Genomic DNA, 72,089 nt, shown 5'->3' with positions numbered 1-72,089 from the left:
AAATGAAGAAGTTATGGGTAAAACAAGATTGGATAATTTTTCTCATTTTAGCTACGTGAAAATTGGTAACAAATCTATTCCAACCATAACTTAATCAACTTGTATTGTATATTATGTAATCTTGAGATACCATAGACACGTATACAATGTTTCGACCTATCATGTCGACACATCTATATATATTTCGGAACAACCATAGACACTCTATATGTGAATGTTGGAGTAAGCTATACAGGGTTGAGGTTGATTCCAAAATATGTATAGTTTGAGTTGTGATCAATACTGAGATACGTATACACTGGGTCGTGGATTGATTCAAGATAATATTTATCGATTTATTTCTGTATATCTAACTGTGGACAACTAGTTATAGGTTACTAACGAGGACAGCTGACTTAATAAACTTAAAACATCAAAATATATTAAAAGTGTTGTAAATATATTTTGAACATACTTTGATATATATGTATATATTGTTATAGGTTCGTGAATCAACCAGTGGCCAAGTCTTACTTCCCGACGAAGTAAAAATCTGTGAAAGTGAGTTATAGTCCCACTTTTAAAATCTAATATTTTTGGGATGAGAATACATGCAGGTTTTATAAATGATTTACAAAATAGACACAAGTACGTGAAACTACATTCTATGGTTGAATTATCGAAATCGAATATGCCCCTTTTTATTAAGTCTGGTAATCTAAGAATTAGGGAACAGACACCCTAATTGACGCGAATCCTAAAGATAGATCTATTGGGCCTAACAAACCCCATCCAAAGTACCGGATGCTTTAGTACTTCGAAATTTATATCATATCCGAAGGGTGTCCCGGAATGATGGGGATATTCTTATATATGCATCTTGTTAATGTCGGTTACCAGGTGTTCACCATGAATGATTTTTATCTCTATGTATGGGATGTGTATTGAAATATGAAATCTTGTGGTCTATTGTTACGATTTGATATATATAGGTTAAACCTATAACTCACCAACATTTTTGTTGACGTTTTAAGCATGTTTATTCTCAGGTGATTATTAAGAGCTTCCGCTGTCGCATACTTAAATAAGGACAAGATTTGGAGTCCATGCTTGTATGATATTGTGTAAAAACTGCATTCAAGAAACTTATTTTGTTGTAACATATTTGTATTGTAAACCATTATGTAATGGTCGTGTGTAAACAGGATATTTTAGATTATCATTATTTGATAATCTACGTAAAGCTTTTTAAACCTTTATTGATGAAATAAAGGTTATGGTTTGTTTAAAAATGAATGCAGTCTTTGAAAAATGTCTCATATAGAGGTCAAAACCTCGCAACGAAATCAATTAATATGGAACGTTTTTAATCAATAAGAACGGGACATTTCACCGACCTCTCGAAACCCCGTCACCCAATTAAACCAGCTGAGCTGACTTATTTTCTGATTATATAATGAACCCGAATCTAATTAACCCGTGTTTCTGTTAACTCTTTCTTCTTCATAAATTTCAAATCATTCTATCAGAGGTAATCCAAAAACCATAACAGCAAAACAAAATTCGATGGAGTTTTAGAAAATGAAACCAAAACAAAGTTAACCTACTATGGTGTATTGATCGAAAGGAAAAAAAAATATAAAAATAGCAGCAACAGTGTCGTGAATGGATGATAAACTCAAGAACAACCAAATCTCAAATTTTGAATTTAAAGCAATTTTAGACCAAGTTTCCTAAATGAAAAAGGTTTTAAATCTCCTTTAGAAACTTTAGAGGCCACCAATTTAACCTAAATCAAAACAGAAGTTTCGAATTTGACTGAAGAACAATCTTTGACTTTTTAAGATTATACTTTGACTTCCAAAATTCTTGTTCGACACTAAAAATTTGGAATTGATAACTTCCAGGAAGTTTAAACGAATGATTTAGAACAAAACTATATTTATAGAATTTGTAATTCATTAAGAGAGCAAGTGATTTGAAAATTGAAGTGAAAACAGGGAACGGACGGGTTTTCCTTGGGTTTTTCTTTGATAATTCCTATCTGATGATAACTATAAAGGTTTTAACTGATAATGATAATAAAGGAACTGAATGTCTCCATCCAATTCAAAATTTAATTCATCCATTATATAGCCAAATTAATTCGACAGTTTTCAATATTAGAAACAGGAGAAGAAATAAAGAAAATTAAAACTGCGTACGATTCTAACTACCTTTGGATTGTTGTGTGATTTGGAAATCTTGAATTGTACTGGCTAAAAGAAAAAGAAATGAATTACGTATCCTATGACAGCTACTTCTAACAGATTTGGAAGTTCTTTTATATAATTTTATGGAATTATTATTAATAATTAATAAGTATATTATTAATACTAATAATAATATTAATTAGTAATTTTTATATTGATAATGCAGAATAGATAATAAAAGTGTTGGTCCCTTGATAACAACATGAGTATTGTAGGGGGGGCTGACTACAATTTCTTTTCTAATAACTTAACAGTTAAACCGATTAGTATTCAAGCATGCAAATAAATAGAGTCAAAGGTAATTTTCAACAGTTATTCTTTATTGATTGAATCACAAAGAATCACAACTTTCCTTGGTGGAATGATAGTTGGTTGATACAGATTACCTAGATTATAGCTAAGAGGTAAACTAACAGCTATTACACGTTTTGACTCTATAAAATAAACCCACACCACTAGTTGTTACAATAGTGGATACAACAATTTATAGTAGTCCTATTAACCGTGTAATGGTTCTATTGTCCACTGATACATAGGATGTCTGTACTTGTGGAGACAACTATATCAGAGAGCATGCTCTCTTCTTTTCTCTTTGGTAGCTATTTGCAGGAACACCCCAATTCGGTTTGGCACCACTATTTGATTAAACAAATAGAATGTTGTGTTCTCTAGGTGATGACAAAGTATAGCCCATGTATGCACATGCTTTAAACTTCTGCATTCCCACGTGGTCTTGTAAGGTCACTTGTCAGCCGCCGACGCGTGTCCTTTTCTGTTCAACTTTGTCTTTGACTTCTGTTGAATAGTACCATTGATGTAGACCACTCGGGAAACGACTATGCTTATAATGGAGCATAGTTGTCTTGTGTAGTGAGCTGCATTCCAGCTGTGCTGGTTCTTCATTGCTGAGCCACTTCATGTTCCTGATTTGCTGAGTACACATCCTGTGCTGATTGAAGAACACTGTCTACCTTGTGCTGGTAGACTGAGTAGCAAACTAAACACTCGACACAGCAATATCTGTTGTCTATACATGAACAAACTTGTGCTGACTGCACATAACACTTTAGTGCAAATAAATTACAGTTTTGTCATAATTAAATCCTTAATTATTTTGGAGACTTAACAATCTCCCCCTATTTGATGATGACAAAACCTATGACATGTAGAGAAAATACTAAAGTCAGTACGGAGGGACCTAATAAAAAATAGGCAGTAAATTTGTCCCTTTTAAGTTTATTTTGGGATCTTTTGCTGAGTTATCCATATCTTATAATTTGATATGATTTTGAAGATAAACTCATTTCACTTTCATTACAACAAAGTATGTACAGTAATTACAACAACAGCAAAATGAAAAGTGAATTAAACAAAAGATACAATTTGAGCACATAGGAGACTATCTATCTTTATCTTTTTCTCGTTCTTCTTCAGATAACTCCTCTTGTTTGATTCTCCAGGCTTCAGGGAACAGATAAGGTACATCAGCAGGGTCAAATACAGGGATATGAGGAGGTAGAATGATGGGGACTTTTTCGGTTGGTCCTTCACCAGTGGATTGCTTTCCTTTAGGTTTTTGAGAGAGGACTTCATCTACATTCACCACTGGTGCATTCCCAAACCTTGTTGCTTTCTTGAAGAGCTGTTGGAGTTCAGATTTAAGTGTATTTTTGATAGCACTTTCACCTTTATCAATGAAATACTCCAAGATCTCTATCCATTCACTAAATCCAAGGGATCTTAACTCATCATAGTTTATTCTCTCTTGAACTTTATTCTCCCTTACAACATTGAATGCTCTTTTTGACCCTCTGTTTACTTTGATGATCCTGCTGGGATTGGATCTTCTATTCATCACATCACTATACCTACTCCTATAATAATGATCAGGAAATTCACTGGTACGAACAGATTCTATAGGAGCAGTAGCAGGTGCTTTCTCAGCAGCTTCAATCTTATCAAATGCCTTGTCCTGTTCTTTGACAATGGCTTTGGCTAATTCTAGGGACTCAGCCTCTTGCTTTCTATCAGCAGCCAATTTGTCTTCTATATCCTGGAGCCTTACCCTCTCAGCGAGTTCAGCATCAGCAGCCTCCCTTCTTTGAATTTCAGCTTGTAGACCCAATAAATAATCGTCGGCAGTGATTTTTAGGGATTTTTCTATTTCAATCATCTTTCTACCCTCTTCAGTTCTAAGGGCAGCATGATACTCCCTTAGATCCATACCCAGCTGGTGAGCCTCTTGAAATTGAGCTTTCTCCTCATTAGTAGAAAGCCTTTGACCACTGTTGTTTAAGTAAACACCAATTTCAATGCCATAAGTTAAGGCAGTGATGTAGAGTGGCTGATCAAGGGGATGATGCAGCAATCTAACTTGGTGTATCCTTTCATTGATAGCAGCTTGTCTTTGCTCAAGAAATTCCTGTACAATGATCTCCAGCCGGTAAGCATCTCTTTCATCTGGATTCATTTTAAATAAGTCTGGCTCACCACGGGTAACCGAATCATCTTCCCAAGTTCTGTGTTTACCATGACGTTTTGGGGAAGATGGAGGATACATGATTGATTCACCTATGCCAGATGAACTCACTGGAAACTGATTGACACGATTATCCTTTGTTCTGTTAAAATAAGTGAGGGTCTGGGGAGAGATAGGTGACTGAAAAAATAAATAATCTCCACTGCCCCAGACTGTAAAGTTAGCAGGATTAACCGTATCATCATCTTGATTAGCACCCAGCCCAACCACTTTGGCTGGGTCATCAACACTTGTAACACCCAGCAGCACACTTCTAGCTGGGTCTTCATTCACAGCACTCCTTGCTGTGTCTTCAGTACCAGCTGACTGATTAGTATCAGCTGGTACAACCACCTCAGTATCTTCATCAGCTGCCTCAAATAAGGGTCCTTTCCTTAGGGGCTGATTGTCCCTAGGAGCAGATTTCACCCTTTGTTTATCTATGGGCATGGGTTCAGGTGATGGTTCTTGTGTTGATACTAGCTCAAGTGGAGCCAGGTAGGGAACGATAGCAAGATGCTCCCCCTGAATATCATCATCATCAAGATTGATTGTTTTTGCTGGCTTATGTTGTGTAGCTGGCTGTGCAGAAGATGTTGGGCGAGAAGATGAGCTGGTTTCTAACATAGCATCTAACTACTTCATAAAAATGTCAGCTCTAACTCCTCCCCCTGACTCAGTAGATGCAAGATAATCTTTCATTTCTTCTGGAGTCATCCGTTTAATCCTATCTGCTCGCTCAGCATACAACTTTGCCTCTTTTTGTCGTATTTGACCATGAATTTAGCATTTCTTTTTCGTGCATCCTTTTTGAATTTATCAATGCCAATCAGGTCATCATCAATGTCCCTCTTTTTCGGGGTCAGCCATCTCCTATGCTCAATTCGGTGGCGTTTAAGAGCAACATAGGCATTCCATTTGACATTGAAGGCATCATTTAATTCTTGCTGTCTCTTCTGATGTCTCTCCAGTTTTCTTTTCATTCTTCTTTCAATAGTTTGAGAGACAACAAAAGCTTCAGCAACAGCCAGTGCAGAAACATCACTGGGCTTACTGCTAGAACCAATATCATCTACTGATGTGGCAGACACACTGGGTTGAGATTCACCAGCTGCCTGTACACTAGCTTCAGTATGAGCATTGCTGGGCTTAGTGCCAGAGTCTTGACCAGTAGAACCATCACCACCATCACCATCACCATCTCTCCTTGGTTGTTTTGGAGCCTTTTGATGCTCATGCTCCCCCTCTGATTGTTTTCTCTTTTTGAGTTTCTTTTTAGATTTCTTCTCCCCTTTTTTGTCATCAGCAGGGGCAGAAAGGTGAACAGGGGAGACCTGTGCATCAAGGTCACTATCTGAATTTGGAACAGAGAATGCAAAATTGTTCCAGTCAGCAACTTCAGGAGTGAGATGGGCACCAGGATCCACGCCAAATTGTCGAAGAAGGAGGTTGGAAGACCTAACTTCATTCCTTGCAACACCCATAGCCATCTGCTCAACAATGGCCCTAACATCACCCTGTAGGGTAGCCAGTCGATGCATATTTTTAACCATTTGAACATAGGCAGAAGCAGGAATCATGTTAGCCATTTGCTGTTCCTGTGAGTCCAATCTCTCATGTAGCACTGTATTTTCTTCATTAAGAAAAAGAATTCTACGATTAGCAGTATCTAAATCAGCTTGAAGACGGGCAATGTCCTCAGTATACTCATTGTGAGAGATGATTCGTTTCTTTAAGTCCTCCTCCTCTTCATGTTGTTTGACAAATGCATCCACCGCAAGATCTGTAAAGGCACATACTTGTTTGAGCTGGGCCTCAATATTGGAAGTGGTAACTTGCCCAGCGTTACGTATGGCTTCAGTCACACTATCAATAATAGCAGTGCTAATGGTGGATTGTAGATCTGGTGTAACCTCGGCTAGTGTCTTATAGACAGCCAGGGTGGAGATGTCAGCCACCTCATCAGCATTAAATTTAACATAACTGGTTGAGGGGTGGTCAGACACAGCTAACACAGGATTACCTCCGTGGGTGGTGGAGGTGGAAGGTCAGAATCTGACTCGTCACCATGATCACCATCATTTTTACCTTTACCCGAAGGTTTAGAACCACTGGTATCCTTGTCAGCATCAAGATCAGCATCATCAGTGAGATCCACTGGTTTATCTTTTGTACCAGTCACATTATCATGAGTGACTGGTTCATCCTTACCAGTACCTTTATCAGCATCACCATCAAAAGAAGAAGATGATGAGGAAGAAACTGATGAATCAAAAGGTACTGGTGAATCGGGAATATTTTGTATAACATATTTACCAGTAGAGGGATCTCTGATGAACTTGAGAGGTCTTCATGTACCAGGCCATGGAGAAGCAGCTGGAGCCATGCCAAAAAAATGATAATATGGCTGCTCGTTGATCTGTTCTAAAGTAGCCAGCCTCTCATAAACTTATTCTCTAGCTGGTCGATCAAGCTGAGACAATAGTTCAGTCAGCTCTTCGCGAGGCAATTTGCTGGCTGAGACTATGGCATTTTGAGGATCAATAGTTAGCTGATCCACCAGCAGAGCAAGTCTGGGAGTAATAGACGCTCCCCGATAGATGAAGTTAGGTACAACTTCATCAGGATTTGGTACCTGGCACACATAAGGTTTCTTCTCAGCAGAAATAGAAGCCTGAGAAGAATCAGTAGTGCCAATAGCAGAGGTACCAGCATCCACAATGGGTTCCGTAGAACCAGTAGCAGCGGTAGATAACTGTGCAGTAGGTGAAGAAGCAGCATCTGCAGCATCCGGAATAACACTAGTAGCATCAGTATCCACCGCTGGCTCTGTGGAGACATAGCCAACAAAGCCAGCATTAACAAAATCAAGACCCTCCAGAACAGTATTACCCTGTGAACCAGAATCTGATGGAAAAGTAGCACTTTTACCAGCATCCATGATAACATCAGATGGAAAAGTAGCACTTGTACCATCTTCCATGATAACATCAGATGGAAAAGTAGCACTTGTACCAGCTTCCATTATAACATTTTGTGCATCGGTAGCAGCAGCAGATGCAATGTTATCCTTTGGTTCAGTGACAGGTTCATCAAGTAGAACATCCTTGACAATATTGTCAATTATCTTTTTAAGAACAGGAGGATCCACTATGATTTCATCTTCCACTTCAGGTGTAGTAGTGGAAGCAGCAATACTGGGAGCAGTATCACCAGCAGCTGTAGAAGCAACAGTACTAGCATCAGCACCACCAGTAGGAGAAACAGTAGCACCAATACCAGTAGCAGAGGCAGCAATCTGCTCAGTAGGAATAATATCATCTTTAACTTGCTCCCCCTCTGCCTGTTCATCTACCCTGCTGTCGACGCCAAGCATGAGCAGCATTGCCTCTTGATAGGCGAATGGAAGAGTGTTCTGGTGCATTTGCAGCCCTAACAAGGCTTGGGTGTAGGTTGAATAGAGGGCCCTGTACCACTTGTTCTTCGATGACCGGTGGTGGTTGCTGTTCCGGTTGTTGTGGTGCTACCGGTTGTTGTTGATGTGGTTGTTGTTCCTCTGGCTGGTTTGCAGCAGGTGGTGATTAATGTTGTTGTTGTTCTGCCATTGATGATTTCGTAGAAGATGGATGTATGAATTGATTTGAAGATTTGGGGATTTTTAGAGAAAAGAGTGTGAATTTGAAAACTGAATAACCGAAGGTTATTATGGAAGATAAAACACTCTTTTAACCGTTGTGATTGGGTGAAAAAGGTAGAAGAGAGAAAATGACAACTGCCATTAGCAGGCGCGTGGGCAGATGTGACAGACTGGCACACTCGAGGGGACACAGACTGATGATTTGACGTATATACGGCTTGAACACTCATACCTCCCATTCAACATTAAATGCAGCAGGTTTTAATTCAAAAAAAAATTAAAAAACCACAAAATAAGTTTTGTATTAAATACAAAATACTTTATTACATTTAATATGTCATGAATTTAATTTAAATCATTGAGAGTAAATGAGTTTCAGATTTAAGGAATCATTTAATATTGTGAGCTATTTATTATTTCAATTAAAAACATTTTGAATAACCAAAATATAAAAGACATTGTTGTGCTGAGTGTTTTACATGTAGGCAGTAAGTTAACAAAAATGACTTACTGGTTTGCCCTACATGTTGTAGAGCCAGCACACCAACAAAAATTGTCTTTTATTTAAAGTTCAAGCATACCCAGCTCAGAGATGAGATAGTTAAAACGTTTCTCATCTAAGGGCTTTGTGAATAGATCTGCTAACTGCTGGTCTGTTGAAATAAAGTGTAGCTCCACATCTCCTTTTTGAACATGATCCCTTATGAAGTGATATCGAACGTCAGTGTGCTTTGTTCTTGAATGCATCACAGGATTGTTGGTGATAGCTATTGCACTTGTGTTGTCACAGTAGATTGGAGTCTTTGTAACATGAACACCATAGTCTTTCAGCTGGCTTTGCATCTACAGTACTTGAGCAGTACAACTACCAGCAAAAACGTATTCTGCCTCAGCAGTAGATATGGATACAGTATTTTGCTTTTTGCTCATCCAGCTGACTACCTACCACCCAGTAACTGGCAACCACCAGTAGTACTTTTCCTGTCTATTTTACACCCTGCAAAATCAGCATCTGAATACCCAATTAGCTCAAAATCCTGGTCTTTGGGATACCAAAGACCACGTTTAGCAGTAGCTTTCAGATACCTAAATATCCTTTTGACTGCTAGCAAGTGTGACTCTTTAGGATCAGCTTGATATCTGGCACAGAGACATGTGGCAAACATAATATCTGGTCTACTGGCTGTGAGATAAAGTAGGGATCCGATCATACCTCTATATTCAGTGATATTGACTGGTTCACCATTGAGATCAGCTGAAATGTCCCGTTCTTATTGATTAAAAACGTTCCATATTAATTGATTTCGTTGCGAGGTTTTGACCTCTATATGAGACGTTTTTCAAAGACTACATTCATTTTAAAACAAACCATAACCTTTATTTCATCAATAAAGGTTTAAAAGCTTTACGTAGATTATCAAATAATGATAATCTAAAATATCCTGTTTACACACGACCATTACATAATGGTTTACAATACAAATATGTTACAACAAAATAAGTTTCTTGAATGCAGTTTTTACACAATATCATACAAGCATGGACTCCAAATCTCGTCCTTATTTAAACGGAAGCTCTTAATAATCACCTGAGAATAAACATGCTTAAAACGTCAACAAAAATGTTGGTGAGTTATAGGTTTAACCTATATATATCAAATCGTAACAATAGACCACAAGATTTCATATTTCAATACACATCCCATACATAGAGATAAAAATCATTCATATGGTGAACACCTGGTAACCGACATTAACAAGATGCATATATAAGAATATCCCCATCATTCCGGGACACCCTTCGGATATGATATAAATTTCGAAGTACTAAAGCATCCGGTACTTTGGATGGGGTTTGTTAGGCCCAATAGATCTATCTTTAGGATTCGCGTCAATTAGGGTGTCTGTTCCCTAATTCTTAGATTACCAGACTTAATAAAAAGGGGCATATTCGATTTCGATAATTCAACCATAGAATGTAGTTTCACGTACTTGTGTCTATTTTGTAAATCATTTATAAAACCTGCATGTATTCTCATCCCAAAAATATTATATTTTAAAAGTGGGACTATAACTCACTTTCACAGATTTTTACTTCGTCGAGAAGTAAGACTTGGCCACTGTTGATTCACGAACCTATAACAATATATACATATATATTAAAGTATGTTCAAAATATATTTAGAACACTTTTAATATATTTTGATGTTTTAAGTTTATTAAGTCAGCTGTCCTCGTTAGTAACCTACAACTAGTTGTCCACAGTTAGATGTACAGAAATAAATCGATAAATATTATCTTGAATCAATCCACGACCCAGTGTATACGTATCTCAGTATTGATCACAACTCAAACTATATATATTTTGGAATCAACCTCAACCCTGTATAGCTAACTCCAACATTCACATATAGAGTGTCTATGGTTGTTCTGAAATATATATAGATATGTCGACATGATAGGTCGAAACATTGTATACGTGTCTATGGTATCTCAAGATTACATAATATACAATACAAGTTGATTAAGTTATGGTTGGAATAGATTTGTTACCAATTTTCACGTAGCTAAAATGAGAAAAATTATCCAATCTTGTTTTACCCATAACTTCTTCATTTTAAATCCGTTTTGAGTGAATCAAATTGCTATGGTTTCATATTGAACTCTATTTTATGAATCTAAACATAAAAAGTATAGGTTTATAGTCGGAAAAATAAGTTACAAGTCGTTTTTGTAAAGGTAGTCATTTCAGTCGAAAGAACGACGTCTAGATGACCATTTTAGAAAACATACTTCCACTTTGAGTTTAACCATAATTTTTGGATATAGTTTCATGTTCATAATAAAAATCATTTTCTCAGAATAAAAACTTTTAAATCAAAGTTTATCATAGTTTTTAATTAACTAACCCAAAACAGCCCGCGGTGTTACTACGACGGCGTAAATCCGGTTTTACGGCGTTTTTCGTGTTTCCAGGTTTTAAATCATTAAGTTAGCATATCATATAGATATAGAACATGTGTTTAGTTAATTTTAAAAGTCAATTTAGAAGGATTAACTTTTGTTTGTGAACAAGTTTAGAATTAACTAAACTATGTTCTAGTGATTACGAGTTTAAACCTTCGAATAAGATAGTTTTATATATATGAATGGAATGATGTTATGAACATCATTACTACCTCAAGTTTAGTAGGTAAACCTACTGGAAGTGACAAGAAATGATCTAGCTTCAAAGGATCTTGGATGGCTTGAAAGTTCTTGAAGTAGGATCATGACACAAAAACAAGTTCAAGTAAGATTTTTACTCGAATTAAGATAGTTTATAGTTATAGAAATTGAATCAAAGTTTGAATATGAATATTACCTTGAATAAGAAAGATAACCTACTGTATATAACAAAGGTTTCTTGATCTTAGATGATTACTTGGAATGGATTAGAAAGCTTGGAAGTAAATTAGTAAACTTGAAGGGATTTTTGAAGTGTTCTTGAAGTGTTCTTCCTATGATGATTATAACTTGATTCTTGAAGTGATTTTTGATGAAGATGATGATTAACTACTAGAAAAATACGTTCATAATAGTGTGGGTGTGTTGAGAGAGAATTAGAAAGAGAATTGGAAGTGAAATGGAGCGAATGATGAGTGGTAATTGGTGAGTGGTGAGTGAGGTTAAAAGGAGTTCTAGTTAGTTAACTAGCTCATGGTAGAAGTTAAAATTGATTAGTCATACATGAAATAATCAAGAGTGGAATCCCATGCTAGTTTCTATTGGTATATACCTATAGTAAGTACGTTTTGAAGCTGTGTTTAATACGGGTAAAAATACGACTAGAATTCTTGATGAAAGAAAAGAATGGGAAAGTAACTGTAACCATTTTCGTTAAGTATGAGTGTTTTGATATATGTCTTGAAGTCTTCCAAAAGTATTTTAATACATCTAAATACACTACATGTATATACATTTTAACTGAGTCGTTAAGTCATCGTTAGTCGTTACATGTAAGTGTTGTTTTGAAACCTTTAAGTTAACGATCTCAATTAATGTTGTTAACCCATTGTTTATTATATCTAATGAGATGTTAAATTATTATATTATCATGATATTATGATATATTAATATATCTTAATATGATATATATACATTTAAATGTCGTTACAACGATAATCGTTACATATATGTCTCGTTTCGAAATCCTTAAGTTAGTAGTCTTGTTTATATGTATATAACTCATTGTTAATATACTTATGGAGATACTTACTTATCATAATCTCATGTTAACCATATGTATATCCATATATATATCGTCATGTCGTTTTTACAAGTTTTAACGTTCGTGAATCGCCGGTCAACTTGGGTGGTCAATTGTCTATATGAAACATATTTCAATTAATCAAGTCTTAACAAGTTTGATTGCTTAACATGTTGGAAACATTTAATCATGTAAATATCAATCTCAATTAATATATATAAACATGGAAAAGTTCAGGTCACTACAGTACCTACCCGTTAAATAAATTTCGTCCCGAAATTTTAAGCTGTTGAAGGTGTTGACGAATCTTCTGGAAATAGATGTGGGTATTTCTTCTTCATCTGATCTTCACGCTCCCAGGTGAACTCGGGTCCTCTACGAGCATTCCATCGAACCTTAACAATTGGTATCTTGTTTTGCTTAAGTCTTTTAACCTCACGATCCATTATTTCGACGGGTTCTTCGATGAATTGAAGTTTTTCGTTGATTTGGATTTCATCTAACGGAATAGTGAGATCTTCTTTAGCAAAACATTTCTTCAAATTCGAGACGTGAAAAGTGTTATGTACAGCCGCGAGTTGTTGAGGTAACTCAAGTCGGTAAGCTACTGGTCCGACACGATCAATAATCTTGAATGGTCCAATATACCTTGGATTTAATTTCCCTCGTTTACCAAATCGAACAACGCCTTTCCAAGGTGCAACTTTAAGCATGACCATCTCTCCAATTTCAAATTCTATATCTTTTCTTTTAATGTCAGCGTAGCTCTTTTGTCGACTTTGGACGGTTTTCAAACGTTGTTGAATTTGGATGATCTTCTCGGTAGTTTCTTGTATAATCTCCGGACCCGTAATCTGTCTATCCCCCACTTCACTCCAACAATTCAGAGACCTGCACTTTCTACCATAAAGTGCTTCAAACGACGCCATCTCAATGCTTGAATGGTAGCTGTTGTTGTAGGAAAATTCTGCTAACGGTAGATGTCTATCCCAACTGTTTCTGAAATCAATAACACATGCTCGTAGCATGTCTTCAAGTGTTTGTATCGTCCTTTCGCTCTGCCCATCAGTTTGTGGATGATAGGCAGTACTCATGTCTAGACGAGTTCCTAATGCTTGCTGTAATGTCTGCCAGAATCTTGAAATAAATCTACCATCCCTATCAGAGATAATAGAGATTGGTATTCCATGTCTGGAGACGACTTCCTTCAAATACAGTCGTGCTAACTTCTCCATCTTGTCATCTTCTCTTATTGGCAGGAAGTGTGCTGATTTGGTGAGACGATCAACTATTACCCAAATAGTATCAAAACCACTTGCAGTCCTTGGCAATTTAGTGATGAAATCCATGGTAATGTTTTCCCATTTCCATTCCGGGATTTCGGGTTGTTGAAGTAGACCTGATGGTTTCTGATGCTCAGCTTTGACCTTAGAACACGTCAAACATTCTCCTACATATTTAGCAACATCGGCTTTCATACCCGGCCACCAAAAATGTTTCTTGAGATCCTTGTACATCTTCCCCGTTCCAGGATGTATTGAGTATCTGGTTTTATGAGCTTCTCTAAGTACCATTTCTCTCATATTTCCAAATTTTGGTACCCAAATCCTTTCAGCCCTATACCGGGTTCCGTCTTCCCGAATATTAAGATGCTTCTCCGATCCCTTGGGTATTTCATCCTTTAAATTTCCCTCTTTTAAAACTCCTTGTTGCGCCTCCTTTATTTGAGTAGTAAGGTTATTATGAATCATTATATTCATAGATTTTACTCGAATGGGTTCTCTGTCCTTCCTGCTCAAGGCATCGGCTACCACATTTGCCTTCCCCGGGTGGTAACGAATCTCAAAGTCGTAATCATTCAACAATCCAATCCACCTACGCTGCCTCATATTCAGTTGTTTCTGATTAAATATGTGTTGAAGACTTTTTTGGTCGGTATATATAATACTTTTGACCCCATATAAGTAGTGCCTCCAAGTCTTTAATGCAAAAACAACCGCGCCTAATTCCAAATCATGCGTCGTATAATTTTGCTCGTGAATCTTCAATTGTCTAGACGCATAAGCAATCACCTTCGTTCGTTGCATTAATACACAACCGAGACCTTGCTTTGATGCGTCACAATAAATCACAAAATCATCATTCCCTTCAGGCAATGACAATATAGGTTCCGTAGTTAGCTTTTTCTTCAATAGCTTAAACGCTTTCTCTTGTTCATCCTTCCATTCAAATTTCTTCCCTTTATGCGTTAATGCAGTCAAGGGTTTTGCTATTCTGAAAAAGTCTTGGATGAACCTTCTGTAGTAACCAGCTAGTCCTAAAAACTGGCGTATGTGTTTCGGAGTTTTTGGGGTTTCCCACTTTTCAACAGTTTCTATCTTTGCCGGATCCACCTTAATACCTTTTTTGTTCACTATGTGACCGAGGAATTGAACTTCTTCCAACCAAAATGCACACTTTGAAAATTTAGCGTACAATTCTTCCTTCCTCAATACTTCTAACACCTTTCTCAAATATTCACCGTGTTCTTGGTCATTCTTTGAGTAAATAAGTATGTCATCAATGAAAACAATGACAAACTTATCAAGGTATAGTCCACACACTCGGTTCATAAGGTCCATGAACACAGCTGGTGCATTAGTTAAACCAAACGGCATGACCATAAACTCGTAATGACCGTAACGTGTTCTGAAAGCAGTCTTTGGAATATCATCTTCTTTCACCCGCATTTGATGATACCCGGAACGTAAGTCAATCTTTGAATAAACAGACGAGCCTTGTAGTTGATCAAATAAGTCGTTAATTCTCGGTAGTGGGTAGCGGTTCTTGATGGTAAGTTTGTTCAACTCTCGGTAGTCGATACACAACCTGAATGTACCATCTTTCTTCTTGACAAACAAAACAGGAGCTCCCCACGATGATGTGCTTGGTCGAATGAAACCATGCTCTAAAAGTTCTTGTAATTGGCTTTGCAGTTCTTTCATCTCGCTGGGTGCGAGTCTGTAAGGAGCACGAGCTATTGGTGCAGCTCCTGGTACAAGATCTATTTGAAATTCAACGGATCGATGTGGGGGTAATCCCGGTAATTCTTTCTGAAATACATCGGGAAATTCTTTTGCGACGGGAACATCATTGATGCTCTTTTCTTCAGTTTGTACTTTCTCGACGTGTGCTAGAACAGCATAGCAACCTTTTCTTATTAGTTTTTGTGCCTTCAAATTACTAATAAGATGTAGCTTCGTGTTTCCCTTTTCTCCGTACACCATTAAGGGTTTTCCTTTTTCTCGTATAATGCGAATTGCATTTTTGTAACAAACGATCTCTGCTTTCACTTCTTTCAACCAGTCCATACCGATTATCACATCAAAACTCCCTAACTCTACTGGTATCAAGTCAATCTTAAATGTTTCGCTAACCAGTTTAATTTCTCGATTCTGACATATATTATCTGCTGAAATTAATTTACCATTTGCTAATTCGAGTAAAAATTTACTATCCAAAGGCGTCAATGGACAACTTAATTTAGCACAAAAATCTCTACTCATATAGCTTCTATTCGCACCCGAATCAAATAAAACGTAAGCAGATTTATTGTCAATAAGAAACGTACCCGTAACAAGCTCCGGGTCTTCCTGTGCCTCTGCCGCATTAATATTGAAAACTCTTCCGCGGCCTTGTCCATTCGTGTTCTCCTGGTTCGGGCAATTTCTAATAATGTGGCCCGGTTTTCCACATTTATAACAAAATACATTGGCATAACTTGCTCCGACACTACTTGCTCCGCTATTACTCGTTCCGACACCATTTGTTATTTTCGTTATAATAACCCCTGGTCCGTAGACCTCACACTTCGCTGCGCTATGACCATTTCTTTTACACTTGTTGAAAAATTTGGTGCAGAACCCCGAGTGATACTTTTCACACCTTTGGCATAGCTGCTTCTGATTGTTGTTGTTGTTGCGGTTATTATTGTTGTTGGGATGATTGTTGTTGTTGTTGTTGTTGTTGTTGTTGTTGTTGTTGTTGTTGTTAGGCCGTTTGTTGTAGTTGCGATTGATGTTGCGATTGTTGGGATAATTGTTGCGATTATTGTTGTAATTGCTGTTGTTGTTGTATTGGTGATTCTTATCACCGTTTTCCTCCCACTTTCTTTTGACTTTCTTCACATTGGCCTCTTCAGTAGTCTGTTCTTTAATTCTTTCTTCAATCTGGTTCACTAGTTTGTGAGCCATTCTACATGCCTGTTGTATGGAGGCGGGCTCGTGTGAACTTATATCTTCTTGGATTCTTTCCGGTAATCCTTTCACAAGATCTTCTCTTCCTCATCTTCGAATGCTCCCGGACACAATAGGCATAATTCTGTGAATCATCTTTCGTACGTGGTAATATCAAATCCTTGGGTTCGTAACCCTCTAAGTTCTGTCTTGAGCTTATTGACCTCGGTTCTAGGACGGTACTTCTCGTTCATCAAGTGCTTGAATGCTGACCACGGTAGTGCGTACGCATCGTCTTGTCCCACTTGCTCTAGATAGGTATTCCACCATGTTAACGCAGAACCTGTGAAGGTATGCGTAGCGTACTTCACTTTGTCCTCTTCAGTACACTTACTTATGGCAAACACCGATTCGACCTTCTCGGTCCACCGTTTCAATCCGATCGGTCCTTCGGTTCCATCAAATTCCAAAGGTTTGCAGGCAGTGAATTCTTTGTAGGTGCATCCTACACGATTTCCTGTACTGCTAGATCCCAGGTTATTGTTGGTATGTAGCGCAGCCTGTACTGCGGCTATGTTTGAAGCTAGAAAAGTACGGAATTCCTCTTCATTCAAATTCACGGTGTGTCGAGTAGTCGGTGTCATTTCCTTCAAAATAGTCAAATGGAACAAGTTAATCATACAGAATATTAAGAGTAGTTAATAGTATTTCGTAGCATAATATGAACTCATTTATAAAAGCTTTTTCTTCATATTAGCGTTTTATAAGTTTAAATTCGGGTAGTACCTACCCGTTAAGTTCATACTTAGTAGCTAATATACAATTCAACTACTACAATTCTATATGAAAAACTGATTATAATAATATTTCGCGTTCAAACTTTTACACAATATTTTACAAACTTACAATACCGCTTATTTTACATATAGCATGAAATATAGCACACAATAAATTTGATACAAGATGGTTGTGACGATAATTCTAGCTAGTACACAAGTCGTTCAGCAAAGGCAATAAAGACACGTAATTCATACGTCCAGAAACAAGTCATGCATTCTGGTTTTACTAGGATTACTTCCCATCCTTGGTCTTGTGGAACATAACCGTTATGGCCGTTGATAAGACAGCGTGTTGTAACGTCGTCAAAGGGATGAGGGTTACGTAATGTCCAACAGTCCCGTAACAATCTAAAAACCTCATTTCTTACCCCAATTACCGACTCCGTCACTTGTGGGAACGTTTTGTTTAATAGTTGTAGCCCGATGTTCTTGTTCTCACTTTGGTGAGAAGCGAACATTACTAATCCGTAAGTATAACATGCTTCTTTATGTTGCATGTTAGCTGCTTTTTCTAAATCACGAAGTCCAATATTCGGATATATTGAGTCAAAATAATTTCTTAACCCATTGCGTAAAATAGCATTTGGGTTCCCCGCAATATATGCGTCAAAGTAAACACATCGTAACTTATGGATTTCCCAATGTGATATCCCCCATCTTTTGAACGAAAGCCTTTTATAAACCAAGGCATTCTTGGAACGTTCTTCGAATGTCTTACAAACTGATCTCGCCTTAAATAGTTGTGCCGAAGAATTCTGACCGACTCTAGACAAGATTTCATCAATCATGTCTCCGGGTAGGTCTCTTAAAATATTGGGTTGTCTATCCATTTTGTGTTTTTATACTGTAAAATAGACAAGAGTTAGATTCATAAAAAAAATACTTATTAATACAAGCAATTTTTACATATATCATAAAGCATAAGCACACTATATTACATATATTACACCACACGAATACAACTATCTTATTCCGACTCGCTTGTTTCTTCTTCTTCGGTTTTGGTTCATTTTGCCAAGTTTCTAGGGATATATGATGTTCCCCTAATACGAGCCGTCGTTATCCACATTGGTTTAGAAAAACCTGGTGGTTTAGAGGTTCCCGGGTCATTGTTACAACTTAAGGACTTCGGGGGTTGACGATACATATAAAGTTCATCGGGGTTGGAATTAGATTTCTCTATTTTTATGCCCTTTCCCTTATTATTTTCTTTTGCCTTTTTAAATTCAGTTGGGGTAATTTCTATAACATCATCGGAATTCTCGTCGGAATCCGATTCATCGGAGAATTGGTAATCCTCCCAATATTTTGCTTCCTTGGCGGAAACACCATTGACCATAATTAACCTTGGTCGGTTGGTTGAGGATTTTCTTTTACTTAACCGTTTTATTATTTCCCCCACCGGTTCTATTTCTTGATCCGGTTCCGATTCTTCTTCCGGTTTCGATTCTTCTTCCGGTTCCGACTCTTCTTCCGGTTCCTCTTCGGGAACTTGTGAATCAGTCCACGAATCATTCCAATTTACATTTGACTCTTCATTATTATTAAGTGAGTCAATGGGACTTGTTCTAGAGGTAGACATCTATCACATAATATCAAACGTGTTAAGAGATTAATATATCACATAATATTCACATGTTAAAAATATATAGTTTCTAACAAAATTTGTTAAGCAATCATTTTTCAAGTAAACACGGTCGAAGTCCAGACTCACTAATGCATCCTAACAAACTAGATAAGACACACTAATGCAAAATTCTGGTTCTCTAAGACCAACGCTCGGATACCAACTGAAATGTCCCGTTCTTATTGATTAAAAACGTTCCATATTAATTGATTTCGTTGCGAGGTTTTGACCTCTATATGAGACGTTTTTCAAAGACTGCATTCATTTTAAAACAAACCATAACCTTTATTTCATCAATAAAGGTTTTAAAGCTTTACGTAGATTATCAAATAATGATAATCTAAAATATCCTGTTTACACACGACCATTACATAATGGTTTACAATACAAATATGTTACAACAAAATAAGTTTCTTGAATGCAGTTTTTACACAATATCATACAAGCATGGACTCCAAATCTCGTCCTTATTTAAGTATGCGACAGCGGAAGCTCTTAATAATCACCTGAGAATAAACATGCTTAAAACGTCAACAAAAATGTTGGTGAGTTATAGGTTTAACCTATATATATCAAATCGTAACAATAGACCACAAGATTTCATATTTCAATACACATCCCATACATAGAGATAAAAATCATTCATATGGTGAACACCTGGTAACCGACATTAACAAGATGCATATATAAGAATATCCCCATCATTCCAGGACACCCTTCGGATATGATATAAATTTCGAAGTACTAAAGCATCCGGTACTTTGGATGGGGTTTGTTAGGCCTAATAGATCTATCTTTAGGATTCGCGTCAATTAGGGTGTCTGTTCCCTAATTCTTAGATTACCAGACTTAATAAAAAGGGGCATATTCGATTTTGATAATTCAACCATAGAATGTAGTTTCACGTACTTGTGTCTATTTTGTAAATCATTTATAAAACCTGCATGTATTCTCATCCCAAAAATATTAGATTTTAAAAGTGGGACTATAACTCACTTTCACAGATTTTTACTTCGTCGAGAAGTAAGACTTGGCCACTGTTGATTCACGAACCTATAACAATATATACATATATATTAAAGTATGTTCAAAATATATTTATAACACTTTTAATATATTTTGATGTTTTAAGTTTATTAAGTCAGCTGTCCTCGTTAGTAACCTACAACTAGTTGTCCACAGTTAGATGTACAGAAATAAATCGATAAATATTATCTTAAATCAATCCACGACCCAGTGTATACGTATCTCAGTATTGATCACAACTCAAACTATATATATTTTGGAATCAACCTCAACCCTGTATAGCTAACTCCAACATTCACATATAGAGTGTCTATGGTTGTTCCGAAATATATATAGATGTGTCGACATGATAGGTCGAAACATTGTATACGTGTCTATGGTATCTCAAGATTACATAATATACAATACAAGTTGATTAAGTTATGGTTGGAATAGATTTGTTACCAATTTTCACGTAGCTAAAATGAGAAAAATTATCCAATCTTGTTTTACCCATAACTTCTTCATTTTAAATCCGTTTTGAGTGAATCAAATTGCTATGGTTTCATATTGAACTCTATTTTATGAATCTAAACAGAAAAAGTATAGGTTTATAGTCGGAAAAATAAGTTTCAAGTCGTTTTTGTAAAGGTAGTCATTTCAGTCGAAAGAACGACGTCTAGATGACCATTTTAGAAAACATACTTCCACTTTGAGTTTAACCATAATTTTTGGATATAGTTTCATGTTCATAATAAAAATCATTTTCTCAGAATAAAAACTTTTAAATCAAAGTTTATCATAGTTTTTAATTAACTAACCCAAAACAGCCCGCGGTGTTACTACGACGGCGTAAATCCGGTTTTACGGCGTTTTTCGTGTTTCCAGGTTTTAAATCATTAAGTTAGCATATCATATAGATATAGAACATGTGTTTAGTTAATTTTAAAAGTCAATTTAGAAGGATTAACTTTTGTTTGTGAACAAGTTTAGAATTAACTAAACTATGTTCTAGTGATTACGAGTTTAAACCTTCGAATAAGATAGTTTTATATATATGAATGGAATGATGTTATGAACATCATTACTACCTCAAGTTTAGTAGGTAAACCTACTGGAAGTGACAAGAAATGATCTAGCTTCAAAGGATCTTGGATGGCTTGAAAGTTCTTGAAGTAGGATCATGACACAAAAACAAGTTCAAGTAAGATTTTTACTCGAATTAAGATAGTTTATAGTTATAGAAATTGAATCAAAGTTTGAATATGAATATTACCTTGAATAAGAAAGATAACCTACTGTATATAACAAAGGTTTCTTGATCTTAGATGATTACTTGGAATGGATTAGAAAGCTTGGAAGTAAATTAGTAAACTTGAAGGGATTTTTGAAGTGTTCTTGAAGTGTTCTTCCTATGATGATTATAGCTTGATTCTTGAAGTAATTTTTGATGAAGATGATGATTAACTACTGTAAAAATACGTTCATAATAGTGTGGGTGTGTTGAGAGAGAATTAGAAAGAGAATTGGAAGTGAAATGGAGTGAATGATGAGTGGTAATTGGTGAGTGGTGAGTGGGGTTAAAAGGAGTTCTAGTTAGTTGACTAGCTCATGGTAGAAGTTAAAATTGATTAGTCATACATGACATAATCAAGAGTGGAATCCCATGCTAGTTCCTATTGGTATATACCCATAGTAAGTACGTTTTGAAGCTGTGTATAATAAGGGTAAAAATACGACTAGAATTCTTGATGAAAGAAAAGAATGGGAAAGTAACTGTAACCATTTTCGTTAAGTATGAGTGTTTTGATATATGTCTTGAAGTCTTCCAAAAGTATTTTAATACATCTAAATACACTACATGTATATACATTTTAACTGAGTCGTTAAGTCATCGTTAGTCGTTACATGTAAGTGTTGTTTTGAAACCTTTAAGTTAACGATCTCAATTAATGTTGTTAACCCATTGTTTATTATATCTAATGAGATGTTAAATTATTATATTATCATGATATTATGATATATTAATATATCTTAATATGATATATATACATTTAAATGTCGTTACAACGATAATCGTTACATATATGTCTCGTTTCGAAATCCTTAAGTTAGTAGTCTTGTTTATATGTATATAACTCATTGTTAATATACTTATGGAGATACTTACTTATCATAATCTCATGTTAACCATATGTATATCCATATATATATCATCATGTCGTTTTTACAAGTTTTAACGTTCGTGAATCGCCGGTCAACTTGGGTGGTAAATTGTCTATATGAAACATATTTCAATTAATCAAGTCTTAACAAGTTTGATTGCTTAACATGTTGGAAACATTTAATCATGTAAATATCAATCTCAATTAATATATATAAACATGGAAAAGTTCGGGTCACTACATCAGCATCTATTTTAATAGTTGCTGCCATTGGAGTCCCTATATCTTTTAAACAGGTCAGACCAAATTTCTTTAGCATATCTTTGATATATTTATCCTGACTTATAAAAATTCCATCATCAAGTTATTTAATTTGCAATCCCAAAAGTATTGCAAGTCTCTTTGTAAGCTCATTTCATATGTCTTTGACATAAGTTTTAAAAAATCTTGATAATGTTTCTCATTTTTAGATCCATAAATAATATCATCCACATATATCTGTACCAGCAAGAGATCACCATCTGTCTCTTTTGAGAACAGAGTGGTGTCAATTGTTCCAACTTTAAAACCTATACCAGTGAGATACACATGAAGTGTCTCATACCATGCTCTTGGAGCCTGTTTGAGGCCATAAAGAGCTTTGTCTAGCTTGTAGACATGGTCTGGATATTTACTGCTTACAAAACCAGGAGGCTGTTTGACATAGACTTCTTCTTGCAGCTTCCCATTTAGAAATGCAGATTTAACATCCATCTGGAATACCCTAAAGTTCATCTTAGCAGTATACGCCAAGAATAGTCTGATAGCTTCCATCCTAGCCACTGGAGCATAAGTCTCTCCATAATCCAATCCTTCTTCCTGTTTGAACCCTTGAGCTACCAATCTAGTTTTGTTTCTGATCACAATCCCATCTTCATCCATCTTGTTCTTGAAAACTCACTTGGTACCAATGATTTTCTTAGTTTCATCATCAGGTTTAGGTACCAATGTCCAAACCTTATTCCTATCAAACTGGGAGATCTCTTCTTGCATAGCTCCTGCCCAGCTTGGATCTTTGATCGCTTCATCAGGACATTTAGGTTCAATGGTAGACACAAAATTTACATGCATACAGAAATTGCTGGTTGCATGCCTTCTTGTCTTAACACCACTAGCCAGATTACCAATGACTTGCTTAATAGGATGCTCTTTTGTCCATCTAGTGTTATGAACAGGTGAGCTTGTCGTAGAACACACAGCATCTTGATCATCAGCTGGTTCAAAGGTATGAGCAGCAATTGGAGACAGCTGTTCAGTATTAATGTAACCAGTACCAGCTTGTGATCCTGCAGAACCAGTAGACCTATGCTCAAGTTGTAGGACTTCAGTAGAGTTAGTAGGTCCACTTGGTTTACATACAGATGGAACAGAATGTTCCATCTCATCATCAGAGAACCCAGCAACATGGATTGGCAAGGGATTTGTAGCTGGTTCCTCTTCATCGTCAAGAGCTTGCTGAGTAGGCTCTTCAAACAATAACTCTTCATCTTCTTGATTGGAAGATGAGGCTGGGGCAGTTTCATCAAATGTAACATTAATTGATTCTTCAAAAAAAAAACCCTTCTTTTATTGAAAACCCTATATGCCTTTGACATGTTGGAATATCCCAAGAATATACCTTCATCAGCCTTAGCATCAAACTTGCCCAACTGATCCCTATTGTTTAGAATGAAACAGGGAGTGCCAAATACATGAAGAAATGAGATTGAGGGTTTTCTTCATTTGAGAACTTCATAAGCAGTTTTCTGATGTCTTTTCACAATTAGAGATCTATTCTGGGTAAAACATGCAGTGTTCACAGCTTCTGCCCAATATGAGTTTTTCAGCCCAGACTCAGCTAACATAGATCTTGCTGCTTCAATGAGAGTTCTGTTTCTTCTTTCTTCAACACCATTTTTTGAGATGTTCTCACAGCAGAAAAGTTCTGTGAAATACCTTTATCAGCACAAAATTCTTCTAATGTAGCATTTCTGAATTCTGTACCATGATCACTTCTTAGCTGTTTCACCAGTTGCCCATTTAAAAGCTCCATTCTTTTGATAAAATTGATAATTTCATCAGCAGCTTCACTCTTTTGCATCAAAAAGAATACCCAGGTGTATCTGAAATATTCATCAACAATAACCAGTGTATACTTCTTCCCACTACAGCTGGTCACATTTACAGGACCAAAAAGATCCATATGAAGTAAATGAAATGGTTTCTCAATAGATGAGATTTGCTTTGATTTGAATGAGGCATGGTGATGTTTTCCCTTTTCACAACCAGGACACAGTCTGTCCTTTACATAAGACATGGTGGGTAGCCCAGACACCAAACTTCTACTGGATAATTTGTGAATATCTTTGAAGTTGAGATGTGAGAGTCTCTTGTGCCATAACCATTTCAGGTTGTCTGCTGCCTTCGAATAGAAACAAGTATAAGTTGTTGTGACTGCTGTGTTCATGTCAATTTGATACATGTTTTCATGACGTTTTGCAGTCAGCAGTGGCTTCCCTGTCTTATCAAAAATAGTGTCAATTTTCCTTTTGAATTGGACTATCTTGTTCTTGCTTGTCAGTTGGCTTATGCTGAGTAAATTATGTTTAAGCCCAACTACATATGCAACATTTGAGAATGTGACATTCCCATTAGTCAAAGTACCAAAACCCTTTGTGTAACCCAACGAATTATCTCCATACGAAACAACTGGACCATCTTTTTCTTGATAGTCCATCAGCAGGGACTTACATCCGGTCATATGTCTCGAACATCCACTATCGAGATACCAGATTTGCTTGTTATGAATGCCCTGCACAGTAGCTAAGAGATTAGTTCTTTTTGGGAACCCATCCAAGGATGGGTTCTGGAAGGGTCATCTTTGATGATCTCTTCCTGTCTGCTGGTTTGCTTAAAGAAGCAGTAGCAGACGGGGTTGGGGTAAAAGGACACCGGTTGGCTAAGTGAAACTTGCTGCCACATTTGTAGCATTTTCTCACATTTGGTATCGGTGATGGGTCATACACATTGTAAAGAGGATCGGGGCGATGTTTGGTTACTGCCTCAATTAGCTGGTCAAGCTTGACTATCATAATCTTAGTGATGGACAGCTCTTCATTCGAGTCCACTTTTGCTTTTCCCTTAAGGGTAGCTTTCTTCTTGAAACCAGTACCATAGTCATGACGTATTGCTTTGCCTTTATCATTTGACGAGCCAGCGTGGGAAGTTACTGGCTTGTCTACTGAAGCTGATGAACTAGACGAAGTTTTTTCTGCTGCCTTGGACTTGCCAGTATTACGTTTGACTGGCTTGTCTGCAGCTACTGGTTGACCAGTAAGTTTGTCATCAGCTGGCTCAGCACAATTGAAACTCGAACACGAAGGGGAATCAGTAGGTTTAATTTTTCTAAGATTATTTTCAGTGATTTCCCTTTTGATACGCCTTTCTTTTAGAGTCATGTAGTAGATGCTTGAGGGGTCAGTAGTCTCATCAATTGAGGTACTGGCTTCTCTTGCTCTAACCTCATCCTCTAAAATCTTGTAACATCCCATTTTTCTCGTACGTATCGAAAGGTACATACTTAATTGTTTGTACGTTTGTAACTCGTTTTTTAGGCATAATCGTGTATAGATATAGATATATGTATGTGTATACTTGATAATGGGAGCATAAGCAAGTCTATATGTGGGATTTGATAGCGTTAAGTCTTGCAGGACTATAGTTGAAGATTAGGTGAGAAGAGGAAGCGGGTTTGGATTGTACAAAATTAATTAATGTCGAAATTTGTTTAAGATGGTCGAACTACCCAGTCACAGCCTTAGGCCGTGCAGCGACCAAATGGTTCGCGTCGCGGCATATCAAGCAAACCAGGATCAGAACATGGGTTAAGAAGGGTTAATTTCCCCGTTGTTTGTCGCGCCGCGACGATTGGAGCCGCGCCGCGGCATTACTGCCAGACTGGTGCCGGTTTTAGCTTAAATTAAATGACATCAAGTGGCAAATTGGTAATTTCGCGTATAAATCTGATGGGAGCATTAAATCCCAACCACTCATCCATTTCATTTATTTTCTTTTATCTTTTCTTTCATTTTCTCTCCCAAAAACTCAACACCCATTTAGATTAAAAGTGAGATTTGAGAGGGAAGAATTGAGGGTTGATCTTTGGAGCAAGAATTAAGGTTGTTCCTTGTGTCTCTAGCTACGCGTTGATAGTCTCGGTAAGTTCTAACTCTAAGTTTTGAGTTTTAATTGGTTGTAAGCTAGGGTTTTGCTAAGGAAGATCTTGTATGACCCATTTGAGAGTTTAAGGGGTGGGTTTTGGGTTAGATTGGTGAAAGTAAACCCAAAAGGCCATAACATAGGGTTTGGTCTTATGATTTGGGGTTATAAATGTTAAATGGCGTTTTTAGTCACTAACACGCTTGTTAAAGTTGAAAGAGATGTTATTTGGGTCATGTTTGACAAGTTTGGTAGTGAAAGTGTTAAATGGATCCAAAATGGGCAAGTTGACCTAGTTTGGACGAAATGGGTATAAATTACCCCAAGTTGGTGTTAGCTGAAGTTAGTAGACTTTAATTCACTAGCTTTAAGTGACTAAGTCGAGTCTTGGCCATTTAAGGGCGGTTGTGGTGTGTTTGAGTCATTTAATGCGAATTGGGTCATTAAATGCTCAAGTAGGTGTAATGTGGTTAATTCCACTAGTTGTGTAATTGAAGGTGTACTTAATGTATTAGGTACTTTGCTTTGAAGCTCGGAAGTGCATAATCACCACCGAAGTGCTAAGGTGAGCGGGATAATTATGTGCATGCATATATGATGTATTTATTTGTGTAGTATGAGTTGTGAAGTGTCGAGGTGTTAAGGCACCACTTCTTATGTGATGGGTGAAGCATCGAGGTGTTAAGATGCCACTCGGGGTGAAGCATTGAGGTGTTAAGATGCCACCTAGGGGTGAAGTGTCGAGGTGTTAAGGCACCACTCCGTAGAATAGATGGGTGAAGCATCGAAGTGTTAAGATGCCACTCGGGGTGAAGTATCGAAGTGTTAAGATGCCACCCGTGGGGTTAGTGTACGAAGTGTTAAGTGCACTAATGGTTGTTACGAACTCCGACGGTCTTTAAACACCGTTCCCTTGTTCGATTGGTTAACCATGGTTGTGTGCGGATTGTAGCATATTATATTGTTTAAATAATATGCTATTGTTATGCTAGCTTATGTTGTTGGAAGTTTAGTATAATACTTGCGATGGTATGATTAATTATATTGCTAGCATGTATGCGGGAATGTGTAAGTGATTGCAAGTAAGTAGGTTGTATATGTAAACATATAATTATTGCACTCACTAAGCGTTAGCTTACCCCTCTCGTTGTTCATATTTTTAGAAGCAGGTGCGGATAAAGGCAAGGGGGTTGTTGGGCACTAGGTGTCCCTTGTAGATGTTATGTTGAATCTTTTGGAAGTTGGCCTACGTTTTGGGTAGTTTAGTCCCAAACCATGCTCAAGGGGTCGTTTAGATTATAAACTATCATTTGTAGTTGGTCAAACTTGTATCACATTTGTTAATGGCCTTTATGCCTTTTTATAAACATTAAACTCGTAGTATGTTTTAATGAAACGTGTGAAATGGTTTACATATTTAATTGGCGCGTAAATGTGTATTATTTCAAAAAAAAAAATTATCGTACGGAGTACGGGTTGGGTTATTTCAAGTGGTATCAGAGCATGGTCTAAGGGATTTATGTGATGACCCAGAAATTTCCGACTAAATTTAAACTTTATCTTTATATTATTCTGACACGATAAGCAATGTTTGTTAAGTTAAATCTCAAGGATTTTAAACTATGTTTATACATTCATTTAAACCTCGACCAAATTCCAATGATTCACGAACCATTAAATGAACATATATGAATATGTATGTATATGTGTATATATTATAAAATGAAAATATCAAAAAAGTATTTAAACGTATAATGCTTTACATGAACGTATTTGTTTCAATATGATTATCGATGAAATTAAAAAAAATATATTAAATGCTTGAATTATCAGAAACATTGAATTATGATTACAAGTCTCTGTTGAGAGGTCCACTATGATTGAGAAAATCTATTCCTTTTAACGATATTCGGAATAATTTGTAAAGCTATTTATAAATAAAAACAAAAAGTGTCATTTACGAAAGTTAGACAAAAGTTAGTGGAGAATTGGTTTCCATAATATTCTATTAATCTATTTTCAAACGTACAAAAAAGTTTCAGTTTAAAAAGAACTTTATTATTAAAATATATATAACTTTTATAAATATCTAGAATCACTTTTGACAACTCATTACTTAACCAGTATAATAAATATAATGATATTTATATTTTATTTCATTAAATATATATAACGATTTAAATTAATATTATATATATTTATACGCGTATTATACATACATAGTTTTTATACTTTTACTATACTTTAACTTTACCTTTACTTTACTTTTACTTTACTTTAACTTTAATAATTCACTTTAATAATTCATACTTTAATAATTCACTTTAATAATTCATACTTTAATAATTCACTTTAATAATTTATACTTTAATAATTCACTTTAATAATCCATACTTTAATAATTCACTTTAATAATTAATACTTTAATAATTCACTTTAATAATTCATACTTTAATAATTCACTTTAATAATTCAAAAATCTATTATAAATAGAATTCAATAGGTTTTATTATTTCATAGAAACTTGAAAATATATTTCTCTAAACTCTCTCAATCGATTTATATATATATATATATATATATATATATATATATATATATATATATATATATATATATATATATATATATATATATATATATTGCTCTGTATTATTTCAAGATATTATTAGTATACATAAAATATTACGACGGAGTGATGTCCGAGTGATTTCAAAATAGTTTTTTGAATGAGTCGAAGCTAAGAAAATTATGGGTTATAGCTATGGAGGTGATGGGTATGGTTCATGGGTATGCTCGTGAGGTCAATCTAGTGTTTATCATCTCCGTTACGTCTACTTACTTTCCTGCAATATTGAATCTCAATATTGATACGTTCGTGAATCCGAGGCCAACCTTGCACTTGTTAAATGACGTTATATGTATTTTTACTACGAAATACAGTATGGTGAGTTTCATTTGCTCCCTTTTTAATTGCTTTTGCAATATATATTTTTGGGCTGAGAATACATGCTGCTTTTATAAATGCTTTACGAAATAGAGACAAGTGATCAAAAATGATAATTCTGCGGATTGATGTGCTAGGTAATTTAGTTACATGTTATAAGAGCATGTAAGCGCGAATCCTAAAGATAGATCTATCGGGCTTAACACCCCCATCCTGTAGGCTGCACTAGACATAAGAGCTAGTGGGCGGATGTTTAGTACTTCGAGGATTATTTATACACTTGCGAGTGTACGTATCCATCTTTGCGAAGATGACTTATTATATTATTGTTAAGGTTGGTTACTGAGGCCTCAACATAAGCAGAACGGTTTTATACACTTGCGAGTGTACATATATTTATAAACAGAAATCTTGTGGTCTATTAATATATTGAAATGATTGTTATGATAAACCTATGAACTCACCAACCTTTTGGTTGACACTTTAAAGCATGTTTATTCTCAGGTATTAAAGAAATCTTCCGCTGTGCATTAGCTCATTTTAAGGATATTACTTGGAGTCATTCATGGCATATTTTGAAAGACGTTGCATTCGAGTCATTGAGTTCATCAAGATTATTTTTAAGTCAATTATAGTTGGATGTATTATGAAATGGTATGCATGCCGCCAACTTTCGTTGTAAAGAAAGTTTGTCTTTTAAAAACGAATGTAATGTTTGTAAAATGTATCATATAGAGGTCAAATACCTTGCGATGTAATCAACTATTATGAATCATTTATAATGTATATGAACGGGTCATTTCAATTTAGGCAACTTGAGATAGGTGCCTAGACTTAGACTTTATTGTGCATGCGCTTTTATGTGGACTTGTAGGACTTTGGGTCTAATCGGGAATTGTTAGTGCTTGGGTTTATGTGAACTAACCTGTGTTGTGTTTAGCAATCATCAAGCGAGATGGACGTTGTACTAGCAAGTTAATGTGTCGTGATCGCGTAACAATGATTAGCTACCATTGTTACGAGTGCAAATCGTGTCAAACAAGTGATGTACGATGATTGTCGAGCAAGATGGGGTAGTGGGGTGTATATGTATATACATTCGTGTTAAGTTCTTTTGCTTCGTCGTTTAACCTTTTTCGTTTTATAGAATGAAGACGAGAAATGGACCCGATGTTGATAACGGAGGTACGAGTGAGGACGTTGAATTCACGGCCAAGGTTGAGGCCATCTTTAAACGTCAAAAGGTAGAATATCTTGAGGAGATTAAGAAGATGTTTCTAGACTTGATTGACGAGCAATTAGTCAATGTAGTCAAAGAGCAAGTCAAGGCCGTTCTTCATGATGATAATATGGGAAGACGCGACTTTCTCTTTAAGAATTTCAAAGATGCTCAACCACCTATTTTTGAGGGCGAAAGAGACCCGTTAAAGAGTGCCCGGTGGATCTCCGATATGGAGGGGGCCTTTCGAACTTGTGAATGCCCGATTGATAAAAAGACAAGGTATGGTTGTAGCATGCTAAGAGGTGATGCAAAGCTATGGTGGGATGCAAAAATCCAAGTTTATGGGGAAGAACAATGCATGGATTTTACTTGGGATGAGTTCAAAATGGAGTTCTTCCAAGAGTACCGGACTTCAGCCGATCTTACTAGGCTTAAGGACGAGTTGCATTCCTTGAGGCAAGGGTCGATGGATTTGAATACTCTTAAATCCGTTTACTTGTCAAAAACTCAATTTTGCCCGGAGTATGTCGGGAATGATAAGATGTTGAAGGAAGACTTTTACCGAATATTGAATGACAATTATCAAGAAAAGATTAGTGTGAACGTGGTGAAGAGTTTTGATGAGTTGTTTGATATGGCCAAAGGGTTTGAGTCGCTCATCTTGAGAAAGAGTGGCTTTACCTTCGGCAAAAAGAAGTTTGAAGCTATTAGTCATTCGAACTTTTCTAACAAGAGGCACAAAAAGGGCTCCGAGAGTGTTGGTGGTGTTAAGAAGGGTGCTTCCGGTGATTTTACTTACGCTTGCTACAATTGTGGGCAAAGGGGGCACATGGCTCGTGAGTGCCCAAAACAATCATCCGCAACCAAGCTCACTTGTTTTAATTGCGGTAAAGAAGGGCATAAGAAGCCGGATTGTCCCGACTTGTGGGGTGATCATGTTAGGAGGTTAGAGAAGGCGGAGGGCACGGCTAAGGGTCGAAATTATTTGATGACCAATGATGAGGCCAAGCATTCCAATGAAGTTGTCTCAGGTACTTTCATGGTTAACTCTAATCCGGCAAAGATATTATTTGATAGCGGTGCTAATTTGTCTTTTGTGTCGCCCCGATTTGTGTCTAAGATTAACAAACCGCTAGCTAAGTTAAGTCATCCGGTAGAAGTTGAAATAGCGGATGGTAAGACGGTGCTAGGGGTTGATGTGTGTAAAGATTGTAATGTTGTGTTTGGTACCGAAACGTTTAAAATCGATCTCATTCCGATGACTTTGGGTGAGTTTGATATTGTTGTTGGTATGGATTGGCTCGATCGTTATAGAGCCGATATTGCATGCCATGATAAGTTCATTCGTGTCAAGACCCCAAGTGGGGGAGAGTTGATTATTCATGGCGACAAACGAAGAAGACTTGTACCATTATGCACTTATGCACGGGCGCGACGTTTTCTCAAGAGTGGTGGTATATGTTATCTTGCTCATATAGTTGATACTCATGACGAGCCACCACCTATCCGTGAAATTCCGATGGTTAATGAATTTGAAGACGTTTTTCCGGATGAGTTACCGGGTGTTCCGGCGGGAAGATAAGTAGAATTTTGCATTGAGTTGGTTCCGGGAGCTACTCCCATTGCTAAAACTCCTTATCGTTTAGCGCCGACGGAAATGCAAGAGTTGTTAAATCAAACCCAAGAGTTGCTTGAGAAGGGTTTCATTCGACTGAGCTCCTCGCCATGGGGTGCTCCAATTTTGTTTGTGAAAAAGAAAGATGGAAGTATGCGGATGTGCATCGATTATCGGGAGTTGAACAAAGTGACGATCAAGAATCGCTATCCGTTACCTAGGATTGACGATTTGTTTGACCTACTCCAAGGTGCAACATATTTTTCTAAGATTGACTTACGGTCCGGCTATCATCAAGTGCGGGTCCGTGAGGAAGACATAGAGAAAACGGCTTTTCGAACGCGTTACAGGCACTATGAGTTTGTAGTTATGCCTTTTGGTCTTACGAATGCACCGGCGGCATTCATGGATCTTATGAACTGGGTGTGCCAACCTATGTTGTACAAGTTGGTAATTGTGTTCATCGACGACATACTTGTTTATTCTAAGAGTATGAAGGAACATGAGCACCATTTGCGTGAAGTGTTGAAGACATTGCGGAAGGAGAAGTTGTATGCAAAATTCTCCAAATGTGAATTTTGGCTAAGGGAAGTCCAATTCCTTGGCCATATTGTGAATCAAGAAGTTATTCAAGTAGATCCGGGGAAGATAGAAACGGTGAAGAGTTGGGGACAACCGACTACGCCTACGGAAATCCGAAGTTTTCTCGGATTGGCCGGTTATTATCGTCAGTTCATCCAAGACTTTTCTAAGATTGCTTCTCCTTTGACTAAATTGACGAGGAAGAACGTAAGATTTAATTGGGAGAACGAGAAAGAAATCGCTTTTCAATTGTTAAAAGAGAAATTGTGTCAAGCTCCGGTGTTAGTGTTGCCAGAAGGGGTAGGAGACATGACGGTTTATTGTGATGCTTCTTTAAATGGGCTCGGGTGTGTTTTGATGCAAAGAGGTAAGTTCATCGCTTACGCCTCTCGACAATTAAAGGAACACGAAAAGAGATACCCGACTCATGATCTTGAATTGGCGGCGGTGGTTCATGCATTGAAAATTTGGCGCCACTACTTGTATGGTGTCAAGTGTACGATTTATTCGGATCATAAGAGTTTGAAACATCTCTTTAGTCAACGAGATTTGAATTATCGTCAACGTAGGTGGATGGATGTGGTAAAGGACTATGATTGTGAGATACTTTACCATCCGAGAAAGGCGAACGTGGTCGCGGATGCCTTGAGTCGAAAAAGTCAACATCCGGCGATACGAGTAGGATCGTTACGCATGATTATTACTAACGATTTCCTTGTAAAGCTTGGTGAGGTTCAAATAGACGCGTATGTTCACAACAAGCATGAAGAGCGGATTGTGGGGCAAACGGAGTTCATTTCTATGGGCTCGCGTGGTTTGTTGTCGTTTCAAGGAAGAGTGTGGGTACCTAAGATGGGTGGTAACCGACAAATGCTACTAGATGAAGCACATAAGTCAAAGTATTCCATTCATCCGGGTGCAACAAAGATGTACTATGATTTGAAGAAAGATTATGGGTGGCCCGGTATGAAACGTGATGTGGTTAAGTATGCTGAACAATGCGTCACGTGTTTGCAAGTTAAAGCCGAACACCAAAAGCCGTACGGTAAGTTACAACCCTTGGAAGACCCGAAATGGAAATGGGAGCACATTACCATGGACTTCATTACTAAGTTACCAAAGACGGCGAGAACCCAATATGATACGATTTGGGTGATAGTTGATCGATTGACGAAAAGTGCTTTGTTTCTTCCCATTTGGGAAATGATATCATCGAAAACTTTATCCAAGTTGTTTATCAAGGAGGTGATATCGAGACATGGGGTTCCTATATCTATTGTTTCGGATCGAGATACTCGTTTCACGTCCCGGTTTTGGAACAAGTTTCATGAAGATATGGGTACTCAATTGAAAATGAGCACGGCGTATCATCCTCAAACGGACGGTCAAACCGAGCGTACGAAGGAGGATATGTTAAGGGCGTGTATTATTGATTTTGGTGGAAGTTGGGATGAGCACTTACCATTGGTGGAATTCTCGTACAATAATAGTAACCACACTAGTATTGGAATGCCACCGTATGAGATGCTCTATGGGCATAGGTGTCGAACTCCCATTTATTGGGGAGAAGTGGGTCAACGAGAAATCGGAAGTTCCGATTTAGTTTTGGAAACAAATAGTAAAATTGAGATGATTCGGGCTCGACTTAAAGTGGCGCAAGATTGACAAAAGTCTTATGCCGATAAAGGTAGGAGAACAATTGAGTTTCAAGAAGGTGACATGGTGATGCTTAAGGTTTCTCCATGGAAGGGTGTTATCTGGTTTCGAAAACGAGGAAAGTTAGCTCCTCAGTTTATTGGTCCTTTCAAGGTTTTGGCACGTGTTGGTGAGGTTGCTTATCGACTAGAGTTACCCGAAGAACTTGCGGGAATCCATAACACGTTTCATGTTTCCCATCTTCGTAAGTGTCTTGCGGATGACTCGACTTGGGTGCCTTTAGATGAGATTACGTTGAATAACAAGCTAGAGTATGTGGAAGAACCGGTTGAAATCCTTGATGAGAAGGTTAAGATGTTGCGAAACAAGGAAATTAGAACTTTCAAGGTGTAATGGCGACATCGAAAGGGTTTCGAGTTTACGTGGGAATCCGAAGAGTTTGTCTTGGTCTATCTTTCGGCTTGTCATGCGGCTTGGATCGCGAGGACGCGCTCCGATTCAAGTGGGGGAGAGTTGTAACATCCCGTTTTTCTCGTACGTATCGAAAGGTACATACTTAATCGTTTGTACGTTTGTAACTCGTTGTTTAGGCGTAATCGTGTATAGATATAGATATATGTATGTGTATACTTGATAATGGGTGCATAAGCAAGTCTATATGTGGGTTTTGATAGCGTTAAGTCTTGCGGGACTATAGTTGAAGGTTAGGTAAGAAGAGGAAGCGGGTTTGGATTGTACAAAATTAATTAATGTCGAAATTTGTTTAAGATGGTCGAACTACCCAGTCACAGCCTTAGGCCGCGCCGCGACCAAATGGTCCGCGCCGCGGCATATCAAGCAAACCAGGATCAGAACATGGGTTAAGAAGGGTTAATTTCCCCGTTGTTTGTCGCGCCGCGACGATTGGAGCCGCGCCGCGGCATTACTGCCAGACTGGTGCCGGTTTTAGCTCAAATTAAATGACATCAAGGGGCAAATTGGTAATTTTGCGTATAAATCTGATGGGAGCATTAAATCCCAACCACTCATCCATTTCATTTATTTTCTTTTATCTTTTCTTTCATTTTCTCTCCCAAAAACTCAACACCCATTTAGATTAAAAGTGAGATTTGAGAGGGAAGAATTGAGGGTTGATCTTTCGAGCAAGAATTAAGGTTGTTCCTTGTGTCTCTAGCTACGCGTTGATAATCTCGGTAAGTTCTAACTCTAAGTTTTGAGTTTTAATTGGTTGTAAGCTAGGGTTTTGCTAAGGAAGATCTTGTATGACCCATTTGAGAGTTTAAGGGGTGGGTTTTGGGTTAGATTGGTGAAAGTAAACCCAAAAGGCCATAACATAGGGTTTGGTCTTATGATTTGGGGTTATAAATGTTAAATGGCATTTTTAGTCACTAACACGATGGTTAAAGTTGAAAGAGATGTTATTTGGGTCATGTTTGACAAGTTTGGTAGTGAAAGTGTTAAATGGATCCAAAATGGGCAAGTTGACCTAGTTTGGGCGAAATGGGTATAAATTACCCCAAGTTGGTGTTAGTTGAAGTTAGTAGACTTTAATTCACTATCTTTAAGTGACTAAGTCGAGTCTTGGCCATTTAAGGGCGGTTGTGGTGTGTTTGAATCATTTAATGCGAATTGGGTCATTAAATGCTCAAGTAGGTGTAATGTGGTTAATTCCACTAGTTGTGTAATTGAATGTGTACTTAATGTATTAGGTACTTTACTTTGAAGCTCGGAAGTGCATAATCACCACCGAAGTGCTAAGGTGAGTGGGATAATTATGTGCATGCATATATGATGTATTTATTTGTGTAGTATGAGTTGTGAAGTGTCGAGGTGTTAAGGCACCACTTCTTATGTGATGGGTGAAGCATCGAGGTGTTAAGATGCCACTCGGGGTGAAGCATCGAGGTGTTAAGATGCCACCTAGGGGTGAAGTGTCGAGGTGTTAAGGCACCACTCCGTAGAATAGATGGGTGAAGCATCGAAGTGTTAAGATGCCACTCGGGGTGAAGTATCAAAGTGTTAAGATGCCACCCGTGGGGTTAGTGTACGAAGTGTTAAGTGCACTAATGGTTGTTACGAACTCCGACGGTCTTTAAACACCGTTCCCTTGTTCGATTGGTTAACCATGGTTGTGTGCGGATTGTAGCATATTATATTGTTTAAATAATATGCTATTGTTATGCTAGCTTATGTTGTTGGAAGTTTAGTATTATACTTGCGATGGTATGATTAATTATATTGCTAGCATGTATGCGGGAATGTGTAAGTGATTGCAAGTAAGTAGGTTGTATATGTAAACATATAATTATTGCACTCACTAAGCGTTAGCTTACCCCTCTCGTTGTTCATATTTTTAGATGCAGGTGCGGATAAAGGCAAGGGGGTTGTTGGGCACTAGGTTTCCCTTGTAGATGTTATATTGAAGCTTTTGGAAGTTGGCCTACGTTTTGGGTAGTTTAGTCCCAAACCATGCTCAAGGGGTCGTTTGGAGTATAAACTATCATTTGTAGTTGGTAAAACTTGTATCACATTTGTTAATGGCCTTTATGCCTTTTTGTAAACATTAAACTCGTAGTATGTTTTAATGAAACGTGTGAAATGGTTTACATATTTAATTGGCGCGTAAATGTGTATTATTTCAAAAAAAAATATTATCGTACGGAGTACGGGTTGGGTTGTTTCAAATCTCTTTCATGGCAGGTGGTGGGGATACAGTAGCAGGTCTAACAAATTTATTTGTCAAGACCTTTTTACCTTTAACTATCTTGGCAAAAGTATTTGGCAAAACAGCTTCAGGATCTGTTTCAAGAATTGAGTCCATGAAAGTAACCTCTGCAATAGCAGTAGCAGCAGCATAATCACCAGCAAAGAAAGCTTCAACTTGGCCAGGCACCTGCTCGTTAACACACTTTGCTGTGCGTTGAGCAGATGTACACCATGAAGCGATAACCTTTTTAAGATTATCCAGCTGGTTCTTGACTTCTGCTGCCTCAACGTGAAGAGACCTTAAAGTAAAATTTTGTTTTTCAAGTTTGGAAATATCATCTTTCAAGATTTTAATTTCATCATTTTTGCATTTAAGTTTCTCATTTAAAGATTTGTTGTCTGTTATCAAAACTTCTTCACGTTTGCTGCCTCTGCATAAGTCAACTCTTAGGTAGTCAAACATTTCGGCCTTTTCATCATCAGTATAAGTTCAAAAATTATCAACCTTATACATCAATTCAGTTTTCCATTGAGGAGAATCTCTTTTCTGATCAGCTTCCCTCATATCAGCCAAAAACTTGCTACCACTATCATCCTCATCAGACTCCTTGACCTCATCATCAGTATCATCTTTCAAGATTTTAATTTCACCATCATCTTTCAAGATAAATAAAATGTAATCAGTTAGCTAGGAACAATTAGCTAGGAACAGTTAGCGTGGATTCTTAACAAAATTCCTCATAGTTAATTTGTTTGTTTCTAACACTTTTTATTTTGTCAAATGTTTTCTTCATTATGCCACTTGTTGGATTCTGATAAATCAAAATTCAAATATGAAATTGGATGAATATGATTATTCTGTGGTGAACGGATTTGTATATCGGTGGATGTAAGTAGGATGGTAAATGACTGTTGAATCAGATTCAAAGAATGTACAACGTAACTTATTAATGTGAAATTTAAATATTCCTCTGGTATTACCTACCCGTTAAAATATTTTCACCATTATCAGTTTGTACAAAAGAATTTTAATTACAATTTTTATGAAAATATACTTACATATATATTTTCTTCAGATGCAATCATGGATTTAATGAGTTAATATCATATTAAACTCATTTGATTTATGTTAGAACAAGAATATATAATCTCTAAAACATTAGAGATTACATATTCGCCATGTTGAACGAAGATAAATGATGCAGAAAGCCATGTAGAACGATGATTATGCTCGGGGTACTGAATGTGATGTTGAGGCGTGTGTTGTTGTGGTTTGTGTAGTTGCTGGTGGTACAGTTGATGCCGTTGATGTTGTTGAAGCTGGTACATTTTGCACCATATTTTTCCAAGGCTACAATTCGGGCGCGAAACTCATTGACTTTATTACTCCGGGATGATTGTCGGTATGAACGAATGAATAAGGTTTTGAATCTGACTTGTGATATAGTCGTGGCGAGATACTCTAGAAATGAGAGAGAAAATGGTGTTACGAACAGGTTCGCCGGTAAATAATTCAGGTTCTTCACCAAGAGTGCAGGTTGGTGAGTGGAAAGGATCGCCTTCTTCTCGTCTCCAATGATTTAGTCGTCTACGAAACCATTAGATGAATTGGGGATGGCTGATTGGTTGATTCATTCCGGTGACACTGCTTTCGGAGCTTGAGTGAAACTCTATGTCAGAATAGCTGTCGGAATAGTTATCGGAATCTAAGGGACTCGAACTGGTTGAGGGACTCATCTCGTATGATCAGATGAAGGATTTTCGATAAGGAATAGAATAGGATGTAAATTAGTACCCTGCAATACATAATTTACATATGCATTGATAATACTAAAATTCCATAAGTTACGGAGGAATCTACGGAAGCTGTCAGGCAAAGTTTATAGTAACATACGCTAAGATATGAATTAACAGATACGCAAAGATATGAATTTTGTCTATACACTATTCATGCAGTCAATGCAGTAAAACGTGTCTAGACTAAGAATGATAAGCATGTAATTTTCTAAGGATGGTAAATAGATGATTTCCGACTAGAAATGATATGCAAAACTTTTGACATGCAGACACGGTCGAAGTCCAGACTTACTAATGCATCCTAACGACTTATCAGTTAGACACACTAATGCAGACCTGGTTCACTAAGACCACCGCTCTGATACCAACTGAAGTGACCCGTCCTAATCCATCTGGACGAAGTCCATATCGATTACAAATGATTCACAATAGTTGATTACATCGCGAGGTACTTGACCTCTATATGATACATTTTACAAACATTGCATTCTTTTTTAAAAGACAAACTTGCTTTACATCAAAAATTGACGGCATGCATAGCATTTCATAATATATCCAACTATAATTGACTTAATAATAATCTTGATGAACTCGATGACTCGAATGCAACGTCTTTTGAAATATGTCATGAATGACTCCAAGTAATATCTCTAATACGAGCAAATGCACAGCGGAAGATTTCTTTCATACCTGAGAATAAACATGCTTTAAAGTGTCAACCAAAAGGTTGGTGAGTTCATTAGTTTAACATAAATAATCATTCCCATCATTTAAATAGACCACAAGATTTTCATTTTCAGTTCTCATAAATAAACGTCCCATGCATAGAGACAAAAAATAATCATTCATATGGTGAACACCTGGTAACCGACATTAACAAGATGCATATAAGAATATCCCCTATCATTCCGGAAAATCCTTCGGACATGATAAAAAAAACATCGAAGTACTAAAGCATCCGGTACTTTGGATGGGGTTCGTTAGGCTCAATAGATATATCTTTAGGATTCGCGTCAATTAGTAGATCGGTTTACTAATTCTTAGGTTACCAAGCAAAAAGGGGCATATTCGGCATCGATCATTCAACCATATAATGTAATTTTGATTACTTGTGTCTATTTCGTAAAACGGTTATAAAAGTAGCGCATGTATTCTCAGCCCAAAAATATAAAGGGTAAAAAGGCAAATGAAACTCACCTAATGTATTTTGTAGTAAAAATACATATAACGACAATGAACAAGTGTAGGGTTGGCCTCGGATTCACGAACCTAAATCATTTATATATATATATATATATATATATATATATATATATATATATATATATATATATATTAACACACAAAATTGCAATCGAACAAATTTATATATATATAAATTTATTAGTTATATTATTTTATACTAATAACCTATGTGTTTCACTTATTCATTTTTATATGTTTAAAATAAATAAAATATAAATTTGTTATGTTATATGTATTAAATATATTTTTGAATATATGTATATATATATATATATATATATATATATATATATATATATATATATATATATATATATATATATATATATATATATATATATATATATATCATTTGTTTTGTTAAAATTATAATAATACTAAAATAATATTAATATTAATAATAATAAAAAGAATAATAATGATAATAAAGTTAAAAATGTTACTTTTAATATTAATGATAAAAATGATAACTTTAATACAAATGATACTTTTAATAATAGTTGTAGTTTTTAATAACATGCTAATGAAATATAATAGTTTTGATAATAATAATAATAATAAAAATAATAATAATAATAATAATAATAATAATAATAATAATAATAATAATAATAATAATAATAATAATAATAATAATAATAATAATAATAATAATAATAATAATAATAATAATAATAATAATAATAATAATAATAATAATACTTCCTTAAAAGAATTCATAATCATAATAATAATTGCAATAGTACTCATTCTATTAGTAATATCTAAGTTAATAATCATGATAAATGATAACTAATACATATTAGTAATAGTAATAATAATGATTATAACTTTTAATACTAATAACAATAATTAATAATAACAACAATAATAATATCAATAATAACATTAATAGTAATAATAATAATATTATTATTATTACTATTAATAATAATAACTACCTCTCTAAAAGACTTCCAAAAAAGAAATGGCAGAGGCAAGGCTCAAACCCCCGACCTCTCGAAACCCCGTCACCCAATTAAACCAGCTGAGCTGACTTATTTTCTGATTATATAATGAACCCGAATCTAATTAACCCGTTTTTCTGTTAACTCTTTCTTCTTCATAAATTTCAAATCATTCGATCAGAGGTAATCCAAAAACCATAACAGCAAAACAAAATTCGATGGAGTTTTAGAAAATGAAACCAAAACAAAGTTAACATATTATGGTGTATTGATTGAAAGGAAAAAAAAATATAAAAATAGCAGCAACAGCGTCGTGAATAGATGATAAACTCAAGAACAACCAAATCTCAAATTTTGAATTTAAAGCAATTTTAGACCAAGTTTCCTAAATGAAAAAGGTTTTAAATCTCCTTTAGAAACTTTAGAGGCCACCAATTTAACCTAAATCAAAACAGAAGTTTTGAATTTGACTGAAGAACAATCTTTGACTTTTTAAGATTATACTTTGACTTCCAAAATTCTTGTTCGACACTAAAAATTTGGAATTGATACCTTCCAGGAAGTTTAAACGAATGATTTAGAACAGAACTGTATTTATAGAATTTGTAATTCGTTAAGAGAGCAAGTGATTTGAAAATTGAAGTGAAAACAGGGAACGGACGGGTTTTTCTTTGATAATTCCTATCTGATGATAACTATAAAGGTTTTAACTGATAATGATAATAAAGGAACTGAATGTCTCCATCCAATTCATCGATTAATTCATCCATTATATAGCCAAATCAATTCGACAGTTTTCAATATTAGAAACAGGAGAAGAAATAAAGAAAATTAAAACTGCGTACGATTCTAACTACCTTTGGATTGTTGTGTGATTTGGAAATCTTGAATTGTACTGGCTAAAAGAAAAAGAAACGAATTACGTATCCTATGACAGCTACTTCTAACAGATTTGGAAGTTCTTTTATATAATTTTATGGAATTATTATTAATAATTAATAAGTATATTATTAATACTAATAATAATATTAATTAGTAATTTTTATATTGATAATGCAGAATAGATAATAAAAGAAATAATAGAAACACTAATGATAATAGAATATACTTATTTATAAATGATAAAAATAATAGTTTGTATTATTTTCTAATAACAAAAATAATGATAATGATAATATAAATAATGATTCTTAATGATGGAGATAATAACAATAATATTTAATAACACAAGTAATAATTATGATACACATGTTATATGTATCAAATTTCATACTTACATCTTAAAAATATTAATAATACTGGTGTTAATATTAATATTACTATTAATGTTAATAACAGTAATGAAAGTAATAATAATACTTATTAGTAAGTTTAACAAATTACATACCTTTAATTTCATGTTTATATACTATCTTTAATAATATAACTAATACTGATATTAATCATTAATGTTAGTAATAATCATAAAAGTAGTGTTGATAATATTAATACAACAATTATATTCAAACTTGTAATTTAATTTACTATATAAATTTTATGTATTATTAATTATGTAATATCTAATATTTTTGTAACATTTATATAATAACATATATTGAATATTTAATATTTATACCGTTTAATGCCTTACAATATACATATAATCATTAAGTATAGATATCATATATCTATTCATATATAAATTTATATCGTATATATACATATATATACTTATGTATATTTTTATCCTAATAGAACTTAATTATTTTATCTGTTATTTTTACATTTTAATTCTAATGATCCATTTATATTTTATAATTTCCAATACATACATATATATATATATATATATATATATATATATATATATATATATATATATATATATATATATATATATATATATTTATTTACAACAGTTGTTCGTGAATCGTCGGATATAGTCAAAGGGCAAATGCACTCATGTATATATATATATATATATATATATATATATATATATATATATATATATATATATATATTTACAACAGTTGTTCGTGAATCGTCGGATATAGTCAAAGGGCAAATGCACTCATGTAATATGTTCCAAAATTTTGAGACTCAGCTTTACAGACTTTGCTTATCGTGTCGATATCATATAAAGATTGAGTTTAAATTTGATCGGAAATTCCCGGGTCGTCACACGTTGGTAGAGGTTCATTCAACGTGTTATCTTACTCGTTCGACTCTCGGTCAGGGAAGAAAATCCACCGCAATACTATCAACGGAAATTTGGTTAAACATGGCCCGATATGTGGCGAAGGCCCTTCCGAGACCAATTAGATTGTTGCTTATTAGATTGTTGCTTTGGTGTTGTTCTTATTCTATTTGTTTCGAATGCTGAGTTTTAGCTTTTTTAGCACTGCTTTGTTTGTTTACTCTCATAGCAAGTTTAGTCACTACACATTCTAAAAAAAAAGGGATGGAATTCTGTTTCTTGATCATCATCCTAAGATCTTATATAGAGCTTTAATCACAAAAAATTTTCTTAAAAAGATAGTGCTGTTATAATATATAAATATATATATATATATATATATATATATGGATAGTCAATTATTGATACACAAAAGTAATATTATTGTATTACCTAAACTTGTGATATTTTTGCTATAAATAGCCATGAATGCAAGCATTAAACTTGCACCATTTCTCACACTTGCAAAGTGTTTCTTTCTTTCTCTCCATTATCATCTTTGTTCTTACAATTCATTATTAGTATTCTTAATCAAGAATCAAACAACTAAAGGTAGTTATAAGCCTACTGAATTATAACACGTTATCGGCACGATAATCTTAATACTAATTATGGTTGGCTCTGCCACCTAAATGATATATGGTCGGTTATACCACCTGAATAATATATGGTCGACACTGTCGTTTAATTATCATTTATGTTACTAACATTTATATTTCAATTATCTAACATTTATATGGCCGACACTGTCGCCTAATTATCATTTATGTTACTAACATTTGTATTTCTATTATCTAACATTTATATGGCCGACACTGTCGCCTAATTATCATTTATGTTTACTAATATTTATATTTATGTTATATAACATTTATTAATGATTGCTTACATATGGTCGACACTGTCACCTACTTATCATTTATGTTATATTAAATTTATGTTTAATGTTTATATACTTATGAATATAAAGTGACTATAATTTATCATGTTGTTTGTTTTAATAGAAAATGTCGAATCTGGAAAAGCTTAAATTTACTCCTTTAGAATCAACTGGAAACAACTACATGCCATGAGTTATAAAAGTAAAAATGCATCTTAAATCAATGGGCATTCTTGAAGCCATAAATGAAAACAACACTTGTTCTGAAAAAGAACAAGCAACGGCATGTTGCTTTATTCATCAACATATTGATGAATGCTTACAAAATAATTATGTGACTGTAGAAGATCCCCATGTTTTATGGGAAGGTCTCAAAAACAGATTCAATAATCAAAGAGAAATTTTACTTCCGGCTGCTATGGAACAATGGAGAACATTAAGGTTCCAAGACTTTAAGAAAGTAAATGAATATAGCTCAGCTCTGTATAATACATGTTCACAACTTAAATTCTGTGGACATGAAATAAGTGATGCAGACATGATGGAGAAAACTTTCTCCACAATGAATGCTGCAAACATCACAGTGCAAAGAAATTTGAGAATGCTAAAGTTCAAAACATATCCTGAACTTAATTCATATCTCTTAGTTGCAGAGCAAAATGATGAGCTATTAATGAAAAATCAGCAATCCCGTCCTACTGGTACACTTGCAATCCCTGAAGCAAATACTGCAAATAATTATAAACAGGGACAAGGACGCGGGCAAGGTCGTGGTTATAATAACCATCACCATCATCATGCCAAAAGCCATAACTATGGTAGAAACCATCCTTATGGTAATGGTAATGGGCGAGGACGTGGTCGTGGTCGTGGCCGTGGTGGTCAAAGAAATAATAATCCACGAAAATATAAATATCAACCACAAAACAAGCCCACTAAACAAGATGTTGAAGAAAATTCTTCTAAAAATTCTGAAGAATCTTGCTACAGATGTGGTAGAATGGGCCACTGGGCTAATACTTGCCGAACATCTAAACATCTTGTTAAGATGTATCAGGATTCGCTGAAAGATAAAGAAAAGGAAGTAAACTTTGTGGATAACGTCGATCCAACAGTCACTGAGAAACCATCTGATTTATATGAAGATTTCTTGAATGTTTAAGTTGTGTGTCTTTCGAAAAATAAACGATTTAATATCGTCTGTCTTTGTCATTATGTTTGCTAAATGTTTCAGTACTATCTATTTGCGTGTAAAATATTGTGTAATATTAATGTACTCACTATTTATTTCTTATATATGAAGTTCAATATGAATTTTGCTGGAATACAACATCAATCAAGTGGTGGAGATCTCTGTATAGCAGACAGTGGAACTACACACACTATACTTAAATTCGAGAAATATTTTATTGATCTAAAACCAACGGAAGGAACTATACATACAATATCAGGACCTGCTAACTTGATAAAAGGGATAGGAAAGGCAAATTTCATACTACCAAATGGTGCAAAATTTTTAATAAATGATGCCTTATTTTCTCCCAAGTCAAGCAGAAATTTATTGAGTTTCTCCGACATATACCTTAACGGGTATGATTATCAGTCAGTGACAACAGAAAATGAGAAATATTTAAGTATCACTGACAAGAGTCATGTGGTTGAAAAACTGCCAAGACTTAGTTCTGGATTACATTATACACATATAAATGTACCAGAAATACATATGGTAGTTAACGAAAAATATATTGATCCTGGTGTATTCAGTTTATGGCATAACAGATTAGGCCATCCAGGATCAACAATGATGAAAAGGATTATTGAATGTACTCATGGACATCCACTAAAGGATAGAAAAATCCATCATGATACAATGGTTCCATGTACATCTTGCTCTCTTGAAAAATTGATAACTAGACCCTCACCACTTAAGGTTGAGAAAGAATCACCAATGTTTCTTGAAAGAATTCAAGGTGATATATGTGGACCAATTCATCCACCATGTGGACCATTTAGATATTTCATGGTTCTAATAGACGCATCTAGCAGATGGTCTCATGTTTGTCTGTTATCAAGCCGTAATGTGGCATTTGCAAAATTTCTTGCCCAAATTATTAAATTAAGAGCTCATTTTCCTGATTACACCATTAAAAGGGTGAGACTTGATAATGCTGGTGAATTTACATCTCAAGCATTTAATGACTATTGCATGTCTATAGAAATTGTTGTTGAACATTCTGTTGCTCATGTGCATACAAAAAATGGTTTAGCCGAGTCATTGATTAAACGTTTACAGTTAATCGCTAGACCATTGATAATGAGAACAAAACTCCCTGTATCTATATGGGGTCATGCAATTTTACATGCTGCTGCATTGATTCGCATCAGACCAAGTGCAAGTCATAGATATTCCTCCCTACAACTTGCTTTTGGTCAAGAGCCAAATATTTCCCATCTTAGAACATTTGGTTGTGCAGTGTATGTTCCAATTGCGACATCACAACGTACAAAAATGGGTCCTCAAAGGAGGTTGGGAATATATGTTGGATATGAAACATCTTCAATATTAAGGTATATTGAACCTATGACAGGTGACGTTTTTACAGCACGTTTTGCTGATTGTCATTTTAATGAAACATTGTTCCCTAGATTAGGGGGAGAAATGAAAAATAAAGAAAATGATGTTTCATGGTGTGAACCTCAATTAAAGTATCTTGATCCTCGCACAAAATAATGCGAGACAGAAGTTCAAAAGATAATGCATATACAAGAACTTGCAAATCAATTGCCTGATGCATTTACAGATACAAAAACGGTGACAAAATCATATATACCAGCAGTAAATACTCCAGCTCGAATTGAAATTCCAAAAGCTGGCAATAACGTCACTCATGAATCTTTGCCACGTCAGAAACGTGGAAGACCAATTGGTTCAAACGATAAAAATCCTCGAAAAAGAAAATCAGCTGATAATGAAGTAAAAGAAAGTGTTCAAGAAGAACCACAAATCAGTACTCCTACTGCAGAGGAGATTGATGATGTCAATACAGAAATTGCAATCAATTATGCATATTCAAAAATATTATGGAATCGAAATGAAATGAAAAATCTTGATGAGAAATTTTCATTTAATGTTGCATATGACATCATGAATAATGATGATGATCCAGAACCAACATCTATGGTTGAATGTCAAAATAGACATGATTGGGCTCAATGGAAAGAAGCAATACGAGCTGAATTAGAATCACTCAATAAAAGAAAAGTTTTCGGATCAATCATTCTCACTCCTAAAGATGTGAAACCTGTAGGATACAGATGGATTTTTGTCCGAAAAAGAAATGAGAAAAATGAAGTTACAAGGTATAAAGCTAGACTTGTAGCTCAAGGTTTTTCTCAAAGACCGGGAATTGATTATGAAGAAACTTATTCCCCTGTTATGGATGCAATTACTTTTAGGTACTTAATCAGCCTGGCAGTTTCTAAAAATTTAGAAATGCATCTCATGGATGTTGTGACTGCTTACCTATATGGATTACTTGATAGTGATATATATATATGAAGATACCTAAAGGATTTAAGGTACCAGAAGCATCAAATGCAAAACCCAAAGAAATGTATTCGATTAAATTACAAAGATCTTTATATGGGTTAAAACAATCGGGACGTATGTGGTATAACCGATTAAGTGATTACTTGATAAGCAAAAGGTATACAAATAACCTTACTTGCCCTTGTGTTTTCATTAAGAAAACAACATCCGGATATGTGATCATAGCTGTTTATGTTGATGATCTTAACATCATAGGTACAAATAAAGAGATCTATGAAGCCATTCAACTTCTAAAGAAAGAATTTGAAATGAAAGATCTCGGAAAAACCAAGTATTGCCTTGGTTTACAAATTGAGCATATGCCTAATGGTTTACTTGTACATCAAACAACATATACTGAAAAGATTTTGAAACGTTTCAATATGGACAAGGCAAAACCATTAAGTACTCCTATGGTTGTTAGATCACTCAATGTTGAAACTGATCCATTTCGTCCATGTGAAGATCATGAAGATATTCTTGGACCAGAAGTACCATATCTTAGTGCAATTGGAGCTCTTATGTATCTTACAAATTGTACAAGACCTGACATTTCTTTTGCAGTTAATTTGTTGGCAAGGTTCAGCTCTGCTCCTACCAAAAGACACTGGAATGGGATCAAACACATATTTCGATACCTTCGAGGAACTACTGATTTAGGATTATTTTATTCTAACGAATCAAAACAAGATTTGGTTGGTTATGCTGATGCAGGTTATTTATCTGATCCACATAAAGCTAAATCTCAAACTGGATATGTATTCCTAAATGGAGGTACTGCAATATCATGGCGTTCTCAAAAACAAACACTTGTTGCTACATCATCAAATCATGCCAAAGTGATTGCATTACATGAAGCTACTCGGGAATGTTTTTGGTTGAGATCAATGACACAAATCATTACTGATTCTTGTGGACTAGAACGCGATAAAAGTTCAACAATTATCTATGAAGATAATGCAGCTTGCATAACACAGATGAAAGAAGGGTATATCAAAAGTGACCGAACCAAACACATACCTCCTAGATTCTTCTCATACACTCAAAATCTCATTAAGGACAACGAGATTGAAATGAGATATGTTCAATCTAGCAAAAACTCTGCTGATCTTTTCACGAAAGCACTTCCAACTGCTATTTTCAGAACACACGTTCATAACATTGGCATGAGACATGTTCAAAAGATGTAACAACCGAAGCGATGTCTACTTGAGGGGGAGTCAAACTCCATGCTGCACTCTTTTTCCCTTAGCTAAAGTTTTTCCCACTGGGTTTTCTTTAGCAAGGTTTTTAACGAGGCAGTAACTTACAATTGATCTTCAACAAACAAAATTGCTATCCAAGGGGGAGTGTTATAATATATAAATATATATATATATATATATATATAAATGGATAGTCAATGATATACAAAAGTAATATTATTGTATTACCTAAACTTGTAATATTTTTACTATAAATAGCCATGAATGCAAGCATAAAACTTGCACCATTTCTCACACTTACAAAGTGTTTCTTTCTTTCTCTCCATTATCATCTTTGTTCTTACAATTCATTATTAGTATTCTTAATCAAGAATCAAATCACTAAAGGTTGTTATAAGCCTACTGAATTATAACATCAAGAATCAAACCACTAAAGGTAATTATAAGCCTACTGAATTATAACAAGTGCATGTTTATGAGTATTTTTATATAATATTGCTCCATGCACTCGCCAATTTATAGACAAAAAACCGAATGTGCAACAAGACCACTTTTATTAATACAAAATTACCAAATTCAACAGTCGATATAACATCCATCTGAAACATATCATACAAAAACATTCTGCATAACACCTTAGCTTAACTAGAATAGAGCCCGCATTGCACTGAGATTGAGCGATGAGTCGCACCTGAACCATCTTTAGTTGCAAGCTTGACGCAACTCGGGTCTAACGAAATCAGCATCAGCAGGCACTGAGATGTCGACCGTAGGTCTCAACTCTGCACAAACTTTAACAGCTTCATGCACCGGATCTTCAAAGAAGTTACTGATCAGGTCCTGGTTAAGTGGAGCCCCATTGTCTACAGCAACTAAAGCTTGTTGGGTAAGAATATAATCGAAACGTGGGGCCCATTTCCTTGATCCCAACCTCGCAGTTGTTGAACAGTTGTCCACCATGAATGACACACCTCGAGCATGCATGAACGGGTTCAACGAATCCACGGACTCTATCAAACTTTCATTAATGATCTCAGAATACAAGTGTCCTTTCTTTCTCAACACTTCAATCTATGAATTTTTATCAACAGTTTTTAAGAAGATTGAAAGGGGATATGTAAGATTGTATGCATGTGAAGGATACGCAAAAAAATTAAAAAGTTTACGAATCGAGGCTCACCTGGGCCATCATCAGTGCGACATAGACACCAGCCGTGAAAGGATATAACGGGCCTAAGTCACCTGCAGGTCGGACAGCACGAACCTTTTCGCCCACTTTCCACATACGGGTCTGGTCAATCTTACCCATAGGGAACGCTGGTAGACCTTCCTTTTCCTGAAAAAGACGAACCACTTACTTTAATAAAAACTTTCTTTTATTTACTTAAAAACAAAAACAAGATCAATATTATGTTTGTAACAAGTGTTGCAGAACTGGGAATTACTCGACGAGTACTCGGTTTTTGCAACTCGGGGAGGACTCGGCTTATACTCGGTGAACCTCGGCCAAAACTCGGGATTACTCGAGAAGTCAGTCAAAACTCGGCCTAAATCGACCATTTTCTTTTGAAAAGAATAACCATGTCAAAACTCGAGATTAAGCGGAAAAACGGTCAAAATTCGCTCAAAACTCGGTCAAAGTCAAACTTGGTCAACAACCAAGTTTTCCCTGAGTAGCAAGTTTTGCAAACCTTGTTTGCGAATCTGAAAAAGAAAAGAAGAACTTACATAAAACCGACGCCCAGCCAACACAACACTTCGAATCTCATTGCCACTTGCAACATCCTCGTAGCACTCATATAAAATGTCCATGCAAGGATAGAATGAGGCACTGTACGCTGTCAAAAACTCTTTCTTACCTTCTTCTGTTAATGACTCATATACAGCCTTCATACCCTGTTTATATAGACCTTTCAGAAACATAATCACATGAGATCAATTTAGCTATGAAAAACTTTAAACTAAACCTGAGTGGATATAGTCCTTGATATATTTCCAGTGATGCACTCCACGGTATTTTTGTACGCCAAATCTTCACTCATACCACCTTCTGTATATCTTCTAAACAAAGACTCCACAATACCATGCACCGCACCAAGTAAGATACCTAATGTATGTCAAATGGTTAAATTTTACTATTCCAAATCAGTCAAGACTATGTGATTCAAGTATACCTAGAAAATGGGTCGGGTTGGGTCACGACCTGAACAGATTCGGGTCGAAACGGGTCATGGGTCAAAACGGGTCAAAAAATATAGATGGGTTCCTGGGGTCGAGTCAAAATGGGTTGAGTCAGGTCGGGACCCATTTCTCAAAGTTTCTTAAACACGTAAAACCTCTAGATAATAATATTTATAAAATCTCGTAAAGACCCGTTAAGACCCATTAAGGACCCGTTGGATTTTATATATATTAGTTAGGGTTCATATGGGTCTAAATTGAACCCATTCCTTAACTCATCTTATGGACCAATTTTTTCAAGATGTGGGTCTCAACCGCCGGGTATAGATTCAAGTAAAGTATAGGGCTGACCTCGCTCTCCAAATATATCACTCTTGTACTCCTGTTCGAGTGTCGTTGCAAATGTAAAAGGTGAACCAAGGGCAACAGACCATCCAAGTGCAACATCAGTCGCTCTTCCATCAACATCCTGCACATAAGCATACATTTAAGCATTCGTGGAACACTTCAAAAAACATCACATCAAATACTTGATATAAAAATACAACACAAACCTGATGAACTGCAAAACTTGCATTGATCCCTGCTCCATTTATTTCTTTTCCTTGAACATACAACCTCCTTACAGATGGACCCATTCCTTTAGGACACACAGCAACCACACTTATGTTCTTCGGGAAATCAAGGCCAGCTGATTGCAAGTGACCAAGAAGGAACCCATGCGAAAGTCCAAGTATGCTGTTTGGCTTCATGTGTGAGAAAATTTTCTCATAGTTATCAGCCTGCAACGAATATTAACGTACATTAAGGTATCTTATAAAGACACTAAACAAATATAATATTCAAAAGTCAAACAGCCAAGTTGACTAACCTGAGCTGAGTCAGAAATCAAGAGCAGGACCAAGTCACTGCCTGAGATAGTCTCGTAGATATCTCCAAGAGTGCCAGTTTCTTCAGTAAAGCCGGCAGCGCGGGCCTCATTGAATGAACTTGAACCCTTTCGTAAACCAATCTATTTCATAGCAATAATCGACAATCATTAATAACACAAATTTGAGCTTAGAGTAACCTGTAAAAAAAAGGAATGCATATAGTGAAATATTCACCTTCACTACAATATCAGATTGGGCTTCTGCAAGAGAATCCCTCAGATTTTGAGCTTGAGCGGGACCCTATGAAAAAAAGGATATATATCGAATTAACATTAACATGGGCAATAAAAGATTTGAGCTTTTGATGAATCCAACTAATTTAGGTTAGGAAAAACATCCATAAATGTAATTAGGGGTGTAAACCAGACAAGTCTATCCGAGCTTAACCTTGGCTCATTTCAAGCCTTATAAGTAAAGTGTAACCTCAGTATGCTCATTTCAAGCCTCAAATTGTAAATTTGAAGCTCAGCTCGTAAAATGTTTTACAAACTCAAGTTCAACTTGGGCAACCCTTAATCATACGACATTACGACTAATATATAAATTATTTATATCCATTTTAAATCTTAATTTAATGATATATTTATCAATATATTAATATTAATATATTATTATTATAAACTACAAAGTATCTCCTATCTTATCTACTAAATCATGAAGTTTGTGTGGTACATTGGTATCTAAATTTTGAAGCTGATGTGTTATCATCATATTATTTCGCTTATGTGAGGATAAGAATATGAATAAGAATGGAGAAATATTCTTTAAATTTAAACTTTTGATTAAAAGGATACGTAAAAGATTTTAATATCAATAAACGGAGTGTACCTAACTTCCTATGCATACAAATTGATTTACAATAAATACATTCCCTCCATCCTAAGTAAGCATGATTATTTTGAACATAGATCTCTATCGGTAGCTTTACCTACCATTATTTATTTAATTTTATGATACAACTCCCCATCTAATTAATACACGTTAACCCTTTCTACTTGCAGTGTTATCAATTTTCATAAAACCAGTGTATTGAATAAGACCCAAAGCTTTAAAAATGGGTCCATTGGGTTTACTTGAAGACCTAAATTGGTCCAAGCACAAAATATTAAAAATTACTTCAAGACCCAAATGGGTCCAAAATCACATAATAGAAAATTACTTGAAGACCCAAATGGGTCCAAAATGGCTTTACTTCAAAAGATTCGATTTCGAGGAGCGTTTTTCGATCCACGTTTTTCGACGTGCGTTTTTAGACCCTTCATTTCGACCCGCTTTTTCAACGCGCGCTTTCGACGCTAAGTTTCGCGCGTTTCCGAATTCCGGTTTCGACCTGGTTTTCGGCGCGTTTTCGGCCCCCATTTTCGGCGCGCTGTTTCGGCGCTTTTTCGACGCCTGGTTTCGACCCGCTTTTTCGACGGGCGTACTGATGGGCGTTTTCGACACCCAGATATATACATATACATGATGATTAATCAATTAATTAAGCTATAATTAAACCAAGCTTTTAAAAGTGCAACTCACCGGCAGTTTAAACCCCCTAAAACTAACACCGTGTAATCTACTATTTAAGAACCAGAACAATAAACTTGATAATCAATCAAATAATTTAATAAAATAAATAAATAAATAGCTGAATGAACAAACCTGAGAGCCCCAACCAATAACGCCAATCTGCTTGATACCTTTAAAAGCATCAGGCAACAAATGAAACAAATCTCTTCCTCCCCTTACAATATACTACACAATCAATTCAAAAAATCAAATAAAATTAAATACTAACATATTAATTAACTATACATACATATACAAATATTTTAAAAAAAAAAAAAAGGTGTAAAATGAATACCTCATCAAAACCAGCAAGGTTAATCTTCTCCTTTTTGAAAATAGAGGTCTCAAAATCAAGGAACGTCGGAGGTCTAGTGATTGCCGGCGCCGACACCATACGAGCACCGAGCGCAGATCCATTGGACCTGATTTTTAGCGATTTTGATGAATTTTTGGATGACGGAAACAATACATTGAAACCTAGGGTTTTGGGAGCAACCTTGAGAGACGAAGATGATGATGATGAGGTGGCAGGTGCTAAGGTTGAGAAGGATGCTGTTGTGGTCGCCGCCGCCATTGTAGACCGGAAAATGTGAATGTAACGGCGGAGCAAAAGGTAAACTGTGAAGTGTGAGTTTTGGTGTAGCCCTATATTTATATCTACTTGTGATGTGGTGAACTGGTGTAGTGAGGGTTTTCTGTTAAATGCTGTCCGTTCGATTAGATAAGTAGACTGTCAAATAATGCCAACCAGTTTTGTAATTATTCATGTTTTTATTCTTTTTTCTTTTTTTTCTGCCGAAAAAATTGGAGTTGTATTCGATGCAAACTCAAATTATAATGACGGAGTCAAACACGATCAAAATGAGAAATACAATTGAAATGAAACTAATCTAGTAACACAATAAAAATGGGTTGTGATCCCACACATAAGAGAGGAGATCATTGCAAAACTTGAGATTAGTAGCTCAAAGAAAGTCTTTAGCTTTAACTTTAAATTGCGAACCAACACCACACACACACTCAAATACGACTGTGAGGAAGGCAATATGAGACTTTTGATTAAAACTTCATTAAAGAGGATACTATTGTGAATTACGTGTCGGATACCGAATAACCACCATCCATTGAAACTGACCAAATGACTCGGTCATTTCCAAAACGTTGAAACAAACAGAAACTAAAATGTTCGAACACCTCTTGAAGCTTGAATGTATTGTGTAAAGAAAGAGGATGTATCAAACTGAAGATTCAAGGAAATAACTGAAAGAACCTCACTATTTGAGAATTGGGCCTATACAATTGGGCTTAGACCAGCAGGTAGTTGGGCTAGTTTTAACATGGACTAGTCTGAATTGATAAAATCAGACATTGAAGGTGAAACATTAAAAAGACGTTCAAAGAAACTTACAGCGTGATCCTTCACTAAGTTGGGATCATCGACCCAAAAGTTTTTGATTAGCAAGACTGCAACATAGGAAGATTGATGACTAATACTCTGTACGTGATACGAGAAGAAAAAATCATGAGATTTATCACCAAGTTTTAACGAATGAAAACGAGAATGAAGTCTTCATTTTGATTCAATCTAAATTGAAAGATGTTTTTTGGCCCTTTAAGTGCTACTAACCTAATAGCAATCCTCATGGCTTTGATTTTTTGGTAGGTGAGTCATTATCGGCCATGTTTTACATCAAAATACTAAAATTGGCCAACTCTTCTTTGAAAGTGAGTTTTTTTCCTCCAAATTGAACTCGATTCTTATTGTTATTTTTTAGATTAGAATTTTCACCAACAACATGCCGAATTTCACTTGAAGTATCAAACATACCAGCAAGGTTAGTGACAATGTCAATCCAATCGTTCGTTTTGCTTTTACCTTTATCATTGTCAATTCATGTTTTTTTCTAATATTGTTAGCAATTAATTATCTACTTATATAATTATTTATATATTATTATTATTATTACTAGCTTAAAGCCCGCGGATTCGCGGGATTTTTTTAAATGTTTGTTATTTATAAGATTGTTTTGAATGGTCAGTAAGCAAGGTGAAAAGCTAAATGCTATTTGAATATGGTTTTTCATAAACGTAAATAAGTATAATTACATTTATTAGTATGACTGATATTGCTCCAAACGAACATATAATTAGTCGCAATATCGTTCCAATATGTAAAGTTTTTAATTGTAATTTCCTTATTTTTAGTTGTAATTGTTTAAATAAATAAAGTGCGAAGATGAAAGACGAAGATCGCTCAAAAATGAAGATTTAAAGTCGAAAACGAAGATTTAAAAGGCAAAAACGTCCAAAATGCTCAAACGTACAAGTTACACTCCAAGTGGTTTAAATTATCGAAGAAAAACGTCTAAAGATTGACAAGAATGCAAGTCGCGGAATGCAAATTACACGATATTAAATTGTACGAAAAGACGTTCGAGAAACCGGGACTGAGACATAAACTGGGCGTAAATGTACGAGACATCGGAGCCAAAATTATGAGTCAACTATGCACAAGAATATAATATAATATTTAAATAATTATATAAATTATTTATATATTATATATATTTTTATAATATGTCGACAAGTAAAAATCCAAAAAATTGTGAGCTGGATCTGGCGGCCATGCGATCGCATGGGAAATAGGCATAAAACCCATGCGATCGCATGGGTTACTGTAGCAGGCCACATATCTATAAAAAGCCAGTTTGCTCGAGCTTTATATACATCAGTTTTCATTTCTCTTCTGTAATATTCATAATATATATTTATAATTTTAATTTTAATTTAAGTTTATTTTAATAATAAAGTTATTGTAACGTTTAATTTACGGGTTTTAAGTTGAAGTTCTGTCTGTGTACCGCTACGCTAATAATATCGCTTTTTACCGTTCCAACTCACTGTAAGTCTCCACGTCCCAACTTTATTTTCGCGTATCGTTATTATCGTTATTATCGTTGTTATGACTATTGTTATTATTATTATTATTATTGTTATCGTAATATTTATTATTATCGTCGTTATTATTGTTATTTATTTGTTATTGTTATTATGTCCATTTTATATAATTTATATTTTTATGCCGTTATAATGTCCAACTAAATATCCATAGTGGTAACTAAAATGTAGAACCTCTGGACAAATGGATTGAACCATATTATAATATTATGATGTAACTTTGACTATTTTTAATATTAAGTTTAATCACCGACCCATTGTTATATAATTTAATATTTTCACCCTTATCACATAATTTATTAAAATTGATAAACGAAAGTGCATTAAATTGACATAAATTATGCTTCAACACCTCGGTGATCTAGACGGACATATGGACAAATTATTGACAATAATTTAGAAGTGTGATTCGATGGTTTGGGTAATATTATAGCTTATATAATCGTGTAATTATAAAAAGGGTAAGACCGTTATAATTTTGGTTTTAACGAAAGTAAAAACTGGATTAAATCTTAATTTAAATAATCGGGGTATAATTTAATTCGCTAAAACGAGATCGAAACGAAAGTTAGATTTAATTTTAGTTAGTTAAATCTTTATAAATCGGAAGATAAAATATAAGGATATATATTAAAACATCATAACCGGACTTAAAAACAATCCATAAATCCAGAGGGGACATATTTTAGTAGCCACTACTTTAACTTATTTTAAATCTCACCAATTTCACTTATTGCCATATCGTAAACTTAAATTACTTTTTATATTTCCATGAAAAACCTTATTCCTTCTATTTGGTCAAATTAGTATAAATTGTATTTTTATTGTCGTTATTTTAGTTATTTCGTTTTAGTTAAATTTAAATTCCGTTCAATTAAGTGCTAAATCCTAATCCAAAATCCCCCTTTTAAATAGTTTAACTTTTAGCGATTAAAACCTTGAAAACTCAACCTCCTTGTGGAACGAACCGGATTTACCAAATAAACTATTACTATACGGATAGGACAAAGTTGCCTATATGTGTGAAATCAATCCGAAATCATAAGAACATTATATAATCACAACCAATTCGTGTAATAAATTCAATCTAAATTCGATCAAAATAAAAGGACACGATCTTCACGTCATCAACTTTTTGGCGCCGCTGCCGGGGAGAGTTGGCAGTTAAATAAATAGATAATTTTTTTGATTCGTAGTAATAGTTGGATTTGTACGTGGACTGGGTTATTGGAGCCAAACAGTACTCAATTATATTGAGACCAAACGAATCCTGCCCCTCTGCTGCATCTTTTGGCTATTCGAAACGTGGGCAAAATCAGAAGAAAAATCTGTTTGTTTAAAGGTTTTTATCATTGTTTTTAGTTATTCGATCCTTTCGTGAAAATTCATTTTCAAGATAGTTCAATGTTTATACACTTAGTGAATAAATCCTTCAAGACTACATACAATTTTTCAATTGTATGACCCGTTCAGGAAATCCTAAACTCATTGCACTTAATCCAGAACCTGAAAGAAACTTGAACAAAAGATTAAAACAAGAAAAACAACAAAAATTAGGTAGTACTAGTCAACCGAAAACACCAAAAAATATAAAAAAACAAGTAGGAAACACTAGTGGTCAACCAGAAATCAAAACTGAACCTGAAACCATCATCATTAAAGAAGAAATGGCTGAAGTAACACCTGATCCAAATGATCTACCGATGTGGAATACCAGACAAACTGTTCCCCCTCTCGCACTTGCACCTATAAGAAGACCTGAAATTGAGGCTGAAAACTGGGAAGTCAAGGGGGAGTTTATGCACATGGTTCGTGAAAACCAATTCGACGGAAGACTTAATAATAATCCGATAGAACATTTAGAAGCTTTTGAAGATTTATGTGAACTGTACAAAAACAAAGATGTTTCTTCAGATGCATTTAAGTTAAGAACTTTTCCGTACTCGTTAATCGGAGACGCAAAAGCATAGTTGAAAGCATCAAAATCTGATTCTATCACAACTTTTAACGAATTAAGAGAAAAATTCATTACCCGATTTTTCCCACCGGCAAAAGCCGAAAGACTTAGAACTGAAATCACCACTTTTAAACAAAAGTCGGATGAAACTCTTTATGATGCATGGAAAAGATTAAAAAGAATGTTACGAAATTGTCCGCAACACGGATTGTAAAAATGGCAAATAGTTCAAACTTTTTATCGTTGTATTGATGAACATACTCGTGGTATATTAGATTCCTCCGCTGGAGGAGTATTTATGTACAAATCACCAAATCAAGCGTATGACATGTTAGAAGACATGTCAGTTCATACTTTTGAATGGACACCATCTAGAGATCAACTACCTAGAAGGACGGTGGCAAGCCTTGAAGAAAATGAAGACAACAACACAACCATAGCTTCACTGTCGAATCAATTCAAAAAGTTTGGAAGAGAAATAGAGAAACTAAATTCAACAGTTTTAGCATTACAAGTAGGATGTGAAATCTGTGGACAACCACATTTCACGAAAGACTGTGATATTAATGATCAGCCAATGAACTCAGTAGCACAAGTTAATTTTATAGCCAATCAAAGACAAGGAAGTTTTCAAGGAGGAAATTCTAATTATCAACCTGCAAACCCAGGATATCAAAACCCGAAGAATTTTGCTTTTCAAAGAAATGGACCACCTGGCTTTTTCAATAGAAACCAACCTCCATTTCCACCTCAACAAAATTTTCAACAACAACCGTTACCTCAATTACCATATCAACAACAAAATCATAACATGCAGCCAGTAGAGAAGAAATCTAACTTTGAAGAAGTTATGATGAATTTTGTCAAAAGTCAATCAGAAACGAATGAGCAAGTGAAGAGACAATTACATCAAGTCCAAACGGGAAACGAGCAAGTACAAAGGAATCATCAAGCATCAATTCAAAACCTTGAAAGAGATATGGGAAGAATATCCCAATTGCTTGTTGAAAGGCAATCGGGAACTTTACCATCCAACACGCAACCAAACCCTAAGGGTAAGGAAACTCAAAATTCAAGTAATTTTTCGCAAGTTAATTCCATAACTACGAAAAGTGGGTTAACCATTAACCCCGATATTCCAAACCCTCATGCTCCTATTCCTGTTTCAAAAGACAAAGAATATGTGGTGGAAGAAAATACGATGCTAACTACAAGTGCACCAAAAACTCAAAATCAACCACCATTGAAGGTATACAAACCTCCAATTCCATATCTGCAATGTTTGAAGAAAGATAAATTACAAGCACAATACAACAAGTTTGCTGACATGATTAAGCAAATTTGTATAAATGTACCGCTTGTAGATGTTCTTGCGGGTATGCCGAATTATGGAAGGTTTATCAAAGATCTTATAGCAGACAAAGGAAAATATGCAGAAGTTTCAACCACATTCCTTAATGAGGAATGTTCGGCAATTTTACAAAAGCAAAATTTGCCACCAAAACTTGGAGATCCTGGAAGTTTCATCATTCCTTGTCTGATGGGAGATTCAGTAATGTACGATGCATTAGCTGATTTAGGAGCAATCATTAACCTTATGCCTCACTCCTTGTACTTAAAATTGAACATAGGTGATTTAAAACCAACCAGGATGTGTATACGATTAGCTAATAGAACTTACAATTATCCTATTGGCATTGCTGAAAACCTACCAGTTAAAGTAAATCACTTAATATTTCCTGCTGATTTCGTTGTTCTTGAAATGGAAGAAGATAGTAAGGTTCCCCTAATTCTAGGGCGTCCCTTTCTAAATACCGCGGACGCAATCGTGCGCGTAAAAGAGAAAAATCTCAGCTTAGGTGTGGGGGAGGATAGAATTATATTGAACATAGATAAGGCTATGAAACACCCTATGTCTCCTGATGACGAATGTTTCCAAATAGACATTGTTGATTGTTGTATTGAGGAAGAACTACAAGAACTATTAAATGTCGACACCTCAGATTTCACCCCGTTGGGTGAAGGTGAAGATTTTGATGTCGATATAGAGTTAGACAAGCTGTTGAAGGTAGTCACTGATGAAGAATACGTAGAAGAAGAAATTCCCGAGGAAGATGAACCTTTTGAAGAAATTGCCGATGGTAATAGGTTCAGGATAAAATCTTCCTTGGAAGAACCACCCACCTTGGAACTTAAAGAACTCCCGGAACATTTGGAGTATGCTTATCTCCAAGGAACGTCACAATTACCTGTCATAATTTCATCAAAACTTTCCAATGACGAAAAGGGTAGGTTAATGTCTATTTTAAAAACCCACAAAAAGGCAATTGCTTGGAAAACAACTGATATTCCAGGTATTAACCCTGCTTATTGTACTCACAAAATTCTAATGGAAGAAGATTTTAAACCCGTGGTACAAAGGCAACGGAGGTTAAACCCTAACATTAAAGAAGTTTTCAAAAAGGAGGTTATCAAATTACTTGATGCCGGGTTAATTTACCCTATATCTGATAGCCCGTGGGTAAGTCCTGTACAAGTAGTACCCAAGAAAGGGGGTACGACTGTTATTCTAAATGATAAGAATGAACTCGTTCCTACGAGAACAGTCACTGGGTGGAGAGTCTGTATAGACTATCGTCGTCTAAACGACGCTACAAGGAAAGATCATTTCCCGCAACCATTTATCGACCAAATGCTAGAACGTTTGGCGGGAAAAGATTACTACTATTTCCTTGATGGATTCTCCGGTTATTTTCAAATTCCAATTGATCCAAAAGACCAAGACAAGACCACATTTACTTGTCCATTTGGAACTTTTGCATACCGACGAATGCCACTCGGATTATGTAACGCACCAGGCACTTTCCAAAGGTGTATGATGGCAATTTTTCATGACATGATTGAAGAAAGTATAGAAGTCTTTATGGACGATTTCTCTGTTTTTGGAGACTCCTTCAACTCATGTCTCTCAAACCTTGAACGAATGCTAATTCATTGTGAAGAATCAAATCTTGTTTTAAACTGGGAGAAATGCCACTTCATGGTGAAGGAAGGCATTGTTTTAGGACACAAGATTTCTCGAGCTGGAATGGAAGTAGAAAAGCTAAGATAGACATTATTTCAAAACTTCCTCCTCCAACCAATGTTAAAGGAATTCGTAGTTTCCTTGGTCATGCGGGATTTTATCGACGATTCATAAAGGACTTTTTCAAAATCGCTCGACCCATGACTAAACTTCTTGAGAAAGACAGTACATTCGATTTCAACGACGAGTGTCTAAATGCTTTCTCCATTCTGAAAGAGAAACTTACGAATGCACTTATTATGGTATCACCCGACTGGTCCAAACCTTTCAAGCTAATGTGTGATGCTAGTGATTTCGCGCTTGGAGCTGTTTTAGGTCAACGTCAAGATAACAAATTTCAACCAATATACTATGCAAGTAAAACACTTACAAGAGCTCAGTTGAATTACACAACTACTGAGAAAGAGCTTCTTGCAGTAGTTTTTGCTTTCGATAAGTTTAGATCTTACCTGGTGTTATCTAAAACAATTGTTTATACCGATCATTCAGCCCTAAAGTACTTATTCAAAAAGAAAGATGCTAAGCCTAGACTAATTCGTTGGATTCTTCTCCTACAAGAATTCGACATTGAAATCAAGGATAAAAAGGGTGCTGAAAATCTCGCTGCAGATCACTTATCCCGTCTTGAAAATCCTAACTTAGAATCACTCGACGAATCTATTATTCACGATACTTTTCCAGACGAATTCCTTATGAAAATTAAAATGGAAGAAGAAATTCCATGGTTTGCGGACTTTGCCAATTATCTAGCCTCATGAATTCTTGTTAAGAATCAAACTTATCAGCAAAAGAAGAAATTTTTCGCTGATCTGAAGTTTTACTTCTGGGAAAGCCCTAATCTCTTTCGTATAGGAGCAGATCAAGTTATTTGTCGATGTGTATACGGTAAAGAAGCTCAACAAATTCTGGAGCACTGTCATCAAGGACCAGCTGGCGGACATTTCAGACCAAGCTATACAGCTAAGAAGGTCTTTGACTCAGGTTTTTACTGGCCAATCATTTTCAAAGATTCTTACAACATGGTAAAAACCTGTGACGCTTGTCAAAGATCTGGAAATATCTCCAAGAGAGACGAAATGCCACAACAAAGCATCCTAGTATGCGAAGTATTTGACAGTTGGGGTATTGACTTCATGGGTCCATTCCCCACCTCTAACAAATGCAAATACATTCTCGTAGCAGTCGATTACGTTTCTAAATGGGCTGAAGCAAAAGCTCTACCCATTAACGATGCTCGAGTTGTTGTCAGCTTTCTCAAAAACCTTTTCTCACGATTCGGACTTCCAAATGCATTAATCAGTGATCGTGGAACTCATTTTACAAATCAATTACTCGAGAAAGTACTTAAAAAGTATGGAGTTAATCATCGTTTCTCAACTTCTTACCACCCTCAAACGAGTGGCCAAGTTGAAAACACAAATCGAGGTCTTAAACGAATTTTAGAAAGAACGGTTAAGAATAATCCAAAAATCTGGCATCGAAAGCTAGATGATGCGTAGTGGACATTTAGAACCGCATTCAAAACGCCCATTGGTACAACTCCTTTCCGATTAATATATGGTAAGGCATGTCATCTACCTGTCGAGGTTGAACACAAGGCGTATTGGGCACTAAAAGAATGTAATACAGACCTTGTAGAAGCCGGAGAAAATCGATTCTTACAATTGCATGAATTAGACGAGCTAAGACTTCAAGCATATGAAAATTCGAGATCTTACAAAGAGAGAACTAAGAAATGGCACGATGCTCGCTTAAAAGAGAAGAAAGCATTTGAACCAGGAGACAAAGTTCTAATTTTTCAATCACGTTTTAAGTTTTCACCTGGGAAACTTAAGTCCCTATGGAGGGGACCGTATGAAGTAAAACAAGCATTTCCATCCGGATACGTAGAGTTATATGACAAGAATGGTGGTATTTTCAATGTGAATGGTCACAGACTTAAATTCTATTATGAAGGGTTCAACAACACTGAAAGAGATGACATCACATTCTACCCTAAGAAAAAATGAATACAGGGTAATTTTAGCTAACTACTCGCCTTCTTAAAATGTTTCAAATTATTTCGAGAGTGGAGCCCGATTGGTCTTTTCGCTAGCAGACACTAAAGAACTAGTCTTCTCCCTCCATTCTGAATTTTTTTGTTTTGTATGAAATTAATATTCTTTTTAAATTTAAGTTTTGTGTGAATTTTAAAAACAAAATTTACTTTATTTCATTAAGTTTAAAAAAATAATTTCTAAAATTCGTCGTGAGTTGAACACTAGGTCGTAGAACCTAAATTGCTTTACCCAAGGACGGGACGAAAAATTTTGTTATCATTATTTTAATATTATTGATCTAAAGTATGCCAAAAATATTATATGAATATGGGGTAATATACCAAACTTCAAAAATATGTATATATGTTTGTAGTTTATTTTATATACTAATAAGGGTAAAAGACGCATTTTCAAAGAATGAAATTCAGTTTAACAAAAGCAACCAATTTTTGGCGAAACATATGAAAAGATGACGGAAATTTTGGAATGACGGACAAATCAACATTAACAGATTAAACAAATCCCGCAAGTTACGGCTTTTTAGCTAAAGAGGTTTTAACTCCCTTTCTATTCTAATTGCCCTCGTGAATTTAATTTAGTCTGATTTCATTGCAAGTGAGGGCATTGCATGATCTCAAGTGTGGGGAGGGGTTATAAATTCTCTCGGGTTTATACACTTGACTTATTTTCTAAATTTTGTGAAAATTTTAAAATTTTTTTTTAACTAAATGAATTCAAATCTTGTTTAATATGTTTATGAACGATAAAACTAGGTGCGGGTACCGAAATTATTGTAAACCTTAAAAAAAAGGACATAAATTGAGAAACAACTAAAACGCTTGAATTTATTTATTATAAATAAAAAGACGCATGAAAAAAAGCCAAGTGTGGGGAGATTTGTCAATATATATGAACTGTTATCACATGTTTGTACAAAGTTTATTGCAGGTACTTTTGCTTTGGGCTGTATAAATTTGTTTTACCCATTAAATTGTGAAAATTCAAGAAAAGATGGATCTACACGATAAATCAATTCCATCATTAAAATGAAGTAAAGTCTTCAGAAAAAGAAACGCGCTTCTTGATTTAGGTCAGGAAGTTGTCGTCCAGACCAGTTGTAGAGTCTACGAAAAACCTTGAAAACTTTTCTCGAAAATCAGCTAGAAATCCACGGACCTTAGCATCAAACATGGTCGCCATGTGGTCAGACTTATCCTAACCATGAGAGGATCTGTCTCGTAAAATGGGGAGGGTGCCGTGCAAATTAGCTTGATAAGACTAATGAATCAGACCCCCAGAAAGGATAATCTCCTTAAAGATTAAAAATCAGCATTTAAGCCTGATATTACTCAATCCTTGAGATTGACCTTAAAGATTGAGAATTACAAACTCATGGAATTCGATGATATCTAAACTCGAGCTTGAACGAGAAAATATTTTGATCAAATTAAAACCGATTTGTTTTCTGAAAACCTATTTTCAATGCGTTCATTACCATTGAACGTAAAATCCTGAGAATTCTTCGGAATTCATTAGGTCACCTGAGCCAAATCGGGTGTCAACCGTAAGAACGGTGGTTGCATAGCATGGTCGAAGACAGGACTGTAGCGACCCGACAAAATCGTCATTGACGGCGCCGTCTACTTAGGTTCCGTTACGTGGTCATAAGTCTTTAAAACAACGTTTGACCAAAAGATATGTCGCATTCATTTCAAATGTAAAGATTGTTCAAAGTTTACAAGAATAGTTCCACCACAAGTTACGTTACAAAGTTATAAGTACAAATGAAACTTATGCGACACAATTTAAAAGTAGCCAAAAGACGCTCCATGTATGCATATATACTCGACATCCAATGCAAGTATCAAAATAATGAGCGGGAGCATGTATCATGTATCGTTCAAGGACCTGAGAAAAACATAGAAATCTGTCAACGAAAACGTTGGTGAAATCATAGGTTTAAGTAAGTAAGTACAAGTGAACCACAAGATTTGAAACAATGAGATAATAGTAATACATTCCAAAAGTTTGTTTCACGAGCACCCAATTATCAATGCTTAACATTCCTTCCATAGAACCCCATCACAATAGTGTTAGAACATACACTGTTTCTCGAAAATACATTTCATTCGTAAACGGTAGCGAACCGTTTGAATGAGGGTTTGTCAAACCCATATGGTGATATAACATAAGTTCTCGCTTACACCCGGCAAGTGTAATTAATGATAATCGAATTGAGGATTTTTGTTCAAACTCGTATGTAGAATGTTTGTCTTCCTGTACTTGTGTTCACTTAGTTAAAAAGAAACGTTTATGTTTTCTCATCCCAAATGTAAGTGCAAAAGAGTAAAAGTGGGACTATGATCTCACCTTGAGTGCACGAGTAGTAAAGTACTTCAACAAGTAAATGTGTGCAAAGAGCAATGCTAGTCTTGACCTAAACAAATAGGTTGTATCAAATACGATAGTCACGATTGATCAAAGATGTTCAATTAGTCCTATGGCTCGTTAAGACTCGATCATAATAGCATGTGAATCAAGTTGTCATGTTTCATGCAAGGTACAAGTATAAAAGCATGTTAGAACGATTGCACAAACATTTGGTTAAGTTTGATTAAAAGTCAACTTGGTCGGGTCAAAGTCAACGAAAAAGTCAACACGTTCGGGTCGGGTCCCGAACTATTTCTCTGAGGTTTTTTTTATCATATATGAGCACGTTAGGACAAGTTACATGTGAATCGGAGGTGCGTAGCATAGTAAACATTTTTCGAAAAATGACAACGAAGACAGAAGTTGTCAGTGTATCTGGACGGCGTCCAGCTTTGAAGGCTGGGACGGCGTCCAAAGATCTGGACGGCGTCCAGCTTTGTAATCTGGGACGGTGTCCAAGGATCTTGACGACGTCCAGATTGGTATTCCAGTCTGATGCAGTAAGTTTCTAAGTACACGAACCAAAAACCAAATAAACACAATTTATGATCCGTAAACAATCAAGTCAAGTATTTTATACTGTTGGGAAGGTAATTTGACGAAGACAACGACTAGACACATTTCAACAAGTAATTTAACACCTACAACAACCCAAAACCGCATTAAACTTTCATAATCAAAGGTTCAAGTTCTAAAAACGCATTTCATGATTCGGGTAACCAATTTACATGTATGATATGCCGTTTCGAAGGTAATCAAACACACGTTGCAACAAAACACTTATCAACAATATTTCATAGCATTTGATACATCAAAAGTTCATACAAAGCTTATCAAACCCTAACCAAAATCTCAAAACCAATAATCATGTTAATGTAAGGTTTTCATGTCAATCAACACACCAAAACGAAGTTAATAAAGTAACTAACACTTTGAACACACAACCATTAACATCTAAACACATTTTATCATTCAAAATCAAAGGTTAAACTAACCCATTTCAAGTGTTCATGCTAGTTACACCAAATAACAAGATCGAGCCTACAAATTACATACACGACATCACAATGAGCCATAGACACTAACTAACACCATTTCAAGTCAAAAACACGAATTTAGAGAAATCTAGAGTTTTAGAAATGTTACCCAAACGAGATGAAGTTGGTACCAAAATGAAGAGGATGAAGAGAGGATCACGAATATGTAATTTATTTTGTTGCAAGCCTCCTAGATCGAATTTAGATGATGATTGAATGAATTTGGAAATTGTGTGTGTGTTCTTGCTAGAGAGAAAGAGAGAGAGATGGAGATGGTTGAATGGTGGTTATTGGGGTGGACTAGGTGACCTAGTCAACTAGTTTGCCCCGTGTCAATTTTAGTCCCTCAAGTTTGAATCGGGTGCGTGAATTACCTAATCGAGATAATTTAAAACGCGTATTAACGAAAGATGTTATAAATATATAACGGACTTTAAAATAGTTAAACGGAAAGTAACCGGAAAAAGGCGGGATGTTACATTACCTACTCCTTAAAAGAAATTTCCTCCCGAAATTTAAGTAGGCGTAGTAGTCGTTGTTTCTTCCTCGAGATCTTGCGTTTCCGAATTCACGAATAGATGAGGATACTTCCTTTGAATTTGATCTTGTCTTTCCCAAGTAAACTCGGGTCCCCTTTTGGCATTCCAACGGACCTTGACAATTGGGATTCGGCTTTGTTTTAACGTTTTGACGGAGGTGTCCACAATTTCAACCGGTTTCTCCACAAAATGAAGTTTCTCATCGATAGTAAGTTCCTCGAGAGGGATGACGATATCGGGTTCGGCAAGACACTTTTTCAAGTTAGATACATGGAAGGTAGGATGAACGGAACTCAGTTGAGGCGGAAGATCTAAACGATAAGTAACGGTTCCAACACGCTCCAAAATTTCGAAAGGACCAATATACCGCGGATTTAGCTTCCCGCGTTTCCCAAAACGGATTACACCCTTCCAAGGTGCGACTTTTAACATTACTCGGTCACCGACTTGAAATTCGAGGTCGTTGCGTCGTTTGTCGGTATAACTCTTTTGACGACTCCGGGCCGTCCGAAGCCTATCTCGGATTTGAACGATCTTCTCGGTGGTTTCGTGAATGAGTTCGGGACCGGTGATTTATTTGTCGCCTACTTTGGCCCAACAAAGAGGAGAACGGCATTTTCGGCCATATAATGCTTCGAATGGTGCGGCTTTAATACTCGCGTGATAAATATTGTTGTAGGAGAATTCGGCGAGAGGCAAGTGCTTATCCCAAGCTTTTCCGAAATCAACCACGCAAGCTCGTAACATGTCTTCTAAGGTTTGAATTATACGTTCGCTTTGTCCATCGGTTTGAGGATGATATGCGGTGCTCATGTCTAAACGCGTTCCCAACGCTTCTTGCAATGTACGCCAAAATCTAGAAACAAAACGGCCATCTTGGTCGGAGATAATCGATAAGGGTACACCGTGTTGGGCTACGATTTCTTTGATGTAGAGTTGTGCGAGTTTCTCCATTTTGTCCGTTTCTTTCATGGCGAGGAAGTGTGCGGATTTGGTGAGACGGTCAACAATAACCCATATGGTATCATAACCGCCCGTCGTTTTTGGTAGCTTGGTGATAAAATCCATCGTTATCCTTTCCCACTTCCATTGCGGGATCTCGGGTTGTTGAAGTAGTCCGGACGGTCTTTGGTGTTCGGCTTTGACTTTGGAACATGTCAAACACTTGGAAACATAAGTAGCTACGTCCCTTTTGATGTTCGGCCACCAATATAGTTGTTTAAGGTCGTGGTACATCTTATTGGCACCGGGGTGAATCGAGTATCATGACTTATGGGCTTCATCTAAAATAAGGCTTCGTAGGTCCCCATAACTAGGCACCCAAATCCTTCCGGCGTAATATCGGAGTCCGGTCTCCCTAATTTCGAATCGAGAGACGAGAATGTTCAAGAGCTCGTGTGAAAGGTTTTCATCCTTGAGAGCCTCATCTTGGGCTACCCGAATTTGGCTATTAAGGTTTGTGTGGATGGTGATGTTTAATGCTCGGACACGAAGAGGCACCGCTCTTTCTTTTCGACTTAAGGCATCGGCTACTACATTTGCCTTCCTGGGATGGTAACGAAGCTCGTAATCGTAATCGTTTAAGGTTTCAATCCACCTTCGTTGTCTCATGTTTAGTTGCTTTTGATCGAAAATGTGTTGGAGACTTTTGTGGTCGGTAAAGATAGTACTCTTGGTTCCATAAAGGTAGTGTCTCCACATTTTAAGTGCAAAGACAACAGCTCCGAGTTCGAGATCATGCGTCGTGTAGTTTCGTTCATGAATTTTGAGTTGTCGAGAAGCATAAGCAATGACCTTCGTTCGTTGCATCAATACACACCCAAAACCATGTTTCGAGGCATCGCAATATACAACAAAGTCATCATTGCCTTCGGGAAGTGACAAGATAGGAGCGGTGGTTAGCTTCGTTTTCAAGATTTGGAACGCGGATTCTTGCTCGATCGCCCAAATGAATTTCTTTCCCTTGTGAGTTAATGCGGTTAGAGGACGTGCAACCAAAGAGAAGTTTTCGATGAATCTACGATAGTACCCGGCGAGACCCAAGAATTGACGAATGTGAGTAGGAGTAGTAGGAGTCTCCCATTTACTAATGGCTTCGATTTTTGTGGGATCGACTTTAATACCTTGATCACTTACAACATGACCAAGAAATTGAACTTCCTTCAACCAAAATTCACACTTGGAGAATTTGGCATAAAGTCGTTCTTGTCTCAAGAGTTCAAGCACAAGTCGAAGATGTTGTTCGTGCTCTTCTTCATTTTTAGAATAGATCAATATGTCATCGATGAACACAATAACGAATTTATCGAGATACGGTTTGCACACGCGGTTCATAAGATCCATGAACACCGCCGGTGCGTTAGTGAGACCAAATGGCATGACAAGGAATTCATAACTACCATAACGAGTCCAGAAAGCGGTTTTGGAGATATCTTCCCCCTTAACCCTTAATTGATGATAACCCGAGCGGAGATCGATTTTCGAATATACACAAGACCCTTGTAGTTGATCAAAGAGGTCATCGATGCGAGGAAGAGGATATCGGTTCTTTGCCGTCAATTTGTTTAGTTCACGATAGTCAATGCACATTCGTAGGGATCCGTCTTTCTTTTTAACAAACAAAATCGGAGCGCCCCAAGGTGAATGGCTAGGTTGGATAAAACCACGATCAAGTAGTTCTTGGATTTGACTTTGCAATTCTTGCATTTCGGATGGAGCGAGTCTATATGGTGCACGTGCTACGGGTGCGGCTCCCGGAATAAGATCGATTTGGAATTCAACCGGTCGATGAGGTGGAAGACCCGGCAATTCGTCGAGAAATACATCGGAATAGTCACTAACAATTGGCACATCATCGATGTGCTTCTCATCGGACTCGAATTTCTTAACGTGGGCAAGGATCGCAAAACAACCCTTACGGAGTAGTTTTCTAACTTTAAGGCACGAAACGAGGTTGAGTCTGGTGCAACTCTTATCGCCATAAACAATCAAAGGTTCACCATTCTCGATAGGAATTCGGATTGCGTTAAGATCACAAAGGATGTGAGATTTCATTTTGACTAACCAATTCATACCGATTATTACATCAAAGCTTCCTAGTTCCATGGGTATCAAGTCAATTTCAAATTCCTTACCCAAAATGTTTAACGTACACCCCCGGTAATATGTGTCGGCACTTAATAGTTTCCCGTTAGCCACTTCAATGGTATAAGTGGTATCTAATGGAAGAGGTGGAGTGCTAAAAGAATGAGTCAAAGTCTTGGATACAAAGCATTTATCGGCACCCGAATCGAATAAGCAAGAGACATAAGAATTGTTGAGAAGAAACGTACCCGTGACTAGTTCAGTGTCATCCCAGGCTTCCTCGGTGTTGATGTTGAAAGCTCGGCCGCGCGTGTTGGGGTTATCTCTCTTCTTTGGACATGCATTCCTATAATGACCCGTTTGGCCACATTCGTAACAAGTGCCCGTCTTTGGTGCATTGGGCCACTTTCGAGCGACGGGAGTGGCACTTTTACAATCGTTGGCCTTATGACCAATTCCTTGGCACCGATGGCAAATTAGCTTACTACATTCGCCAAAGTGATGTTTGTTGCATTTGTTGCAAAGAGGTAGATTTCCGGCATAACCCTTCTTGCCGTCGGAGGTGAAAGATTTCTTGGCAAAGTTGTTGTTGCTTGATTAGGGAGCTTCCCATTTTCTTTTGTTGTTACCCGACTTGTCCTCGGCTTTAGGTGCCGGTACTACGATTTCGTCCACCGTCTCTATCAATTTGCGGGCCATGTTCAAAGCTTCTTGATGATTAGGGGGTTTGGATGACATTACTCCGTGTTTGATGCTCTTTGGAAGACCATCCATGTAAAGTTCAACCCTTAAAGACTCGGGGTTTACAAGGTTTGGGCACATCAAGGCTAGTTCAGAAAATCGTTGATTATAGGCCTTGAGATCGTTTTCGACCGCTTTTAGAGTTCTTAGCTCTTGTTCGAGCTTTCGGGTTTCCTCGCGCGGAAAGTATTCGGTGATCATCTTTCCTTTCAAATCGGACCAAGAG

At 36.0% G+C, this 72,089-nt stretch overlaps 1 protein-coding gene and 1 non-coding gene across 2 annotated transcripts; both read right to left on the bottom strand.

The window, feature by feature from the left end:
• Nucleotides 1-49,864: 49,864 nt before the first annotated feature.
• LOC139857024 (ketol-acid reductoisomerase, chloroplastic-like) lies at nucleotides 49,865-54,641 on the bottom strand. The gene is made up of 10 exons (XM_071845735.1): nucleotides 54,289-54,641; nucleotides 54,087-54,179; nucleotides 52,617-52,682; nucleotides 52,382-52,522; nucleotides 52,065-52,292; nucleotides 51,862-51,979; nucleotides 51,297-51,436; nucleotides 51,058-51,225; nucleotides 50,510-50,665; nucleotides 49,865-50,400 (listed from the first exon to the last, which is right to left on the bottom strand). Exons 1-10 carry the CDS (start codon nucleotides 54,565-54,567, stop codon nucleotides 50,032-50,034), a joined length of 1,758 nt encoding a protein of 585 aa, XP_071701836.1. The 5' UTR covers nucleotides 54,568-54,641; the 3' UTR covers nucleotides 49,865-50,031.
• A 4,370-nt stretch (nucleotides 54,642-59,011) lies between these two features.
• On the bottom strand, nucleotides 59,012-59,118 carry LOC139860817 (small nucleolar RNA R71). The gene has a single exon (XR_011763432.1). It is a non-coding gene; the product is annotated as a small nucleolar RNA R71 (small nucleolar RNA).
• Between the last annotated feature and the right edge of the window lie 12,971 nt (nucleotides 59,119-72,089).

This window comes from Rutidosis leptorrhynchoides, chromosome 7, assembly GCF_046630445.1.
Source record: "Rutidosis leptorrhynchoides isolate AG116_Rl617_1_P2 chromosome 7, CSIRO_AGI_Rlap_v1, whole genome shotgun sequence".
Classification (NCBI taxonomy): domain Eukaryota; kingdom Viridiplantae; phylum Streptophyta; class Magnoliopsida; order Asterales; family Asteraceae; genus Rutidosis; species Rutidosis leptorrhynchoides.
The sequence above is the reverse complement of the archived record's forward strand: the minus strand, read 5'-3'. Positions and strand labels throughout refer to the sequence as shown.

Bases quoted from the DNA above. Each gene is read 5' to 3' on its own strand.
- LOC139857024 (XM_071845735.1), bottom strand. From the start codon at position 54,567: ATGGCGGCGGCGACCACAACAGCATCCTTCTCAACCTTAGCACCTGCC. The intron at 54,180-54,288 runs GTATTCATTTTA...TTGATTGTGTAG, and splicing joins ACCTTGCTGGTTTTGATGAG to TATATTGTAAGGGGAGGAAG. The intron at 51,980-52,064 runs GTTTGTGTTGTA...GCTTATGTGCAG, and splicing joins CAAGTTTTGCAGTTCATCAG to GATGTTGATGGAAGAGCGAC.